We start from the raw sequence: 69836 nt of genomic DNA, 5'->3' as shown, positions 1-69836 counted from the left end.
CGGAAATCTGGATGATGGAAGCTCAAAGTTGTTATCTTGATATTTAGAAGATACACAGATCCAGTTCAGGATGCATAAATGGATGTTACTCAAACATACTTCTAATATCTGTTGTCTCTTGGAGTGGTGTTGAGGACCAGTCTTGCTAGCACAATATTAAGGTGCCTAGATGTATTACCTAATTGGAGACCCCAAATGCACAGACACCCAGAAGAAGACATGTTCTCCATGGATGTTTCCCAACTTTGGAGCTCTGAGTAGCAGGAAAAAGGAAGTGTTTGTTTCTAAACTGGGCTGTTGGAAAAGAAGGGGGTATGTCTATGTCAGACAATCGTCACACAATATTTAGATTTAATGTAGGTTGCTTAGTCTTGGCTTAACATATTCTGCCAGCTTATCCATTGTGGCTTACAAAACTGCATGTTGTGCAGACCTAGCCCATTGTGATTTAGCCAACCATGGTTAAAACACAGGTTAGTACAATATGTGAACCAGTCCTTAGGATAACTCTCGGCATGCATTTTCTCACCTGCTATCTTCAAAAATTTCCTCCAAGTACAGGGCGTCCTTGACTTACGACCACAACTGAGCCCATAATTTATGTTGCTGAGAAATTTATTAAATGAGTTTTGTCCTGTTTTATGATTTTTCTTGCCACATTTGTTAAGTGATGAACTGCAGATGTTAAATTAGTAACACGGTTGTTAAGCGAATCTGGCTTCCCCCATTGACTTTGCTGGTCAGGTAACAAAAGCTGGTCACATGAACTCCCCGGGGCCCTGCAACCGTCATAAATATGAACCAGTTGTCAAGCATCCCAGTGTAAATCACGTGACCTTGGGGAATGCTGCAATGGACATAAGTGTGAAACATGGCCATAGGTCACTGTTTTCAAGGCTGTTGTGACTTTGCTCAGTAAATGAACTGTTGCAAGTTAAGGACTATCTGTATAGGCAAAAATACAGAGAAGAGTCTCAAAGAGATAGAAGTTGGAAACAGTTTCTTTCCCAAGATCTGAAGTAGATCTGTGATCTTCCCCATACCCAGCAGACTGTCAGCTGTCACTTTATGGTTGTTTGTGCTTCACTACATTACGATGATAGACTGCCATGAACTGTGGGGACAGGGGAAGACAAGGGGGGAAATGAAAGTAAGCGCTGTTATCTCTTTGAGATGCTGCTTCAAGGTCACCTGGCATGCCAGCTGCGTATCAAATTGTGCATCTCGGACTGACCATTACGAAAACTTCCTACCTGAATGTGGCTGGGCTCAATGGGGTAGGAAATGGGAGGTAATTGAGGGAGGGAAAAGTGAGGGATTTTGGCGGTGATGCTTAGTTCTGGCTAAGGATCTTTTCTATTTAGAGGTTTAAATGGTGGCAGATCTGACACAGACTTTAACTCCCCTTTTTTTAATTAAATCAATACAGGCTAAACTCCCATACTGGAAAATATATAGGGTCTTCTCCTAGCATCATCTTTATTCCCAAGAAGACCCTTGGGTTTATTGGCATTCCCAAAACATGAAGAACAGTTAATTATAGCCCTCTGCTGTGCTTGGAAATATGTCCCTTGGCCAGGACATCTTAGGCAGTTATAATATCAGGAAGCAACCTCTCCCATCTGCTTTCTGAATACAGGTAGTCCTTGACTTAAAACCATTCATTTAGTGACCATTTGAAGTTGCAACATCACTGAAAAAAGGGACTTGTGACCGTTTTTCACACTTATGACCATTGCAGCATCTTCCTGGTCACATGATCAAAATTCAGGGACTTGGCAACTGGCGTGTATTTGTGATGGTTACAGTGTCCTGGGAATATGTGATCAACTTTTGTGATGTTCTGACGAGCAGGTGGCACCACCTATTCCATATCTGTACATTTGGTTTTACTTTTTGTTGTTGTTAGCTGCGAAGTCGTGTCCGACCCATTGCGACCCTATGGACAACGTTCCTCCAGGCCTTCCTGTCCTCTACCATCTTCTGCAGTCCATTTAAGCTCACGCCTACTGCTTCAGTGACTCCACCCAGGCACCTCATTCTCTGTCGTCCCTTTCTTCTATTGCCCTCGATCTTTCCCAGCATTAGGCTCTTCTCCAGTGAGTCCTTCCTTCTCATTAGGTGGCCAAAGTATTTGAGTTTCAGCTTCAGGATCTGGCCTTCTAAAGAGCAGTCAGGGTTGATCTCCTCTAGGACTGACCGGTTTGATCGCCTTGCAGTCCAAGGGACTCGCAGGAGTCTTCTCCAGCACCATAGTTCAAAGGCTTCAATTCTTTGGCGCTCAGCCTTTTTTTATGGTCCAGCTTTCACTGCCATACATTGCAACTGGGAAGACCATAGCCTTGACTATACGCACTTTTACTTACCTAAGTATAAAACCTTACTTTTCTTACCAATGAATTTAATTTTGTTAGAGAGGGCCCAGGGTTCAAACTCTCTTCGTTTGGAGTAACATTATCTCCAAATATCAGTTGTAGAGGAACAAGAGTGGGATAAGGGTGTTGGTTCTTGTGAAAAATACAGGGGGTCCTTGACTTACAACAGTTCATTTAGTGACCGAAGTCACAAAGGCACTGAAAAAAGTGACTTACGACCATTTTTCACACTTACGACCATTGCAGCATCCCCATGGTTGCGTGATTTACATTTGGATGCTTGACAACTGATTGACATTTATGACAGTTGCAGTGTCCCAGAGTTATGTGATCCCTTTTGGTGACCTTCTGACAAGTCAACAGGGAAGCCAGATTCACTTAACAACCATGTTATTAACAACTGCAGCGATTCACTTAACAAATGTGGCAAGAAAAGTCATAAAACGGGGCAAAACTCACTTAAGAAATTTTTCACTGAGCAACATAAATTTTGAGCTCAAGTGTGGTTGTAAATTGAGGACTACCTTTATATTGACTGAGTTGGACTTTTATTATCCAGCAGGCTTATGTTTCCCCCCCCACACACACACACACCAACTTATTGGAAAACTATGGGGAATTGAGCAAGGACAGGCACATGTATAAAAACAAAGAAAGCCCAAAGGAGTGAAGAAGAATCAGGAAAAATGAGCTTAACATGTTCAGAAGGAAACTACTGCTGCTGCTAAAAAACAACAACACTGCAGGGGGCTGGAGGCTAAAACATATAGGGAACGGTTGCTGGAATTGGGTATGTCTAGTTTAATGAAGAGAAAGATGAGAGGGGACATGATAGCAGTGTTCCAATATCTCAGGGGCTGCCACAAAGAAGAGGGAGAAAAGCTATTCTCCAAAGCACCTGAAAGCAGGACAAGAAGCAACGGATGGAAACTAGTCAAGGAGAGAAGCAACCTAGAAGTAAGGAGAAACTTCCTGACAGTTAGAACAATTAACCAGTGGAACAACCTGCCTCCGGAAGCTGTGAATGCTCCAACACTGGAGGTTTTTAAGAAGAGACTGGACAGCCATTTGCCTGAAATGGTATAAGGTTTCCTTCCTGAGCAGGGGGTTGGACTAGATGACCTCCAAGGTCCCTTCCAACTTTATTATTATTATTATTATTATTATTATTATTATTATTATTAGTAGTAGTAGTAGTAGTAGTAGTAGTAGTAGTAGTAGTAGTAGTAGCAGTAGAAACTGAGGGACTTTAAAAGAAAAAGCAATTTAGCAGCTTGGAAAAAGAATATGCCGTGAAAATTTATGGGCTGAGGAAACAAAGAGAAATTTGAGCAGAGAGGAAGTAGGTCCTTGGGGAAATCAACAGTGGAATTCTTTGATAGTTGAGGGAATTGATCTTCTCACTAGGCAGTCTCACAAATCAAGAATTACGTGTCTGTATGGTAAGCTAGTTCTTCTTTAATAATTTGGTTGCTTAGGGAAGGGGGCTACATCTGAACTGTTTGGAGACATCCCGCTTTACTTGGCTTAGTTCTCTTGAACACAGAAAAATCCCTTCAGCCAAGAGTGGATAGATGCAATGTAAAAACTTCACATATGGTCACCTGACGCAATGTAACATTTGTATCTAAAAGCTTAAGAGGAAATTTTTTTAAAAAAAACCCCAGTAATTTACCAATTAGATAGGTTTGTTGTTGTAGATATGGCTAGTTTCTATTATTATATAAAAGTAAAAAAAATGGAGGCTTGATGCTATTATCTTATTCCACTGCACCAAAGGGAGTCGGAAGTCAACGTGCCTTTTCTTTCTTTTTCCCCTGCCCTCTTCCCTCCCTCATTTTGTACCTTTGTTATTTTATATTATAAACTAAGAACCCAGAAATTATACAAAGCCAAGAATAAACAAGCTGTACAAAATATTAATTCCTAATTTTCTAAGGTAAACCTTAGTGTGTACCCTAGGAAAGTGTACCATTTTGATTTTGCTTACTTCTGAAATGTCTTTTTATTGCCCCCCCCCCAGTTGTTGTTGTTGTTGTTAGTTGCGAAGTCGTGTCCGACCCATCGCGACCCTATGGACAATGTTCCTCCAGGCTTTCCTGTCCTCCACCATCTTCTGGAGTCCATTTAAGCTCACGCCTACTGCTTCAGTGACTCCATCCAGCCACCTCATTCTCTGTCGTCCCCTTCTTCTCTTGCCCTCAATCTTTCCCAGCATTAGGCTCTTCTCCAGTGAGTCCTTCCTCCTCATTAGGTGGCCAAAGTATTTGAGTTTTACCTTCAGGATCTGGCCTTCTAAAGAGCAGTCAGGGTTGATCTCCTCTAGGACTGACCGGTTTGATCGCCTTGCAGTCCAAGGGACTCGCAGGAGTCTTCTCCAGCACCAGAGTTCAAAGGCCTCAATTCTTTGGCGCTCAGCCTTTCTTATGGTCCAGCTTTCACTGCCATACATTGCAACTGGGAAGACCATAGCCTTGACTATACGCACTTTTGTTGACAGGGTGATGTCTCTGCTTTTTAGTGTGCTGTCTAGATTTGCCATGGCTTTCCTCCCTAGGAGCAAGCGTCTTTTAATTTCTTGACTACAGTCCCCATCTGCAGTGATCTTGGAGCCCAGGAAAATAAAATCTGTCACTACCTCCATTTCTTCCCCATCTATTTGCCAGGAATTGAGAAGGACGGATGCCATGATCTTGGTTTTCTTAATGTTTAGTTTCAACCCAACTTTTGCACTCTCCTTCTTCACTCGCAACAAGAGAATCTTCAGTTCCTCTTCACTTTCTGCCATTAGAGTGGTATCATCTGCATATCTTAAGTTGTTGATATTTCTTCCAGCAATCTTAATTCCAACTTTTGATTCATCTAGCCCTGCCTTTCTCATGATGTGCTCTGCATATAAGTTAAATAGGCAAGGTGACAGTATACAACCTTGCCGGACTCCTTTTCCAATTTGGAACCAATCAGTGGTTCCGTGTCCAGTTCTCACTGTTGCTTCTTGGCCCGCATATAGGTTTCTCAAGAGACAAATAAGATGTTCTGGTACTCCCATCTCTTTAAGAACTTGCCACAGTTTGTTATGATCCACACAATCAAAGGCTTTAGCATAGTCAATGAAGCAGAAGTAGATGTTTTTCTGGAACTCTCTAGCTTTCTCCATGATCCAGCGTATGTTGGCTATTTGATCTCTAGTTCCTCTGCCTCTTCGAAATCCTGCCTGTATTTCTGGTAGTTCTCGATCCACATACTGCTGGAGTCTAGCTTGTAGGATTTTAAGCATAACTTTACTAGCATGAGAAATGAGTGCAATGGTGCGATAGTTTGAACATTCTTTGGCACTGCCTTTCTTTGGAATTGGAATGTAAACTGATCTTTTCCAATCCTGTGGCCACTGTTGAGTTTTCCAAATTTGCTGGCAAATTGAGTGTAGCACTTTTATTGCATCGTCTTTTAAGATTTTGAATAGCTCAGCTGGAATACTGTCACCTCCACTAGCTTTGTTGTTGCTCAGCTTTTCTAAGGCCCACTTTACTTCACATTCTAGGATGTCTGGCTCGAGGTCAGTGACCACCTCATTGTGATTATCAGGGACATTAAGCTCATTCTTGTATAGTTCTTCTGTGTAATTTTGCCATCTCTTCTTAATCTCTTCTGCCTCTGTTAGGTCCCTGCCATTTTGGTCCTTTATCATGCCCATTTTTGCATGAAACGTTCCCTTCATCTCTCCAATTTTCTTGAAAAGATCTCTGGTCCTCCCTATTCTATTGTTTTCTTCTATTTCTTTGCACTGTTCATTTAAGAAGGCATTCTTATCTCTTCTAGCAATTCTCTGGAATTCTGCATTCAATTGGGCGTATCTTTCTTTTTCTCCCTTGCCTTTTGCTTCCCTCCTTTCCTCAGCTATTTGCAAAGCTTCCTCAAACAGCCATTTTGCTTTCTTGCATTTCTTTTTCTTTGGGATGGTTTTAGTTGCTACCTCTTGTACAATGTTGCGAACCTCTGTCCATAGTTCTTCAGGCACCCTGTCTATCAGATCTAATTCCTTAAATCTATTTGTCACCTCTACTGTATATTCAACAGGGATATGATTTAATTCATATCTGACTGGCCTGGTGCTTTTCCCTACTTTCTTCAGTTTAAGCCTAAACTTTGCAACAAGAAGCTCATGGTCTGAGCCACAGTCAGCTCCTGGTCTTGTTTTTACTGACTGTATAGAGCTTCTCCATCTTTGGCTGCAGAGCATATAGTCAATCTGATTTCTGTGTTGACCGTCTGGTGATGTCCATGTGTAGAGCCGTCTCTTGGGTTGTTGGAAAAGAGTATTTGCTATGACCATTGTATTCTCTTGACAAAATTCTATCAGCCTGTGCCCTGCTTCATTTTGTACTCCAAGGCCAAACTTGCCTGTTATTCCGGTTATCTTTTGGCTTCCTACTTTAGCATTCCAATCCCCCATGATGATAAGGACATCATTTTTTGGTGTTAGTTCTATAAGGTGCTGTAGGGCTTCATAGAACCGGTCAATTTCATCCTCTTCAGCACCGGTGGTTGGGGCATAGACTTGGACTACTGTGATATTGAATGGTTTGCCTTGGATTCGAACTGAGATCATTCTGTCATTTTGAGGATTGTATCCCAGTATTGCTTTTCCTATTCTTTTATTAACTATGAAGGCTACTCCATTTCTTCTGAGGGATTCTTGCCCGCAGTAGTATACCTGATGGTCATCTGAATTAAATTCACCCATTCCTGTCCATTTTAGTTCGCTGATTCCTAAGATGTCGATGTTCAGTCTTGTCATCTCTTGTTTGACCACGTCCAGCTTTCCTTGATTCATGGATCTTACATTCCAGGTTCCTATGGAGAAAGAATCTTTACAGCATCGGACTTTCCTTTCACCACCAGACACATCCACAGCTGAGCGTCCTTTCGGCTTTGGCCCAGTCGCTTCATTCTTTCTGGCGCTACTAGTACTAGCCCTCTGCTCTTCCCCAGTAGCATATTGGACGCCTTCCGACCTGAGGGGCTCATCTTCCAGCGTCATATTGTTTTGCCTTTTGGTACTGTCCATAGGGTTTTCATGGCAAAGATACTGGAGTGGTTTGCCATTTCCTTCTCCAGTGGATCACGTTTTGTCAGAACTCTCTGCTATGACCTGTCCGTCTTGGGTGGCCCTGCACGGCATAGCTCATAGCTTCATTGAATTACGCAAGCCCCTTCGCCACGACAAGGCAGTAATCCATGAAGGGCCCCCCCCAGTAGATTTTACTAAAAGGAATAAAGTTTCAGGAGCTACAGTTCACTCTAACACCTTTTAATAAGATTTGTGGGTCTAAAACAGGGGTCTTCAAACTTGGCCCTTTTATGACTTGTGGACTTCAACTCCCAGAAGCTTTGCTGGCTGAGGAATTCTGGGAGTTGAAGTCCACAAGTCATAAAAGGGCCAAGTTTGAAGACCCCTGGTCTAAAAAGTCATTACCAGTTGTCTCCAGATTTTTGGCTAAGATAGACTAATGTGGCTCTCCTCCTCCAGTTTTCCAACTGTATTTTTAAATCATTTTTGGGAAGAATCATAAATAGGCTTCAATCTGTACATATTGGAATACACTTAACATTAAGGCTGTGAAATATTTTGCCACTCACTCTCAGTGGCACCTAGCTATTATCACACTACCCCAAAACTAATCTCTTAAAACATTTTCTCTGAGGGATCCTTTTCACTTTAAAAGATTATGGATGAGAGCTTTCACTTATAAGGGTTATATTTATAAATATCTACTGTATAAAATTCAAGAAATTAAAAGAGGCTTGCTCCTTGGGAGGAAAGCCATGGCAAAACTAGACAGCACCCTAAAAAGCAGAGACATCACCCTGTCAACAAAAGTGCGTATAGTCAAGGCTATGGTCTTCCCAGTTGCAATGTATGGCAGTGAAAGCTGGACCATAAGAAAGGCTGAGCGCCAAAGAATTGAGGCCTTTGAACTATAGTGCTGGAGAAGACTCCTGCAAGTCCCTTGGACTGCAAGGCGATCAAACCGGTCAGTCCTAGAGGAGATCAACCCTGACTGCTCTTTAGAAGGCCAGATCCTGAAGCTGAAACTCAAATACTTTGGCCACCTAATGAGAAGGAAGGACTCACTGGAGAAGAGCCTAATGCTGGGAAAGGTTAAGGGCAAGAGAAGAAGGGGAAGACAGAGAATGAGGTGGCTGGATGGAGTCACTGAAGCAGTAGGCATGAGCTTAAATGGACTCCAGAAGATGGCAGAGGACAGGAAGGCCTGGAGGAACATTGTCCATAGGGTCGTGATGGGTCGGACACGACTTCGCAACTAACAACAACAACTGTATAAAATTAACATTGACACATCCACAGCCACTATTTGCATCTCAGGATTGTTCAATGGGACTATATTATTATTATTATTATTTTCAATAAAGCCTGGCAAATAATTTTGATTTTGAGAACCCCTGAGAGGATTTTTTTTGGGGGGGGAGAGGGGGGTGTTCCTAGGATCACATTTTAGAAACCACTACTCTACGCTACTGTATTAAGCCTAATTTTACAGCAGTAGTACAAAAGAGAGCAAATTGCATAAAAAACAAAATTAGGTAAAGCCAGGAACACAGAAGATCCTTTGTACAAGACATTAACTCCTAATTTCCCATGGAAATCCTTAGCGTTTAACCCAAGGAAAAATGGCATTTTTCCAGGCTAAATAAATTGCCTTGGCGGCGGGAGGTGGGGAGAAGACACCAAACTATATTCTGCCCCCCTCCCGGTTTTCAAACGCTGTAAGACCCCCTCCCTATTCCTAATAATAATAATAATAATAATAATAATAATAATAATAATAATAATAATAATAATAATAATAATAATAATTTTATTTATATAAGAAACACGCCACAAAGGAGGGCGTTTTGCCAGCTAGGCATTTTGCTCAGAGACCCTCGGAGCCTTTTAAAAAGGAAGTCATTTATAGCAAGCGCGTTTTGCACCCATATATATGCCTGAACTCTTTAAAACAGAGGGCGGCGAGCAGAGCAGGGAAAAAGATTGAAACGTAGCACAAAAAGCAGACGAGATCTCCTGGCGTACTGCTTGAAATGCGGAGTAGGCACGACGCCGTTTTTATCATTTCTCGTCCATTAGACAGCTTTCCAACGCCCCTTCTTCTCATTTTATCCCCGCCACAAAGAAAGAAAGAAAGAAAGAAAGAAAGAAAGAAAGAAAGAAAGAAAGAAAGAAAGAAAGAAAGAAAGAAAGAAAGAAAGAAAGAAAGAAAGAAAGAAAGAAAGAAAGAAAGAAAGAATCGCATTTTTCGCTCCGGCTCCCCCTCTTTCTATCCCCTACCACGCCCCAACTCTGCCTCCCCCCCCCACCTTTTTTTTATTTTTAGCCACGTGATTTTTCCTGCCGCCCCCCCCACCCCTCCGCCCTATCAGCGTGCGCCCCTGATCCCTTTCGACCAATCGGAGCTCGAGCCGACCGCCGGTTTATAAAAGCTTTGTCTCTTCGTTCTCCGCAGGCTGGCTACCTCCTCAGAACGTTTGGCTGTCGGCGCCGCGTTCGGAGAAGAGAATCTTGAGCTCCGCAACGTTCTGTACTTTTTAAAGGCGCAGCGGCGTCCGGCTTAAAAGCGCAATCCATCTTCTTGCAAGCAGAAGTGCGGGCCGAGCCATTAAAGGCGAGACAAAAAATGAGGGAAATCGTACACATTCAAGCCGGGCAATGCGGTAACCAGATCGGAGCAAAGGTGAGGCTGGTCAATTTTTTTCCCCTCCTCTTTCCACACCCCCCACTCGCCCCCTCCGCCGCCGCCCGCCAAGTGTGCCGAGAGTTATTAAACTTCAAATATAGTCAAGATGAAAAATTGGCGGGATCGGCTCAAACGCTTTGCCCGCTTGCTTTTTCTCCCATTGCCACGGTGGCGAAACGGAAGCTGCCCAGGGGCGGAGAAGCACGTGGCTGCGTTTAATTTTTTTTTATGGGGCTTTGTAATTTATTTTTTAAAAAAATATTTGTATTACTGTTTTTTATGTTTTATGTTAGCTGTTTTATTGTTGTGAGCCGCCCTGAGTCCTTCGGGAGATAGGGCGGCATATAAGTCCAAGAAAGAAAGAAAGAAAGAAAGAAAGAAAGAAAGAAAGAAAGAAAGAAAGAAAGAAAGAGAAAGAGAGAAAAAGAAAGAAAGAGAAAGAAAGAAAGAGAAAGAGAAAGAAAGAAAGAGAAAGAAAGAGAAAGAAAGAAAGAGAAAGAAAAAGAAAGAAAGAGAAAGAAAGAAAGAAAGAAAGAAAGAAAGAAAGAAAGAAAGAAAGAAATGCAGGGAAACTCTTTTTGTTTAAGCGCCGTTGCAAAACCCGGTGCGATCGCTCTCAAACCCGGTTACGACGGCGGTTTTGTATATGTTAAAGCGATATATGTGCTTATTATTTATTTAATTAATTTATGGGACTCAGATGCCGCCCTATCTCCCGAAGGACTCAGGGCGGCTCACAACAATAAAACAGCTATAAAAAAACAGTAATACAAATATTAAAAAAAAGAATTAAATTACAAAGCCCCATGGGGCTATAAATTACTATTAATATTAAAGCTATTAATCGGGGGAAAACATTGGGGCTGGGCGGCTAACCCCTCCTCCCCGCTAATGAGTAGATTTTAGTGGGATATTGTTATCGGTACTTTGTATGTAGTTATGTTAAAGGGGAGTTAAAGCACATTATGAATGTGGTTAATTGTATATTATGCATACTTTTGATTTAGAATATGATTATTATAACTATAATCCTGTATTTAGCTCTGGGAAGTGGGGGAGGGGGAAGTGGGCGGGTTTGGGGTAAGGGGGATTTGGGGATATATTGTAAAATTTTGTTTTTGTAAAACACTTTAATAAAAAAAGAATTAATTTGGGGCTATAAATTACTATTAATATGAAAGCTATTAATCGGGGAAAAAACATTGGGGCTGGGCGGCTAGCCCCCTCCTCCCCGCTAAAAAAAACCATCTTAACTGAGGGGAGGGGCCCTTTTGCCTTTCTGTCTTGGCACTATTGTTCGTCCTTCTTTTCCTTTTAATCCCGCGATTTAGAAATGACTGGGATTATTAGACCCTAATGGCAGAGGTCTCTCCGTGAACCTCACCCTTTCCTCCCTTAACGTGATGGGGGGGAGGGGAGGGGTGGTCAAATGCCCGCCAGCTAATCCGGCGTGGCGGGTAAATTCTAGCGCCGCCAAAGCGGCTGCGGAAAGGAAGTGCAATTTTCGAAAATGTATCCGAATAGATAAAAAAAAAAGTGTGAGGAGAACAAAAGCCGCGCTGGTCTTTTTAAGCGCCGGGGATGAGAAAAGGGCGGCTCTGGGGGGTGGGGGTGTAGGTAGCCCGACCTATATGTAGCGAAATGGGTCAGCAGGCTTGAAATGGAACTCAACGCAGCCGGAGAAAAAGACCGGGAGGATTCGCACCCAGGGCGTTGACTTTCCTCCTCCCCCACCTGTCCCCGCGCCTAAATCCAACGGCGCCGTATGGGTCGTCTTTTGCGACGAGCGAATCCCGTGGTTTCCTCCGAGCCTGGGATCGTCTCCTTCCACGCGGTCGATCCTTGATATATACATATTTTCTTTCTTTCTTAATTTCTTTCTTTCTTTCTTTCTTTCTTTCTTTCTTTCTTTCTTTCTTTCTTTCTTTCTTTCTTTCTTTCCTTCTTTCCTTCTTTCTTTCCATCTTTCTTTCCTTCGTTCCTTCTTTCTTTCCTTCTTTCTTTCCATCTTTCCTTCGTTCCTTCTTTCTTTCCATCTTTCTTTCCTTCTTTCCTTCTTTCTTTCTTTCTTTCCATCTTTATTTCTTTCCTTCTTTCCTTCTTCTTTCCATCTTTCTTTCCATCTTTCCTTCTTTCTTTCCATCTTTCTATCTATCTGTCTATCTCTATCTAATCTATTTTTCATCTTAAATTGTATTTTATTTTAATTCCATTTTAAATTGTATTTTATCAAATTCCATTTTGCATTGCTTTTATCGGGTTTTGTTGCTGGAACTTTGCACTTTGATATGGCCCGAGGGCTAATCAATAAAGTTGTGGTGTTATCTATCTAATCTATCTATCAATCTAATCTAATCTATTGATATATATTCGAGCCCCACCCCGATTTCCTGATTCGTCTGATTTGGGATCAAAAAAATGAGAGGATCCGAGGGGGTTTTCCGCCACAGGCGCGGCTCCCTGAGACTTAATTGAACCCGTTTCCTAATCAAGCGCGATGGGGGGGGGGGTTTGCAGGCGTGTGATCAGATCCTGGGTAGGCTTACTTGGGAGTAAGTCCCACGAGGCGCGCTGCCTTTTTAAAACTTAGCAGCCCCCCCCCTATGTTTTTAAAGAGGTGCCTTGCACCGGCCTTCTGAAAAGCAATAATTTACCTGGATAAATAAAACTTGCCTTTCAAGATTTCCATAAACGTACAAAAAAGAAGGGGCCCGGAATACTTGGAATATTTTTACAATTATTATTTTTTTTAGAGTTAATAAAACAGCATTCAAGTTCGGGGAAATCTTCTTTTCCCCCTTTATTTATTTAGGGGGGGTCGAGTATCGAGGGGCTCCGTGGCTTCTACGTTCCTATCTGACATTGGATCCCCAGCTTGAAATAAAACCCTCCTTTATTACCTCTAGAGCAGGGGTCTTCAAACTTGGCCCTTTTATGACTTGTGGACTTCAACTCCCAGAATTCCTCAGCCAGCAAAGCTGGCTGAGGAATTCTGGGAGTTGAAGTCCACAAGTCATAAAAGGGTCAAGTTTGAAGACCCCTGCTCTAGAGTAATAAACCTCTGATTAGGCCCCCCCCCCCCAAAAAAAAGAGAGAGAGAAGAAACGCGGCCTCCTGTAATTTTGTTGCAACCCGAGGCTTGAAATGTGGCAGGGAGAGGGGAAGGTTCCTTTGGAAAGGGAAATCCTAGCGAAAATCTCCTGTAACCATTTTTCAAACGTCTTGGGCTTCCGCTCTTCTTGAGGGGTGGGGTGGATGATGGGAGCTGGAGTCGAGAGTATTGGTGGGGAGGCCCCACCAAGTTGGGGAAAGGTGGCTTGCAAAGCTGGATTAGTGCAATTTTTTTAAAAAAAAAATATCGACTTCCTCTACTGCAGAACAGATGCCATAATAACTGGCGCCAAATGTTCCCCCCACCCCACCCCTTTTTTTAACCCGCCCACCATTTCCAGCCGCCTTTGTCTGTAGTGGGAGAAGCACATGGCCGCTGGGTGCGCTCGATCTCTCTCTCTCTCTCTCTCTCTCTCTCTCTCTCTCTCACACACACACACACACACATTCATTCATTCATTCATTCTTTCCTCCGTTCCCTCCCTCTATCCCCCTCCTTGTCTGGCCGAGCCCTCCTGCCTCCTTCCTGCCTGGTGGTTGCCCTTCTGCTCTGCTGCAGCAGCTACGGTAGACAAGGGTTTGTGGGTTTGTGTAATGGCTGCTGCCTGGGTGGGACTCTTAAGGAGAAAGAAAGAAAAACCGCTGGAGAGGGGCGGTGACGCGTTTTCTAGCAGCAGCAACGCAGCAGCAACGTGGTTGAAGTGGAGATTATTTCTCAGGAGAGCTGTATTTTACATACCAGATCATATATGATCTGGTATGTAAAATGCAGCTCTCCTGAGAAATAATCTCCACTTCAACCACTTCTGGTATATATATATATATATATATATATATATATATATATATATATATATATATATATATATATATATATATATATATATATATATATATATATATATATATATATATATTAATTCAACATACATTCTCCTTTTGGCTGCCTTAAAGCCCCAGAATTGCTTTCCAAGCCGCTGAGCTTGGCCCTGCCACTCTGTTGTGTGTATGCAATCAACTGGCTTGAAATCTTGATTATAGGAAAGCCACCCACCCAGCTGTTGAAAAATCATCCAGTTGCTCACCTGGATTAGCCTGTAGAAAGGAATAGGTCTGCTTTAAAAGTCAGTGACCCTGCCGGGATGAAACCTTAAGTTGCATTGCATTTCAGCTTACGGGTCTAGAAGATCAGAGCTAGAGACAATGGCAGAATTGTTGGTGCCCGCCCACTCTATTCTCCAACTCCCAGCATAGATGCCCTGCATCTTTGTCTGTGGGACGCTCACACGATGAACCATCAAAGGGCTTCTGAAGCAGCATAAACACTAAACCCCACCCCATCTTTAAAAAAAAATCCTTGCTTTTTAAAATCAAATCTCTGGACTTGTGAGAAATTCTGATTGTCTGCCTCAGCAGTGGGTTGGACTACAAGACCTCCAAGGTCCCTTTTCAAGTCTATTGTTCTGCTCTACATCCATGTTGAAAGTCAGGAAGAATGCCCAGCCAGGCCTTCAGAGAAAAAGCCTTTGAGAAGTTAAACTTAACTGTTGCAAGGTGCCACAATTCAAAATCCTCTTGGTTACGCACTACCCCGTATCCTTAAGTGAAGCTGGGTTTCTGCAACATGCTGTAAGCCCTCCTTAAAGTTAGGACATTGTATTAAGCAGACAACTGCGGCATCCATTGTGATGGGTCAGTTTCCTCTCCATTCTGCTACTTACATCAAAAGATTGGAGATAATTATTTTCCTGTATCCTCAGAATAGGAGCTAAAATTGGCTTCCTTATCTTGGAGATTATTCTGTCTTGCTCCAATAGACATAACCCACCTTTCCTCCCCCCCATCTCCCTTTTTTTATCCTGGCCTCGATCATTCTATAATTTTAGACGTTATGGAATGGACTTGGGCAGTAAAGATAATTTAACACCTGTACAGTGTGTGTGATAAATGATAGGCGTACATCGGGAAAGCAGAATCCTGCAGTTTGTAGAATTGGCTGATGGCATCTGTATGCTTTGTTCTCTTTCTGGTAAACTCTTCTGTGGTTTGGGGGGGGGGAAGAAAGGAAAGAAAAATCGATACCAACAGGGATCATTGTTCGTTTTCCAAAATGCTGCATTGTTCCTGGCTGTAGCCTTTAAGATGTATTCCAGGATCCGTCGATGCTAATCCAGTGTCTGCTCCTTCCCAGCTGCCCCACCCTGATCACCTCTATGTGACCTACTTTGCGGTATACGCATCCACTTCGGTATGCGTGAGGGTGTGTCTGCAGGTTTTTGCTGGCATCCGATGAATTAAAAGCAGACGACTAACTTGAGCTGCAGGCTTTCTTTATTAGATAATGGGGAGCATCATTAAAAAAGAGTCCCCACTCACGATCCTTTAGAACAATAACTTCCCACTGGACTTCTATGAAATTCCTAGCTTAGCTTTGGAATCTATGCACATTCCAATAGTGTGCAATGGGTTTTTTTTTTTGGTCCTGTGTGCATGCATGCTGCATGCATTTTTTCCCCTGATTAGATCTGCAGTCAGGGTGGGGCTAGATCCAACTCCCCACCTACCTCCCCACTAGTGTATTTAAAAATTTATGTATCTGCAGTGTCTTGGGTGTGTTTGGCCAGCAAATAGGAGAATCAAGATATTAGGGTGGGTTTTGGGGGGTTTTTTTGCAAATAGTGCCTGCCTGCAAAAAGATCTGAAACTGAAGTCAAAGTGATTTGCATAGGGGTCCATTGGAAGCAGTAATCTCCTAGGAAGAGAGTTCAACAGTTTTGTGCTGCGGTTTTTCAGGTGTCTTTGCCCACACAATATAAAGAAATCTTAATACTATAGGGAGAATCTTAATATTTGAAGGTTTTATCTATTACTTTTCTTATAAAAATGATGCCATTATTATCTGCCTTGGGGGAAAAAATGTATCCCTGTGAATGCAAGATTGTACTTTAAAACTACAGCACGCATATTCCTTCCTAACTGAAACCCTTAGGACTGAATGAGGATTTTTAAAATTGGCATACAACAAATAGAAACCTTTTAAAGAAATTTTATTAATTGAATATAAACAAAGGCTTATAGAAAGTGGGTAAAAACTTAACAAAAGTTAAAAAAATGCCCACAAGGCATATATTCATAGGTAAATATACGTAATTAAAATGCTAACATAAATATTACAGTGAACAATAGCCATATTTCATTATCCTTAATATGTATGTGTATGTGTGTATATATATAAATGCAGCCGGTAGGCCACGCCCCCTCATTTGTTGCTTGGGTTAGTCACAAGGTTATTATGCTAGAAGCTGGACAACTATAAACGGGCTATTGATTCTGAGATCCACAAGGAAGACATCTGAAGCCAAGTCTGCTTCTTAGGAGTATCTGCTCTGTTCTTCCCACATTGCTATGAAAAGAGCACATTCCTTTTTCGATGGGTTGGAGAACATTGTTCATCATACTTCAGTCTGCTTTCTTTTTCCACTGCTTTGGAAGTTACTAGACCAGGGGTCTTCAAACTCGGCCCTTTTATGACTCATGGACTTCAACTCCCAGAATTCCTCAGCCAGCATGCCTGGCTGAGAAATTCTGGGAGTTGAAGTCCATGAGTCATAAAAGGGCCGAGTTTGAAGACCCATGAACTAGACCAAAGAAAATCTGAGAAGAACATGGGCAAAGAGTCATGATACCTTTGGCTTCCCCCAACTTTATTATGTACTAAATTTTCCTAGCTCTGGGGGGCTACTGGGTGAGATTAGGTTATTGAGTTTGCCTAGCCCAGGGGTAGGTGACCTTGGCTTTTTTTTATGACTCGTGGACTACAACTCCCAGAATTCCTGAGCCAGCCATGCTGAGGGGAAAGGGAGAGGTTTCCAAGCTGAGCCATGCTGCCTCAGGAATTCTGGGAGTTGAAGTCCACGAGTCATGAAAGACCTAAGGTTGCCTACCCCCGGCCTAGCCCATTGCAACAGAAGGCAAGACAAGAAGCAATGGATGGAAACTAATCGAGGAGAGAAGCAACCTAGAACTAACAATGAGAACAGTTAACCAGTGGAGCGGCTTTGCCTTCAGAAGTTGTGGGTGCTCCATCACTCAAGGCTTTTAAGAAGAGACTGGACAGCCACTTACTTGTCTGGAATGGTATAGGGCAGGGGTAGGCAACCTCGGCTCTTTGATGACTAATGGACTTCAACTCCCAGAATTCCTGAGTCAGCTGACTCAGGAATTCTGGGAGTTGAAGTCCATGAGTCATAAAAGAGCCGAGGTTGCCTACCCCTGGTATAGGGTCTCCTGCTTGAGCAGGGGGCTGGACTAGAAGACCTCCAAGGTCTCTTCCAACTCTGTCATTCTGTTAACTGATCTGACTTGTCAAACTCCAAATAGGATTTTGAACCTGGAGGAGGACTGTTCACCTAAGTGCTCCCTTTAGTCAGAGTTAGTAGGAACGGAATTTAGATCGGTGTTTCACTTCCTCACAAAGAACTGGAAGCTTTAGGTAAGTGAGGTTTCTGGGCATCTTGAACAAACTTTTGAAAAATTGGTGGCAGTTTTGAGAGTATGAAGTTGAAATAATTTGTTAAATGCTGGGCTAGAAACACAGAGATTCAGGTTCTGATCTCATATAAGCATGGAAGATGGTCCAACTGTTCACTCTTGGCACTCTTTAGTTTTTCAAGGAATTTAAAAACATTTAGATGCTAACCTGGATTGGTGGATTTCAATCCCTAATCAATGGAAGACTTCATCTGCAGTGAATTGATTTTGGCCTGATAGCAGTAGACATTGATTTCTCAGCCTTGGCACCTTTGAGACGTGTGGACTTCAACTGCCAGAATCCCTCAGTTCTGGGAATTGGAAGTCCACACGTCTTAAAAGGTGGCAAGGCTGAGAAACACTAGTAGTAGTTGTTGTGATTCAGGGTCAGCCTGTGGGTTCGGCAGTGGGTCGGACGACTCAGGAGGAGGAGGGGGGTGTTGAAGAGCTTGCTGATGATGGCCTTGAGTCTCCGCAGAGCCCTCAGCCAGGCCCCTCCCACCTGGTCACGACGGAGACCCAGCTGTGTGAGCCTGACAGCATGGATGAAGATGACCCACAGCTGGCCCTGTTCAAGGACGCCTGACGCAGGAGGCAGTCAATCAGGAGTAAACAGAGGAAGGCAATGGGGCACCTCAGAAGGAGGCAGAGAAAAGCCACGCCCTGAGCTGTATAAAAGGGGAATGTGTGGGAGGGCTGGTTTGCTGAAGGCAACCGCTTGAATAGTTCCTGTTTCATAGCTCCTGTTTCATGGTTGGTGTCTGTTTTATGTTACTAAATTTGGCAGGCTTTATTCCAGCCTCTTGCCATTTGTAAAGGGGTTGTCCCTGCCTTTTTTGCAGGGCCGGTAGCAGGCTGGTACAGAACAGTAGTGATGATTATGACAATAATGGTCACAATGAACGTTTTACTCATTTCGGAATTTTCACAATGGATCCCGTCAATACCTCTTTAAAAGAGTAGTGGAGATATTGTGGATATCTTCCTAATGCTTCAACTGGTACAGGATTGGAAATCTAAAAATGTTCGGTTTTAGTCTATGTACAGTAATGTAAACTGGAGTGGGAAGATGTAGGATTTGCGGTAAAAGGAAACTTTAGCAGAGGAAGCCCGTAACCTAAAATCCTGATTATTAGAGATGCAAAATTTATTGATCCAAGAAAGGGACGTTCTGGACCTGCAGTTTTCCCCAGACCTCTTCCTGAACTGTACCAGTTTGGGAACAGATAAGCAGTTTCCTACAGTAAATTGCTCCTGGTTGGGAACACTTCCTTCTGAAAACCATCAAAATGCACCTGTAACAGAGTGTCCTGGAGGTAAAAAATATTTCTGATTTCTCTGGTTACATTCTTTATTTGGATCCATGAATTTTTCACATCCATACTGAATACTGTCTTGAATTTTGTATCAACTGTCCATGTAGTAGCCACAGTCAACTACATCGCTAGCCTTATCCTTCACTGCATGGTAACTGTCTCCAATTGTCTGCTCCCATAGCAACATTATCAATGAAAGAAAGTTATTGTGTCAGAATGAATGGGTTCCCTGGCACGGCTGTAGAATGCTTTAGATTGGATTCCAAAATGGTCCTTTGGAATAAGGGGTGAACTATGAATCCAGCTTCTTTGTGCAGCTCTTTAAAGCAGCTGCATCATTTCCCAGAATCAATCACATAGTCCCAGAAAAACGTGCGGCTATTTTAAAGAATTACTAATGGATGCAACAAACATTTTCCAAATTTATTTCCAAAGTGTGACAGAGGAGCTTTTCACATTACCAAGCTCTCTGTTTTGAGATATAAAGTCTGCTCGAAGGATACATTGTAATTACTTTTTGCAGTTAGAAATTCCTCGGAAAAAGGGCTTTATGGCCTGTAATGCACTTCCAGTCATCAGAAAATGTCACACACACAGCATCTTGGCAACCGATTCACATTTACAATGGATTGCAGCATCCCTGTCCCATGACAATTTGTGATATTTTTTTTTGGTCAAAAACGCCAATTCAGGAGAATGGGTTCAGACTTACGACTACCTGAATCACTTAACAACTGTTACAAAAAGGGTTGTAATATTGGGGTCTGGTCATTGGTGCCTCAACTTGTCACAAGCCTCATGTGAGCACCTCAGCTTAACAATTGTTCTGATTCTCATGAATTTCAAATCAAGTCAAGGACTACCTGTAAACAGCTAGTCATAAACTGAGGACTGTAAAAAATAATAAATTCCATAATTCTAGCCAGAGTTGGTCAACCAGAAGCACTCCAAATATTGCTAGTAGACATCTCCAACACTCTTGCCTTCCCTACCGAACAGTCAGTGTGATTTTATAGGTAGTCCTCAACGTACGTAGTTTTTTTTTAGTGACTGAAGTTAAACGGTCCTGAGAAAAAGTGACCACCATTTTTTACATTTGCAACCATTGCAGCACCCGTGGTCATATGGACACTTGGAAATTGCCATGTATTTATGATGTTAGCAGTGTCCCAGGGTCATGTGATGACCTTTTGTGACCTCCTGTCAAGCAAAGGCAGTGGAGAAGCCAGATTCGCTTAACAACTGTGTTACTAACAAGTATTGTCATTCACTTAACTGTAGCTAGAAATGTTATAAAATGGGGCAAAACTCCTTTAACGAGTGTCTTGCTTAGCAGTGGAAATTTTGGGCTCAATTTTTATAAGACTAGGTAAAGGTAAAGGTTCCCCCCACATGTGTGCTAGTCATTTCCGACTCTAGGGGCCGGTGCTCATCTCCGTTTCAAAGCCGAAGAGCCAGCGCTTGTCCGAGGACGTCTCCGTGGTCATGTGGCCGGCATGACTAGACGCCAAAGGTGCACAGAACGCTGTTACCTTCCCACTGTAGTGGTCCCTATTTTTCTACTTGCATTTTTACGTGCTTTCGAACTGCTAGGTGGGCAGAAGCTGGGACGAGTAACAGGTGCTCACTCTGTTACGCAGCACTCGGGATTCGACCCGCCAAACTGCCAACCTTCTGATCGACAAGCTCAGCGTCCTAACCCACTGAGCCACCGCGTCCCTTTTTTTTAAAGACTACTTGTGCTCTTCTCATTCCTCCTAAAACTACAATTTTAGTCTAGATTCCCAAATTTTTACTTGGGGGGGGGGAAAGACCATTTTCTGATAATTGTCTCTCCTCCCCCTTGCTCCTCCTTTGGATCAGAGAATTTATGAACCGCTAGGATGAAGTTTTCCAGTTCCAAGTAGTTATTGGAAGGATGAAAATTAACTTATAACTCACAGGATAATTGAATTCTCCTGGGAATAAATGTCTACACGCATTGGTAATTTATGTTAACTATTAACCAACATGACATTACTCTAGAGATGATGTGAGTTTCAAGAATTTGGAAGATCTGTGCAATGAAAAAAATAGTTGATTGGATTGTCCCTTGCCTATATTATCTCAAGAATCTAACCTTGCTTGTGTTGGAATATAATCAGTGCTAGAATTGGCGAGAATCCACGGAGTTACTGGTCTGTTGACTAAATTAGAAAGTTGAAAAAAAACTCAGATGAAGGCAATGCAGGTAGTCCTCAACATGTGACCACCTTTGGGACCAGAACTTGTGGTTGTTAAGTGAGTGGCACCTAATTTTATGGACTTCTGCTACAGTCATTAAGCAGATCACATGGTTGTTAAGCAAATTTGGCTTCCACCACTGACTTTGCTTGTCAGATACCTTGGGAAAAGCAATCACATGAACTCAGGATGCTACAGCCATCATAAATACATGCTAGTTGCTTAAGCACCTGAATTGTGATCGTGTAACTGCAGGGATGCTGAAATGGTCATAAGCGTGAGGACCAATTGTAAGTTGCTTTTCTCAGTTGTGTCATAACTTCAAACAGTTCTTAAACGTATGGTCATAAGTCAAAGACTGTAGGAAATACAGAATGACAAAACTACATGGGCATGTTCATAAAACGACCCAAACTCAACTTACCTTGAAGGAAAGTTTTTATTGTTGTGTCCATAGTTAATGGGAGTGGTTTTCCTTAGGCGGGAAAACCTGGTGCAGTTATTGGTTGTTGCATTCTCGGCAGGAGATTCTGGGCCAGGGATTGGTTATGTTTAAAGGCACCTTAGTATATAAGATAGGGCTCAACGGCTGCTAGCCAGTTGACCCATGTGCATTCAATAAACGTTCTCTTGTTCAACCTCGCTGTCTACGCTCGTCATTCCGGGCTTAACAGTGGCGACGAGGATGGGATAGACGGCGGAACAGTGAAGGAGCCGCGGAAGCCAGCTGCGTGGAAAGCTGGAAATTGAATCGCAGTCAACCGAACTACTACCGCGACAGAACCCACAGAATGGCGCAAGTCGGATCCCTGAAGGAGTTCGACCCGAACTACCCCGAAGACTGGGAGGAGTACGTTGGCCAAGTCGAGGGGTTCATGCTGGTCAACGGAATAACGGAGGACCAGAAGAAAGCGGCGGCTCTTCTCACCATTAGCGGCACACCGGTTTACCGGGTTGCCGTCGGCCTGTGCCAGCCCTCGCCGGTCTCCAGTGTGTCGTACACCGACCTGTTGGCCAAGCTAAAGGTCCATTTTACTCCTAAGAGGTCCGAACTGTTTTGGCGGAGAATATTCGAAAAACGGAACCAACGACCAGGCGAGTCAATCACGCAGTTTGTGGCGGCGGTCAGAGAAGCGGCCCTGCGCTGCAAATACGATAACCTTGAAATTCGAATCCGAGACCGAGTAGTTTTGGGGCTGCGAGATGAACACTTACAAAACCAGATAATCGCAAAGCCCACAGGAACCCTGCAAGAAGTCTTAGATGAACTACTCACGTACGAGTCTACAGGCAGACGCGACCCCCCCTACAACAGCATGGCTGCCTCGACGGAAATCAACCTCGAGAGCTATGTGGACGGTGGGGAGGTGGACTACCAGTGGGAAGCAGACGTTGCAGAAATCGCCCGAAGGTTCGGGAAGATGGCGGCCAGACCCTCACGCTCCGACGGACCCGACCAAGGGAGAAGACAGCAGCCACCAGCACTACAACGACCCCAGAGGGACAACCAAACCAGGCCTCACGACCCAGAAGCGAGGTGCGGCAGCTGCGGCGGGAACCACCTCCGAGCAACTTGCAGATTCCGAACCACGAAATGCTGAGGGTGCGGAAAAACGGGCCACATCCAGGCCATTTGCCAAAGCCGACCGCGTGACAACCGTCTCCACGAGCTCAACGCATGGGCCTCAGGTGAGGTAACCCCCGAAGGGAGTGGCGGAGAAACCCCAAGACCTAAGGCACGCACTTCCAACCGCGGGGCGGGGGCGGGGGTCAACCACGTGGGAACCCCTTGAATTAATCACACCCCTAGAATTAATCACATTCTGAGGCCTAAATTAAAAATTGGAGTCCAACTGCAGGGCATTCCCTGCAAGATGGAAGTGGACTCGGGGGCCTCAGTATCTATAATTTCCAGTGACACCCTTAGATACATAGAGAACAAAAGCGGCCGTAGAATTCCCCTAAAACCCACTAAACTGCAGTTAGCCGATTTTCAAAAAAACCCCATTGAACTAAAAGGCGAGGCCACAATTAAAGTAAAGTACAAGGGGTTCAGTGGATTTTTAGACCTCTTAGTTACCGAGGGCCAGAGAACCAGCCTAGTAGGCCTCAATTGGTTCCCGGCCCTGGGAATCTGGGTAGGGGGTATTAACACAATTAATAGTAAGACCCTTAAGTCTGTCTGCGATAACTTCGCAGACGTGTTCGATGGGTCGTTAGGGAGATACAAAGGACCCCCCATTACTTTTAATTTAGACCCCGCTGTGAGGCCCATTAGGCTTAAGGCCCGGAGGGTGCCTTTTGCCCTTAAACAAAAAATCGAGGCCGAACTAGATAAGCTATTAGGCCAGGGCGTACTAGAACCCGTAGAGGGAGGCCTCTGGGAGACACCAATCGTCACACCCCTTAAACCGAACGGGGATGTGAGGATTTGTGCCGACTATAAGGCTACCCTAAATTTAGCAATGAAAAAACATGCTTACCCGGTCCCGACGGTGAAGCAGGTCCTCGCAACGATCCAGGACGGCACCATTTTTGCCAAGCTCGACTTGGCGCAGGCGTACTTGCAACTCACTGTGTCTAAGGAAGCCGCCGAGGCTCAAACGATAGTTACCCACAAGGGGGTGTTCCGCGTTCACAGACTTCAATTTGGCATAGCAGCAGCTCCAGGCATCTTCCAGGAGGTGATGGAGAGGACCTTGAAGGGCATTCCAGGTGTATGCCCTTACTTCGATAATGTCCTAATCGCTGGAAAAACTGAGGACATCTTAGCAGACAGGTTGGAACAGGTACTGGGGAAATTTAGGGATGCAGGGCTTAAACTAAAAAAGGACAAGTGTTGTATAGGTGTAAAATCAACTGAATTTTTAGGATTCAGAATTGATGCGCAGGGTATACACCCTACTGAAGGGAAAATTAAGGCAATCAAATTAGCACCTGAACCCAAGAATAAGGCAGAACTACAAGCTTTCCTAGGCTTAATAAATTTCTACCATACCTTCTTGCCTCACAAAGCAGCTATTGCTGAACCTTTACACAGGCTGTTAGATAGGAAGACCCCTTGGCAGTGTCAGGAAAAGCACAGAATCAGTTTCCAAACATTAAAGGACATTTTGTCCAGCAACTCCACAGTCACCCACTTCATTGAAACCAAACCAATTTTCCTAGCATGCGACGCCTCTCCTTATGGAGTAGGGGCAGTCATAAGCCACATGGACGACCAGGGTCAACAGAGGCCTATTGCATACTATTCCAGGACCTTGACTAAAGCGGAACGGAATTATGCACAAATAGACAGGGAAGCGTTGGCCATCGTGGCAGGCGTAAAAAAGTTCCACGATTATCTGTATGGTAGGAACTTTACAATATACACAGACCATAAACCCCTCCTAGGGTTATTCACCACAGACAAACAGACACCCCAAATCATGTCCCCTAGGATGCTTAGATGGTCTATTTTCCTTTCAGCATACATGTTCTCTATCAAACACAGACCTGGCAAAGAGATGGGGCATGCAGATGCCCTTAGCAGATTACCCCTAGCAGATACTGGCATTGACCCAGCACCTGTGGGCCAAATCCTGTCTCTACAGGAACTCTCAGAATGCCCACTGACAGCCAAAGACATTGCAGCAGCTACCAAAAAAGACCACATCCTTAGCAGAATAGCAGCGTGGGTACAAGGGGGGTGGCCTAACAAAAATCCTGACCCCCAAATTCACGCCTTACTTTAGAAGGAAGGATGAATTGTCATCACACCTGGGATGTATACTGTGGGGAAATAGGGTTGTCATTCCAGAGGGTCATAGGAACACAGTGATTGGGGAACTACATGAGGGGCACCCTGGGATTGTTCGTATGAAAGCCCTAGCGAGGAGTCATTTATGGTGGCGGGGGTTAGACACAGCAATCGAGGACAGAGTAGCCGGGTGCTATCAGTGTCAGCGGTCTAGGCCAGAACAAGCACACACGCCTGTACATAAGTGGGAAGTGGCTAGGAACCCTTGGTCTTGCATTCATATTAATTTCGCAGGCCCATTCCAGGGCCTCACATTCCTAGTTGTTGTGGATAGCTACTCCCGGTGGTTGGAGGTCGTGCCTTTAAAGTCCATGACTTCAGCCAAAACCATACAGGTCTTGCGGGGACTCTTTGCCACCCATGGGTTACCTGACGTAATTGTTTCTGACAACGGGCCCCAATTCACATCCAATGAATTTCAGGACTTCCTCAAGGCCAACTGGATTAGGCACGCGACATCGGCACCCTTCCACCCCTCCTCCAACGGATTGGCTGAACGAAACGTCAGGACAACCAAAGACGCTCTAAGAAGGATCATCCATGGCAATTGGCATCAGAGACTGGCTCAGTTCCTGTTGGCCCAACATACGACACCTTGCACGGCCACAGGGAAAAGCCCAGCTGAAATGAGGTGGGGCAGACGTTTAACTACCAAATTGGACAGACTACACCCTGACAGGCTACCTGTGGAACCTGAACTGGACATTCCGACCCGGTCTCTAAATATTGGTGACTCAGTCTGGGCAAGGAACTATGGACAGGGGGACAAATGGTCACAAGGGGTAGTATTGACAAAACTGGACCGTTATCTTACTTAATTGAGGGGGAGGGGAATCAGCTGATCAGGAGACACATCGATCAGCTAAGGAAAAGATCCCCTGAAAGTGTACAGGCCAACAATGATAGGAACATCACTACACCAGACAATGCATTCAGTCATGACCAGTTAGGCGCAGCACCAGGGGGTGAGGGGATTGGAATACAAATCAGGGCAGCAGAAGCAATTCCCCAGAGTAGCACAGCAGAAATTGAACTATTTTCCCCGGGCAGCCCAACAGAGTCCCCAGGACAGTCCATTGAACCCCAACAACCCACAAGTGAGGCATTGCCTGAGTCAGTGCCACAAACAACAGGCCCTGAGGCAGAAACAAATAGCGGAACAGTAGGCACCCCAGTTGTCAGCACGGCTAGCAGATACCCAGCCAGGAATCATAAGCCACCAAGTTATCTGAAAGACTATGTCAAATAAATAACTTTTATCTGGGGGGGAAGGGGTGTTGTGTCCATAGTTAATGGGAGTGGTTTTCCTTAGGTGGGAAAACCTGGTGCAGTTATTGGTTGTTGCATTCTTGGCGGGAGATTCTGGGCCGGGGATTGGTTATGTTTAAAGGCACCTTAGTATATAAGATAAGGCTCAACGGCTGCTAGCCAGTTGACCCATGTGCATTCAATAAACGTTCTCTTGTTCAACCTCGCTGTCTACGCTCGTCATTCCGGACTTAACATTTATCTTTCATTCTTTAAAAGCGGTTTTGGCTAGCTTGGTTTATTAATTCTCATATTTTAGAGAGAAAGAAGACAGGTGCCATCTCTTTAAGGGGAGGTTGGGACAAGGTTAGAGCTGCATTTGCATGAATCTTATATTTTCCTGAATAAATTAGCGCAGCTTTTACAAAGTCTGGCATTGGGGGATTGAAAGTCTCACTTATCTGAAAAACATTGTGTTGGATCTCTAAAGGAGGATTTTTGATTGTGAGACTACCATATAATTTGTGGGCAGGGAGGAGAGTCACTGGATCTGCTGTGGCTTTTTAAATAGGGTTTTCAGCTTTTGCTTGTCCACTGATTTGCTTCCTGACCAATCCGTGGTTCAAACGTTTGTGGACTTCCTTAAATGCTCCCTTCTTCTTTTACTGTTTGGCTTCATGGATGAAGTGATTTCAGAGAAGGACTGAGCAATTTAATTGAGGAAGAGGAATTTCTGGCCAGAGGGCAAGGCATATCTGAGAACATTTTAGTGCTGATAAATCTTTCTCCTGGTGCCTACATGTTTCCTTCTCCCTAGTTCTGCATTTTTTGCTCTGGATTCTTTTAATGAGAAATAATTAGTTGTAAACCAAATGTTTCTGGCACCTTTATTTTCAATCAATTTTGGGATACCACACTGCCCAAAGGCATTCCTAGGAAATAAAAATGTTGGTGGCAACATTACAATGCAAACATTATGTGCAGGAATGCAGTTGTCTGCCCAGAAATATGCCAAAAAAAAAGAAGAAGTAAGGAATATGTCCCAAGGATTGTGGGGAACAAATCCATCCGTTTGCCTTCTGATAAATGGGTGTTTGGGGACAAAGATGCATGCATGGCAGCCATTTTGTGAGTAAACAGACACTCTATGGCTGGCATTTTGAGGAAGTAACCATCAACCTGGTTTGAACATTCCAAATTTTCTACAAACCTTAAAGGCACGTGTCTCCAACCTTGGCCACTTTAAGGCTTGTGGACTGCAACTCCCAGAATTCCTCAGTCAGCCATGCTGGCTAGGGAATTCTGGAAGTTGACGTTCCCAAGTCTTAAAAGTTGCCAAGGTTGGAGATCCCTGCCCTAAGAGGTTTGTGCCCCTTTGTTGACTCTTATAAGGAGGGATGTTGCATGTATTAAGAGTGGAGAAAGTTAGACAGTAGTCTTGGGAAGGTCCCCATAGCGTCCAAAATTAGTATCTTTCTCCTTGGAAAAGATTGTCCGGGCAGGCACTTCATTACGAAGCTGGATTTTATACAGGACAACAATTACATGCTAAAACGTATTAGCCATGTTGTTTTCCAAGGTGATGTTAAAGTTTGCCCGAACCCTGTAAGAATGTTTTGGCATCTGATCTGGGCAATTTTAAGTAAGTTTTGCCTTTGAGATGCTGCAAGATTCTTTGCCCTTTCAGTTACAAGAAGCAAAAACAATATCCCCCCAGAAATGGCTTCTTTCCTTCCAAGTCTTCGTAAAATGTTCCTTTGAGGGACATAATGGTGGGGATGAATGGAGGCTGTTCATGGGCCCGTGTCCTGCCGTTTACTAGTTTTAGAAAAATGCTTGGAATGTTTCTTTTCCTCACCACTGATAGTCAGAGCCTAGAGCAGGGGTCTTCAAACTTGACCCTTTTATAACTTGTGGACTTCAACTCCCAGAATTCCTCAGCCCAGGAACACTGGCCAAGGAATTCTGGGAGTTGAAGTCCACAGGTTATAAAAGGTCAAGTTTGAAGACCCCTGGCCTAGAGAGTGATAAAGGGGTTGTTTTCCTGCATCTTGAGATGGATCCTATTGAGGATTTAGAGAAGAAGTCTTGCTTCCTCCCTATTTATTACAAAATAAGGGTTAAAGATGCTGAGCTTGTCAGCTGGAAAGCTGACAGCCTGGTTTGAAACCTTGAGTGCCTCGCAACTGGGTGAGCTCCTGTTCTGGCCCCAGTTCCTGCTCACCTAGCAGTTGAAAATCATGCAAATGCGAGTAGATAAATAGGTACCACTTCAATGGGAAGGTAACAGCATTCTGTGCACTTTTAGTGTACAGCCATGCTTGGCCACATGATCACGGGAAATGTCTTCAGACAATGCTGTCTTCCTCAGCCAAGAAACAGATGAGCATCGTGCCCTAGAGTTGGACATGACTGGACAGGGAAATCTTTTTAACGATGGATGCAACTTGGATCCGATTGCTTTAGTGTTACCTAAAAGAAAATGTAGAAATGAGGGATCTGGGCTATGCACATACGTGCACATTAGGTAACACCGTTTTAGTTGGATAGTGAAATGTCTACAAGGAAACAACCAAGCTCAGGGAACACCAAGGACCCCACAACTAGCATTGCTGATTGTTTAGCTAATGTGTCATTGCCAACTCTTGCTCTGCACTTTGCCCCAGTTTAGATGAGGTGACTCATCTTCTTTAAATAGATAAGATGGGGCACTTAGGAGAAGTATGAGATGGCCCTTAATCCATGAGTTGATCTATAGATACAGTATAGGAAATAGCACATAAACATGGATCAATTGCACATTAGTACAAATAAGTTGCAATAGCCTGCAAGTTCATTCTAGCATTGGAAAATATCCCAGAACCATAGTTGCCTCTGTATTGTTAGCATTTTTGTCAGCTACGCACCATCTTTGCAACTGATGCTGAATGGTTGCAGAATTAGATTCTCCCTACACTCTTTGGGAAATTGGAACATTAAGACTAGTTTCTCTTCATACTATAATTATAATTAGCAGCCAACAGAGAGAGACTAAATTGGAAATGAGTGTTTTTAGTTCTTGGCATCTTTAATTATTCCCTATTCTATCAAAGCAGGCATACAGATGTATGTTAGAGACTAAATTCCAAGTCTCTAGAGTAATTTCCCCAATCTTTTTTCCCAAATGTATTGAACTTCAGCTTCTAAAATCCTTAGTCAGCAGACGCCTCTAAAAATATCCTGCCTGGATCCAATTGTAGATTTTTTTATTAGGTATCCTGGTCTATTTTTAAAAAGCTTGCTTGAAGTGAAATAGTGAAAAATCTTCCATCTGCCTTTCATCTCCCCAAGAATGATGATCAGGGTTTGCTTGCTGCTTTGAGTAGCTACAGTGACTTCCCTCAAATGGGAAAGAAGCTATTTGCCCTACACGAAGATGAGCCAGGAACATTAATATGCTTGCTCAGTGCAGAACACAGCAGTTGTACAAGTCCTTGACTTACGATCACAACTGGGACCAGAATTTTGGTTGTAAGTTGAGGCACCCACATGATCGGACCCAGTTTTATGACTTCATGACAATCACTAAGCAAACCACCCAGTTGTAAGTTAGAATCCATATACCTCAGTGTGCATTTTGGTGCCAGAAACTGGCAACTCCACCTTATTAACTCTTTTGAGGTAAACCATTACACACCATTCAAAAGAGACAATAAAAAGCTAAGAAAGAAACAAACACACACTCTTTAGTATCCACGCTAAAATAAGCCAGGATTAACACCAAAGAAATAATGAAGCAGAAAACTTTCCTAGTCAAGGAACTGCTAAGGAGACGATCAAGCAGAAAACAATAATCAAGGAGAAGACCACAATGCCACCAGCACTGGCAGAGCAAGCTACAGTCTACAAAGAGGGAGCAAGGCCCATACTCACTAGCACTGATGATGATAATATTACCTAGTTGGGTAAGGAAATGTCTGCAAGTAGACAGCCAAGTTCAGAAAGTGCCAAAGACTGCACAAGCTCTTTAAAGAGGTCTGTGTGACCCTGATGTATTCTTGCAAAATGCAGGTGATGCCAGAATAATAATAATAATAAGTTGGAAGGGACCTTGGTGGTCATCTACTCCAACCCCCTGCTCAGGCCGGAAACCTTATACCATTTCAGGCATTTCAGTCTTTGAACATATGAACTTCCCAATTATTTACTTCCAAAGATCTTGGGTCAAGAGCCTGGAGAGGTAGCGGTGGAACAGACACATTAGTGGCCATCAGCTCAATGGTTTCTCCTCAACTTTATTGATGCACTGTCCCTGTGGAAGAGGTTTGTGGAAGCTTTAGGCAAGTTTGCTGTGAGTTCCTGTATTCATTTAACTCTATTTTCAACTTAGTGGACCAATCTGGCGCTGTCTAGGAGCAGATGGGATGTAGTTTTCAGAGGTTGCCTCTCTTAAATTGTAGCTTCTGGCTGTTGGCCTGCTTCAGTCCCATAAGATGCCTCATCACTCTGCTCTTTCTTTCTCTTACTGTGGACCTTGGGGAATTTTGGGTTAATCAAAACATTAACAATGCCTTGTGGAGAATATATCTCCAGAGACCAGATACAAGTTGTCCATGGAATAAAAACTGGTAGGCTAGTGAGAACCATCTCTCTCTCCATCTCCAAAGAGAGAAGTTATTTAAAGGACATCTTTGCTGCCTGGTTAAAAGGCTCAAGCATGTGTTTATTGTGGGTTTAATGTGCACAAGTAGACTGGCCTCACAAATGGCGCTAAGCCAAAATGTGGTTTGTTTGGGGGTCTTATTTGGAACTGGGCTTGCACAGATCTAACATCTGTTAGATCAGTAACTAGCTAATGAACTAAATTGATAGCTAGCTGGCTTGTAACACCTTTTCCTAAGGATCGAAAAACATATCGCCCATTATGATGGATGGATGGTTAGTCAACTTAGTTTTATTGACGTACTGTGTTTTCCCCAAAATAAGACCCGGTCTTATTTTTTTTATTTTTGTCTCCAAAAGAGACAGCCCCGCCTAGCCGGCGCAGTTCGGCCAAAGGAGCAGCCTCATTCTGCAGCTGAGAATGGAGCTCCGGCCTGCATTTCGCTATCAGAGGCCCTTCTGGAAGACTTGTGCAGCTGAGAAGTACCATAGCTTGGTTCTCGGCTGTTGTGGCCTTCTGGAAAGGCCTGCGAAATGCAGGCCTGAGCTCCATTCTCAGCTGCAGAATGAGGCTGCTCCTTTGGCCGCAGAAGACGTCGGCTGGTGAGGCAAGGCAAGTGTCGATCCAGGGGAGGCCTGGCTGCAATGGTAAGCTCCGCCCCCACCCTAGCTTGATTTTTAGGCGTGCACCTCGCCCCAAAACTAGGGCTTATATTAGGCCCACCCCCCAAAATCAAGGCAGGACTTATTTTCGGGGTAGGTCTTACTTTTGGAAAAACGCGGTACTTGAATTAGTTGGCTGACTCAAATATTGTGTGTGGGTGTTGGTGAATGTTCAAAGGTCTTGGGTGTAGATTTATTTTAATAAGCAGTGAAATCTTGTTTCAGCCAAGGCTGTGGAAAAATGAGAGAGAGTGAGAACCCTGGACTGTTGAGCAGAGCTTATACAATCTTAACCTTGCTTAGGAAAGTCCATACAGTTTCCGAAGGGAGAAGATTACAATTGATGGACAAGCTGCACTAAGAGACCTTCCCTTCACTGCAATGTGTCACCTAGGATTGTTTTAAGGTTGGAATCCCCTCTGAAGTCTATGAAGACTTTATCCATCATAACCAGAGAAAGAGAACAGGTGTCTATAGTCTAGCACAGGGGTAGGCCACCTTGGCTCTTTTATGACTCGTGGACTTCAACTCCCAGAATTCCTGAGCCAGCATGGCTCAGCTTGGAAACCTCTCCCTTTCTCCTCAGCATGGCTGGCTCAGGAATTCTGGGAGTTGAAGTCCACGAGTCATAAAAGAGCCAAGGTTGTCTACCCCTGGTGTAGCAGCTCCTAAGATTCGATCTCTCCCCCGAGAAAGAGGTGAGGTGAAGATAAGCTTAGAACGGATGAAGATGTGATCAAAACACTAAAGCCATACCACCAGTTTATATTGTTTTGTGATGTGACATCATATAAATGGCCGCCATTTTGTGAATACGCAGCTATTTTCTGCCCTCAGAATCCCAAATTTTCCTTCCTAGCATCAGCCAAAGATTCAGGACCTCTTTTCCAAGGCAAGGTTTAGCAGTCTGGCTTTTGGGTATTTGGAGCTAAATCAGCTTAGATCAGTGATGGCGAACCTTTTGGAGACTGAGTGCCCAAACTGCAACCCAAAACCCACTTATGTATCATCAGGTGCCGGATGGGCGTGGCCCTTTGGGTGGGCGTGGCTGCAGTGGTAACAGCAGACTGTGGGACTAAAAAGTTCAATTAATCAATTCCAACTTTGCAAGAACTTTTTTTCCCCACGAAAAGTTGAAATTTATTGATTGATTGAACCTTTTTTTTTGTACATGGCAGCGGAGGCCTAAAGCGAAAACTTTTTATAAAACCCAGCTGAAAGCCTAGGACTGGGGCGACAGTGCGCGTGCCCACAGAGAGGGCTCTGCATGCTACCTGTGGCACCCGTGCCATAGGTTTGCCACCACGGGCTTAGATCCTCCTGAGGTCTAATGTAAGCTGAGGTGCAAGGTATTGAGAACTTCTGCCCAGAATACCTCTTGCTTGTTAACACTCAAGGCAATTTTCGATCAAGAGAAAGTGGAACAAACGGAATAAATGAAAACAGTTTCTAAGCCTACTTAGGGAAATCCATCCGCTATTGATGACAAAGTACCCTGCAGAAAAGGACCGAGAGGGGTGTGTGGGTGGTGGTGGTGGGGTCATTCCTGAGCTCATGCTAAGAGTCCATTTCAAACTGAGGGTTAGGGATCTGCAGGTCCCATCAGATCTCCTCCTCCGGTGAATAAGCAAAGGCAGTTGTTTTCTAAAGATGGGATGGTGGGAGATGCAGTCTGCACCTACCAGTAAGATGGACTTGCCTTGGACAAGGGAGGAGAAGGGACAATAGACAGGATAACACTACAGCTAAGAGCTACTTTAATGAAGCCTGGCCTTCATAAAGAACAAAGCAGAGCTTGTACGGGCTGTTGCAGCTGCTTAGTCAGCTCCTCTGTCCTTTAAGAGGGCGGTTTTGTTGCTGCTTTAAAAGAGGGGGCTGTGATTAATGTGAAGATCATTGGTGCCTTAGGATGGCCGGGCCTGTTAAAATAGGCATAAATCCTTCTCACTTGCGTTTGCCTTGTTTTCCCCATAATTGCATGTCCAAGTCTTGGCTGGTTGGGAGTGGAGCCCTGAAGTCTACTTACAATGCCCAGATTCCAGCTTGCAACTGTTAAGGGATAGCATTGAATTCTAAGCATATCTTGAATTCACTCTTTTTGCCATTGAGGTCGGAAAGCTCTTGGCTCAAACGTGGAGCAGCCAATTAGGTCTATGCCCTATGCCAGGGGTAGGCAACCTCTGCTCTTTTATGACTCGTGGACTTCAACTCCCAGAATTCCTGAGTCAGCATAGCTATGCTGACTCAGGAATTCTGGGAGTTGAAGTCCACGAGTCATAAAAGAGCCAAGGTTGCCTAACCCTGCCCTATGCCGAGGGCCTTCAAACTTGGCAACTTCAAGACTTGTGGACTTCAACTCCCAGAATTTCTCATCCAGCCCTGGCTGGCTGAGGAATTCTGGAAATTAAGGTCCACAAGTCTTAAAGTTGCCAAGTTTGAAGACCCCTGCCCTATGCAAATATGTGATTTGAATAAATCTCAGTGTCAGGAAAGAGATTCTTATATTTTCCTCCCACCTTTTCCTCTGCGAAGACTTCTCTTTGGGGATCTTTTCATCATTTTGTTGTTCTCCAGATGGTTTTATCATACTCAGAATTCCCCGCCGATAGGGCTAGAGATTCCATCACAGCTGTATAGCAGTAGATTAGGGGAGGGTGGTAGTTTCTGGTTAAGATAGATATTTTCTGCACTTTGTTCCTTCTTTCACACTGGGGCTTCTAAATTGGCCTCAGCCACTCTTGCTAAGTGAGAAGGCATTTAGTTGTAGTCTTATCACAGATGGGCACCAAGTGGGGGGGAACTTGGCACAGGATATCTACTTGCGACTTTTTAAGGATGTGTCTCACAGTGTTGGGCAGATAAATTTCATGACAGTTCCAAGAACGTACTGTATGTCTCCACCAGAGCCTTGGTGGAGCAGTGGGCTAATGCCTCCTTAAGTAACACCAGCTGCCTGCAATTAGTGCAGGTTCGAGTCCCACCAGGCTCAAGGTTGACTCAGCCTTCCATCCTTCCGAGGTAGGTAAAATGAGGACCCAGATTGTTGGGGGCAATAAGCTGACTTTGTAATAATGCCGCTTGGGGGGGCAAAAGCCCTAATAAGCAGGCATATACATAGAATGAAGGCTACTGCTAAGCACATTGGTTTGTGCTTAGAGTGTAAGCCGCCCTGAGTCTTCGGAGAAAGGCGGGATATAAATGGGATTAAAAAAAATTGCAATATAATTTGGAAAGGGGGAAGAAAAGATCATTCTTCCTTTTGTAAAATAAGTTGCAATGTGCTGCTGGAATACACGGCATTTCTTTTTCATCCTAACCCAAATCTTTCTCTTTTTATTTATCCTTGGAAGTTCTGGGAAGTGATCAGCGATGAACATGGAATTGACCCAACTGGAACCTACCATGGTGACAGTGATCTACAACTTGATCGCATCAGTGTTTACTACAATGAGGCCACTGGTAAGCCTTCCTCTCCTCTTCCCCCTCCTCCACTGTATTGGCATGATTTGATCCAAATGTTTTCCAACAAATAAATATGAACATTTGTTGGAATTTCCTCAATGTCTCCTCTAGAATCATTTTCCCCCGTTATGTCCTTGTGTATTAAAATGGAACATGAGAGGAATATAGAAGTAATTATATGGGCAGGAAATTATAGCCTGAGCTTGCTAAGAATCTCAGCATTCATTATGTGAACTTAAAAGTAAGCTTCTGATACAGGGGTCTTCAAACTTGGCCCTTTTATGACTTGCGGACTTCAACTCCCAGAATTCCTCAGCCAGGCATGCCGGCTGAGGAATTCTGGGAGTTGAAGTCCGCACGTCATAAAAGGGTCAAGTTTGAAGACCCCTGTTCCAATAGTTATTTCTTACCTGTAGACCTATGACCAACCCCAAAAAGGGGACTTACAACCCAGATCCTAAATTCCTAAGATGCCCTCCCTTCCTGTGGTGATGTGACCATCACAGGCACTTGGCAACACGCTGCGTTGGCAACACAGTTGCCTTTAAGACTTTGCAGCATTCCATGGCCATGTGGCTGCATTTTATGACAGCGTCAGACCTGCCTAAACCTTGAACCTTTAAAAGGCAAGGACAATCTTTAACTCCATTTGTTGAGAAAGGCATAGTTTATAAAAGGTCAAGTGAATTGCAGTAGAGCAAAGCCAGAACTGAGGTTCGCGTGCCAAAATCCCCCAGTCTAACTTTTCTCTTCCTTGGTTGCCTCCCGCCACTGGTTCCTCCAAGCCCGATCCAATTTTTTATTTAAAAAAAAAAGATGTTTTCAGAATGGTCACTTCAGGGATAGGACTTGCTCTGTTCCGTTCCCAGCCATTTAGCCTTGATAACTCTTCTTGGAAAGTTGTTTCCCTTCAAACCTCCCTCCTCTCATCTAGGCCCCCCCCCCCCAGTTCATGGCAGCTGATACCGAATAGTTGTGAAGTGCAAGTATGACGTGGAAGCTGACAGACTGTTTTCCTGAAAACTGGTACTTCTGATTTTTGGCAAAACCACACCCCCGTGGGTTTGCTTAATTTATTTATTTATTTATTTATTAAACTTATATACCGCCCTTCTCCCGTAGGACCCAGGGCGGTTCACAAGGCAATTAAAACAACATTACAATACAAAAATTAATAACAATTAAAATAGATTAAATTTTCCTTAATTAAAATCTAAAACCCTTATAACTCTGATTAAAAACCCAATTACAATAAGTTTAAAAATTTTAAAAATCCTCAGTCCTGGCCGGAAAGCTCAAAGAGCCAGGTCTTCAGGTCCCGGTGGAACGAACCAAAATCAGGGGCAGTCCTAAGCTCTACGGGTAATGACTGTGGGATTTGCTTTACGACTGCCAATATACACTTAACAACTGCTGCAAAAGAAAAGTTTGTAAAAATCTGTCGTGTGAAATAAAACTGTAGTTGTACAACCGTTACAATTGTATGACCATACTGGGCAAGCTCCATTAACGGTTGTAATTTGAGGACGACCTCTATTAAATTAAAAAGCCTGGCTCAGGTTTAAACTTCATCTTATCTTACAAACATAGCCGAATAAATTGGACTGAGAAAGCTGTACGTTAACATGTATTGGGAAAAGGATTGTTTTATAATATTTTTAATACCATATTGAAATGCCTCTTCCCCCCCCTCCCTCTTTTTGTGCCTCTGATACCTGCTTCAGTGTTCCTTCCACCCATCCTATATATTGAGGGTCTCCCAAGTTTGGCAACTTTTAAGGCTTTGTGGACTTCAACTCCCAGAATTCCTTAGCCATATTATACTGACTGGGGAATTCTGGGAATTGAAGTCCACAATCTTAAAGTTGCCAGGTTTGGAGCCCCCTTGCTATAGATAAGGAATGTCCGACATCCTTTAATTTCATTGACCGACTTACCAACAGTTGGCCTTTCCTTTGAAATCTAACAACTAGGCCAGGGGTAAGCAACCTCGGCTCTTTTATGACTCATGGACTTCAACTCCCAGAATTCCTGAGCCAGCCAAGCTGGCTCAGGAATTCTGGGAGTTGAAGTCCATGAGTCATAAAAGAGCCGAGGTTGCCTACCCCTGAACTAAGCAAAAAGCAAGCTACTTGAAAGCGAGGACCCAAATGTAATTTGGGTTTTTCATCAGAGGAAGCTTGGTTTGCTACTGCAATGGACTTAAATCTGTTAGACCTGGGCATTAAACCTTTGTTTCTTTCTCTAGGTGGCAAATATGTGCCTCGTGCCATCTTGGTTGATTTGGAGCCAGGAACCATGGACTCAGTGCGTTCTGGACCTTTTGGACAGATATTTCGACCAGATAATTTTGTATTTGGTAAGAACCTTACCTTTTCCCCCTGCACCCTTTGCTACTTGTAGCTACATTTGATTGGGGAAAAATATAGAAGGACTATATCTTGTCTTACGTTTGAGCAATATCTTCCATCAAATTAGGAATCTGGGTTAACTTACGTTGCTATTGAAGGAGGAATTGGAAGAGGTTTTTGCAGAGCATTGATACGATGGGAGGGGCAGGCAAAGATAAGTGTTTCTAGGGCAAGCTTGGGTAGATATTTCTGCTGCAATGCTCGGTTTTGCCTTCCAGGTGTTCAATGTCTCCACTGTGTAAACTTCAGTTCCCAAAATTCCTGAGCTGGCACACTAAGGAATCTGGGAATTGAAGCCCACCTAATTTGTAGGAGACTATTGCAGTTCATTGATACCTAAACTCTGTTGCCCTCCAGATGTGCAGCTAGGCTGCCATTTTCATGGCTTGGGTATAAACAGAATTGCAACCCAAGATATTTGCAGGACACTCTAGAGCAGGGGTGTCAAACTCAATTTCATTGAGGGCCGCATCAGCATTGCGGTTGCCCTCAGGGGGCTGGGTGGGTATGGCCAGGGTGGGCGTGGCCTACTGGGTGGGTGTGGCTAGAGTGAGTATGGCCTACTGGGTGGGAATGGCCAACTTGACATCGTTCGCATCAAGGGTGCCTATGGGGGCCTGGGCAGGAGTGGGACAGATCTGAGGGTCTCTGGCAGAAGGAGATGGGACCGGGGCAAGTGCCAAGGCAGTGGGGGCCGTTCCAGGATGGCTTTGCGGGCCACATGAAATCACTTCGCGGGCCGAATCCGGCCCCCAGGCCTTGTGTTTGACATGTCTGTTCTAAGGGACTCTGATCAATTATATTGGGAGGATAAAATAAATCACTTCATGTTTATTTATATTCTGCCCTTTATTGTTACTTTTATAAGTAACTCCCGGTGGCAAGCATGCCTAATATTTCTTCCTTCTATTTTTCCCCGCAACCACCACCCTGTGAGGTGAGTTGGGCTGAGAATGACTGGCCCCACCCACTTTTTTACGCCCGAGGCAGGACTAGAACTCATCGTCTTTTGGGTTCTAGTCCAGCATCTTAACCACTAGACAGAACTAGTTCTCTATTCGATACAGTCCTCTCTAGAGCAGACATGTCAAACACAAGGCCCGGGGGTCAGATCCAGCCCAGGAAGTGGTTTCATGTGGCCCACAAAGCCATCCTGGAAACAGTGAGGGAACGGCCCCCACTGCCTTGGCCCTGGCCCAGAGACCCAGCCAGTAGGCCACGCCCACCCTGGCCACACCCACCCGGCCCCTTGAGGGTAACTGCAATGCTGATGCGGCCCTCAATGAAATTGAGTTTGACACCCCTGCCTTAGAAGAAAGGTAAGGGTCAAGGCTCCATTAAAACAGGATCTCAGAACTTGGATTCACACAAAAGTGTATGAGGGCGAAGAGTCTGAAGGTTCTTCCTATGGTGGGCTTGAAGAATAGTGTTGCATGTTCAAGAAGATAATCTCTTATCAATGGCCAGGAAAGCAGAAGTAGCTTGCAGTCAAAGGGGAAGGATGGCTGCCTAAACCAACGTAATGATTTATTCCCCATCTTCTTTCTTTTGCCCCTTTTCAGGCCAGAGTGGAGCTGGTAACAACTGGGCCAAAGGTCATTATACAGAAGGTGCCGAGTTGGTGGATTCAGTCCTAGATGTTGTGAGGAAGGAAGCCGAGAGTTGTGACTGCCTGCAAGGATTCCAGCTGACCCACTCTCTAGGGGGTGGAACCGGTTCTGGGATGGGCACCTTACTGATCAGCAAGATCCGTGAAGAGTACCCTGACCGCATCATGAATACCTTCAGCGTGGTGCCCTCTCCCAAGGTCTCAGATACCGTGGTGGAGCCTTACAATGCTACCCTCTCAGTCCACCAGCTGGTGGAGAACACAGATGAGACCTACTGTATTGACAACGAAGCTCTCTATGACATCTGCTTCCGTACCCTCAAGCTGACCACTCCAACCTACGGGGATCTTAACCACCTGGTCTCTGCCACCATGAGTGGTGTGACGACCTGCCTCCGCTTTCCCGGACAGCTGAACGCCGATCTCCGCAAGCTTGCTGTAAACATGGTTCCATTCCCCCGGCTCCACTTTTTCATGCCTGGCTTTGCTCCCTTGACCAGCCGTGGCAGCCAACAGTACCGGGCTTTAACAGTCCCAGAGTTAACGCAGCAAGTTTTCGATGCCAAGAACATGATGGCAGCCTGTGATCCCCGCCATGGACGCTACCTGACTGTGGCAGCTGTCTTCCGAGGCCGTATGTCCATGAAGGAGGTGGACGAGCAGATGTTGAACGTGCAGAACAAGAACAGCAGCTACTTCGTGGAATGGATCCCCAACAACGTCAAGACGGCCGTGTGCGACATCCCTCCCCGTGGCTTGAAGATGGCGGTCACCTTCATTGGCAACAGCACAGCCATCCAGGAGCTCTTCAAGCGCATCTCCGAGCAGTTCACAGCCATGTTCCGCCGCAAAGCTTTCCTACACTGGTACACAGGCGAGGGCATGGACGAGATGGAATTCACGGAAGCGGAGAGCAACATGAATGACCTCGTCTCTGAATATCAACAATACCAGGATGCCACGGCTGAGGAAGAGGAGGATTTTGGCGAAGAGGCAGAGGAAGAAGCTTGAGGTTAAATCTCGCGCCTTTTCGTCACCTGTTCAATAAGTCCGCACAAAATCAAAATAAAAAAAAAAATTGCATTTCCACGCTCTGTTTCTTTCTCCTTTTTAGAAATCTCATCTGTCAGCTCACTTTTCAGGCTTTTTTTTTATGGGGCAGCCTCTAACAATGGTTTAAGGTTGGCTTGGCTTTTTTTTACATGTATTACTGTTTACTAGAGGCAGGTACCCAGTAAAATCGGGTAAGGGGAGGCTGCATGTAAGACACTGGGAAGAGATGCAGCTCCCTTCCTCGCCCATATTCTTATTGTATTTATTATTCCCCCAACCTTCAATATCTCTATCTCTGTTTACTGAAGTAAAACCTGCAGTCTCAAAGGCCTCCAGCTATGATAAGAAAGTAGACAGTTTGAAGCAGACTGGTTTAGGGGAAAACAGATGTCTTTAAAATGGAAACCACTTTCTTGTTCTCTCAAATGCTCCTTTTTATTTTCCTGGCTTTGCCTTAAAGGCATTCATCCTCTGTATTTGCAATGGAAAAAAAAATCCTTGTGTGGGCTGGATTTGGCTCTCTTTTTCCTGTCAGTGTTTCATGTCCCATCTGTCCTTCCCTCTCCTGACTTGGGGTTGACATCATTCAAATCTGTGACTAAATCTAAGGATGTTTTTCCACAGCTTCATATCTTGCCAAAACTAAAGAAAAAAAATACTAACAGTCCAGCCTCAAAGTACTATCTTGCTCTTTTATAGCGGGCATTTTTTCAAGCTTTAACTTTAAATCTTACTCCTAATCCTAAATTATTAGTTGAAAATTGCTAATTTCAGATATAATCCCATCTACGCTCCAAAGAAGTGTCCCATTTGCAAAAGCCCTAAATAAAGATTTTGAGACTTGTTTTAGTGGTAGGCAACCTTGGCTCTTTTATGACTCGTGGACTTCAACTCCCAGAATTCCTGAGCCAGCATGGCTCAGCTTAGAAACCTCTCCCTTTCCCCTCAGCGTGGCTGGCTCAGGAATTCTGGGAGTTGAAGTCCAGAGTCATAAAAGAGCCAAGGTTGCCTACCCCTGGGTGGAGAAACTAGGGGTCTATCTAGGGATGAGTGTCAGTTTAGGATCATTATGGTACGTGCATGTTTTAAGTATCAATTTTAATATAGTTGGAACAATCCTGGGATGAGTTGCATTACAAGAAAGCGCACTTCCACCCTGTTAAAATTCTGTAAAGAAACATCACTCAACTGTTGCATAAAGAAGCCGTTCCATTAAATCAGAAGAAGGGAAGGTGCCATATAAGTGCTAATGATTTAAATTTGTTTCAGGGGGAGGTGTAGAGGGAATGTGGTGAAGGTATGTCTACTCCAAAAAAATATGAAGTTCAAATGTTCCAGGGTGTGCAAAGGAGCGACGTGTTGATGGGATAGATTTATCTTTACTGGTGATGGTGTTGAAATATTTGCTTCAGGTTTGGTTAATAATATACGACTTCCCATCTTGTTGCAGGCTGCCAGTGTGTTGCTTAAGCAAGCATCAAATAACAGGCCATTTATATGGAGTTAGTGAGGCCTAAGTGGAAGGGCATAAGATGCATTTGCTCTTTGCCCCCAAATACTATTTTTGGCTAGATGGGTCACCCATAGAAGTTTACCATATACCAATATTTTGCGACTTCAAGATGCATGAACTCTTTCTTGCCTTTCTCCTGCTTGTTAATCCAGCTTTTCTTCTCACCTGTTCCACTCATTTGCCTTCTTTGCCTTTCCTTCTAAAAAAAAATCCCTGTTTGTTCATATTTGAAAAGTCCTGTGAACAAATAAAAGTTGTTTTTTTAAAATGTTCTCTTTGCATTGAGTGAATCTGATCATCCACCTTGTGGGAAGAGCCTCATTCATCCATTAAAAAAAACAAAAGTGGGATTTCCTAATACTGGCAGCGTTGTCTTATCTGTCAGGTTGGGTAAAAATTGTTCCCTGAACTCAGAGGAATGGGAAGACTAGCCAGTTGGAATTAAGGTGGAGCGTGCTGATTCTGGACTAGGCTGCTTAAGAAGATCTAGAAACCTGATCAGCAAATATTGGCTAGGAAATATGCTACCAGCTACAGTGGTAAATTATGTAGATGAAACAATGCCAGAAAGGATGGGACGGAGAAAACTCGATCCTTTTTACACAAATGGCCACAAAACCCCATATTTTGTCACCCACCACTGGGGAGACTATTGATGCATTAAACAATGCAGCCTAACTTGTACGTGAAGGTACATGCTATTCTATTACCTTGTTAAATCAGCCTTGTTGGCCAGCCAGGTGAGTCATCATGAGTGGTGGGACTTTCTAGAAGCAAACGGGAGAAGCTGGTTGACGTGATGGGCCTCTGCCCTGAATAACTCCATTGGCATTTAAACGAGCTGTGGGTAGCGCTGTAGTTAGAATGCAGTATTGCAAGCTAACTGCTCACTGTCAACAGTTCGATCCTGACCGGCTCAAGATTGACAAAGCCTTTCATCCTTCTGAGGGTAAAAGGAGGACCCAGATTGTTTGGGGGCAATATGCTGACTATAAACTGCTTAGAGAGGGCGGTAAAGCACTGCGAAGCAGTATATAAGTCTAAGCACTATTGCTATTTTAGTTAATCTTCATAACTCCATTGGCATTTTAGTTAATCATACATGCGCCCTGAGTCACTGATCTTCTCTCCCCCACCCAGCCCCCTTTGTTGGCAGAAACCTGCATTTCAAAAGAAAAGTCATTTTTAAAAAATGCATCCGATAGGAGGCCAGGATCAGAGACCACCTACCCAGAAAAGGCTGGCATTTGATCACTGAACTATGGCTCACTTAGGCTCAAACCTCAGATGCCTAAAACCTGCTGTTCTAAAGGTACAGATTGCTTCAAGTGAAGTTGCCTCCAGATAACTAAATGGGCACATTCATGTCTTAATAATTATAAAAGATTTCAAGGATTTCAAATTCCCAGTCTGGTGCCCAGCCTCAAGATTTCCTGCTTTCTCCCACCACTACCATGTCCTAAAGCAGGGGTCTTCAAACTTGGCCCTTTTATGACTTGTGGACTTCAACTCCCAGAATTCCTCAGCCAGGGTGCTTGGCTGAGGAATGCTGGGAGTTGAAGTCCACAAGTCAAAAAAGGGCCAGGTTTGAAGACCCCTGTCCCAAAGAGATCAAATTCGGCTTGAATTGAGGATCAGCCAAGATTTATTGGGAAATATCGAGGGCAATAGAAGAAGGGGACGACAGAGAATGAGGTGGCTGAAGCAGTAGGCGTGAGCTTAAATGGACTCCAGAAGGCCTGGAGGAATGTTGTCCATAGGGTCGCGATGGGTCGGACACGACTTCGCAGCTAACAACAACAACAACAACAAGATTTATTAGATTTTTATCCCACCTTTATTATTTTATAAGACACCCAAACATACCTAATATTCCTTCCTCCTATTTTCCCCAAAACAATGGTGGATTGGTTTGGGAGAGAGTTAACTGGCCCAAACTCACCGAGCTGGCTTTTGTGCCTAAAGCAGGACTTGAACTCGCAGCCCCCTTTGTTTCTAAGCCAGCCCCTTTAATCACTACACCAAACTGGCTCTCTGTTCAAATACGATCCTGTCCGAGTGCCCTTTCAAATGTCTCAGGTTGCAATTCCATTTATACCCCAACCATGAAAATTGACAGCCTAGCACATCTGAAGGACATCAATTTAGGTGTCAATGAACAGTGACAGTCCCCTCTCCCGCTCTCAAGATTGGCACGGTGTCAAACGGACTGCCTTCTGTTTTTGCTCAGGGGTATGGTGGGGGTGGGAAAACATCTTATTTTTGCCTTCTGGGCCAGGGGTCTTCAAACGTGGCCCTTTTATGACTTGCGGACTTCAACTCCCAGAATTCCTCAGCCAGCGTGCTTGGCTGAGGAATTCTGGGAGTTGAGGTCCGCAAGTCATAAAAGGGCCAAGTTTTTTTTTATATTATTGAAAAGTTTTTCAATACATTTTATCTTTAACAACCCCTCCCCACCCACCCCCTTCCCAGCCCCACCCAACCCTCCCCCCCTCCCCTTCCCCCCTCCCCTTCCCCGACTTCCCAGAGCTGAATACAAGGTATAAAAGTAAAAACAATCATAAACAACCATATGCTAACATCAATGAACTATTAGGTCTATCGCACTTTAGCTCTTATAAAGTGACTACAAGCAATACAAATATCACATCAATACTTATTCAAATGCTAAGTGAAACTTTTTAGTCCCATATTTATTCTGGATATAATCAATCCATTTTTTTCCACTCCATAATATAACGTTGTTGCGAGTGGTCTTTCAATGCCAAGTTTGAAGACCCCTGTTCTGGGCTGTTCTTTTTTTCCCTCCTCTGTTAACAAAGGCTGCCAAAAGGAGATGGAGGAATTGCTAAGCAGGGCGCTCCGTGCACGTGGCAGACGGGAAAGAGGCAGGGGAGGGGAGGGAGGGGGGTGGGGGGTTGGGCTCAGCCTTTCTATACATGGTAGCAGCCGGACTCCAGTGGGTCGCTCTGTGTTGAGCTATCATACTTTCTGCGTGCTTCATCAGATTTATGTTCTAACCCAGACATGTCAAACACAAGGCTCAGGGGCCAGATCCGGCCCGCGAAGTGGTTTCATGCGGCCCGCAAAGCCATCCTGGAAACAGGGAACGGCCCTCACTGCCTTGGCCCTGGCCCAGAGACCCTCCTTCTGCCAGAGACCCTCAGATGTGTCCCACTCCTGCCCAGGCCCCCATAGGCACCCTTGACGCGAACGATGTAGAGCTGGCCACGCCCACCCAGTAGGCCATACGCACTCTAGCCACGCCCACCCAGTAGGCCACGCCCACCTGGCCCCCTGAGGGCAACCGCAGTGGTGATGTGGCCCTCAATGAAATTGAGTTTGACACCCCTGTTCTAACCACACCACTGGAGGGAGGAGGGATCAGCTGTGTTGCTTTGCAGGAGCAATTAATAGGTTGAGAATTGAAAGGAAGGCAAGACAAGAAACGGTGGATGGAAACTAATCAAGGAGAGAAGCAACCTGGAATTAAGGAGAAACTTCCCGACAGTGAGAACAGTTCGCCAGTGGAACAGCTTGGCCTTCCGAAGTTGTGGGTGCTTCATCACCGGAGATTTTTAAGAAACGACTGGAGAGCTATTTGTCTGAAATGGTATAGGGTCTCTCCTGCTTGAGGAGGGGGTTGGACTAGAAGACCTCCAAGGTCCCTTCCAGCTCTATGACTGGTACTTCTAACTTGCTGAGAAGATGAATGGAATATAGAATAGAAGGGGATGTGTTAGGGGGAGATGAGCTAATCCATATTACTAGCAGGCCAAGGAGCAGAATGTGTAAAGGTGTTTGCAATGAACGGGTTGCATCATATAAAGGTAGCTATAATTATTTCGGGATTAGCAAGCCATTTCATACGCTTCTAGTGTTGAGATGTTGAGACTTGGGAAAGAATGCAGAGAAGAGCGACAAAGATTAGAAGGCTGGCGCTAAAGCATATATAGCAGTGTTCCAATATCTCAGGGGCTGCCACAAAGAAGAGGGAGTCAAGCTATTCTCCAAAGCACCTGAAAGCAGGACAAGAAGCAACGGATGGAAACTAGTCAAGGAGAGAAGCAACCTAGAACTAAGGAGAAATTTCCTGACAGTTAGAACAATTAACCAGTGGAACAACCGGCCTCCAGAAGCTGTGAATGCTCCAACACTGGGAGTTTTTAAGAAGAGACTGGACAGCCATTTGTCTGAAATGGTATAGGGTTTCCTGCCTGAGCAGGGGGTTGGACTAGATGACCTCCAAGGTCTCTTCCAACATTATTATTATTATTATTATTATTATTATTATTATTATTATTATTATTATTATTATTATTATTATTATTATTATTATTATTATTAACGGTTGTACAAATTGGGTTTGTCTAGTCTAGTGAAAAGATGCACTGGGGTGACACGACAGCAGTGTTTCAATATCTAAAGAGCTGCCACAAAAAAGAGGGGGTCAATCTATTCTGAAGGCAGAATAAGAAGGAATGGATGGAAACTAATCAAGAAGAGAATCAACTTAGAATTAAGGAGAGATTTCCTGACAGTGAGAACCATAACCCAAGGGAACAGTTTGCCTTCAGAAGTCATGGGTGCACCATCACTGGAGGCTTTTAGGAAGAGATTGGATAACCATTTGTCAGAAATAATAGGGTCTCTTGCTTGAGCAGCAGGTTGGACTAGAAGACCTCAAAGGTCCCTTCCAACTTTTGTTATTCTGTTATGTGTTTTTCAACCTTGGCAACTTTTAAGACGGCTGGACTTCAACTTAAATATGGATCTATTTAAGGCACATATCCTGGTCTACATTTTTTTTTAACCAAAATGATTAATCAATAGAACCTTTGCATGTGTCATCATTCAAAGGAAGATAAATGGCAAACAGCTGTAAGCATGGCAAACATCTTTGTCATTTAAATATTTCACTTTAAACTTGGAGGATTTGATTTTATGCTCTTGGTCCAAGTAGGCTCAGCGTGTTGGAAAATGCAAGCAAAGCTTTATTTTGACACAATTTGGTTAACGAATTGCAGAATCAACTGTGTTGACCCATGCCTTTTTATGCTAGGAAATGCTTTACAATACTTTTGAGTCTGTCTATGGAGATTCTCAGTCATCCAGGTCATGGTTGCCCCAAAGGTGCTTTTCCCAAAAGGCAACTGGGCTAGCTTGATTCCCCCCCCCCTCCCCGAAAACAAGAAGTTGGCTGGGTGAATTCTCAGAGTTGAAGTCCACGTCTCTTAAACTTGCCAAGTTGAAAAAACACTGTAGATTCATTGTAGATTAATTTTGAATGTATACGAGCCAGAATCAGTTATTTGGGGTTTGGCTGACTTAGTAAACTGAAAATCACTATGCTGGTGCATTCACTAGCTTGCATTTTTAACAAAGTATCCTTGGACGTATACAATCATAAAATGCAACATGTAAAGTTCTTTTTGGGAACGGGACATCCGCACATTGTGAAGCTTACGAGGTTGAAAAACACACAGATGGAGGGAAAAATATAAAATCTGACTACAGGTGGTCCTCGACTTACAGCCATTCATTTAATGGCCATTTGAAGTTACAACGGAACTGAAAAAAGTGACCTAGGGCTGTTTTTTCACACTTATGACCGTTGCAGCACCCCTGTGGTCTTGTGATCAAAATTGAGGTGCTTGGCAACTGGCATGTATTTATGGCGGTTGCAGTGTCCCGGGGTCACATGATCCCCCTTTTGCGACCTTCTGACAAGGAAAGTCAATGGGGGAAGCGGGATTCACTTAACGACCATGTTACTAACTTAACAACTGCAGTGATTTACTTAAAAACTGTGGCAAGAAAGGTCGTATAATGGGGCAAAGTTCACTTAACAACTGTCTCGCTTAGTGACAGAAATTTTGGGCTCAGTTGTGGTCGTAAGTCACCTGTATACATTTATGTTAGATGACCTCATATACTGAGATTGTAATTGCTGGGAAATGGGAAAATGTATTTTAGGGAAGAGGGTCCAACTAAATTGAGTCATCAGGCCTTTACTTCCGTGTTAAAGGGAATACTCTCTAGTTTGTTTGTATCCTACCTTTATTTTTACTAATAACTCAAGGCGGCAGAGATTTATTTATTTGTTTTCTGCATTTCTGAACTACCCTTCTCCCTCATATCCAACACACCCTCCTATTTTCCCCAGAACAACCCTATGAGGTAGGTTGGGCTGAGAGAGAGTGGCTGGCCCAAGGCTGGCTTTGTGCCTAAGGTAGGACTAGAACTCACTGTTTTCCAGCCACTAGATCAAAATGGCTCCAAAAACAATTTCCTTCGAGCCGGAATCGAACCAGCGACCTAAGGATGACTCAAGCAGACTTCTACAGTCCTCCGCTCTACCAGCTGAGCTATCGAAGGAAAGTTGCCAATGCTGAGGTGTCTTTTTTTGGTAGATCCTAATAAGGCATCTGTTAATGCCAACCGTATAATGTGAGCTGGTTTTGCATCTCTTGAAATAGCCTGGAGTGAGTTTTACACAGATGCAATCTCAGAGGCGCTGTGGCTTTTGGGAACTGTGGTTAGACCCAAACTGGGCCAAGTGCCAGATAGCAGCATATGGAAGTAATGGAAACCGACCAGAATTCTGATGATCCTAGATGGGTGGGAACTTAGAAAAATTTACATTCAAGAATGGTTAAAATACCTTACACTGCTTTCTAATCTGCTTTCTTTCCTGTTCCCCTCACAGACTAGGGGAAAAAAGTAATAATAATTTCATGCTGGCTAAAGAGCTAACAGCAAGCAGCCTGATGGATTTTCATCCCTTTGGAAGCAGGATGTGTGTGAATTTCATCGTCCTGGAGAGGAAACAGCCGTGAGTCATAGGAAGGGGCCCCCAAGCAGACGTTCCTTTTGTTCACTGCTGTTCTTTTGCAACCACACATCTGTCACGTTGTGTCTTTCAGGGCTGCTGTGAAATCCACTGCCCCTTGCAGCAGCTGCCGTCTCATTGTTGTAGTTGTGCTCACACGCAGCTGCACAGCCCCGGACCAGCTCATTTCATTTCTCCAACAAATCAAACACAGGGATTGGAGCTCAGGAACGGCTGCTTAGTCTCTGGATCCAAGAAGCTGAGTGTGGGATTCAAAAAACTGCTGAGTTAAATAGGAAGCCTGTTTCAGCTGCCGTGTGTTAAGAGTGGGAAAGGAGGGAATGAAAGCCAAGAGATAATCCTATCCAGAATGAGTCATAAACAGAATACAGAATAACAAGAGTTTGGAAGGGACCTTGGAGATCTTCTGATCTACCCTGCTGCTGAAGCAGGAAACCCAGGGTAGGCAACCTTGGCTCTTTTATGACTCGTGGACTTCAACTCCCAGAATTCCTGAGCCAGCCATGCTGAGGGGAAAGGGAGAGGTTTCCATGCTTAGCCATGCTGGCTGAGGAATTCTGGGAGTTGAAGTCCACGAGTCATGAAAGAGCCAAGGTTGCTCACCCCTGCATACCATTTCAGACAAATGGTTGCGCAATCTCTTCTTGAACACCTCCAGTGTTGGAGCAACCACAACTTCTGGAGGCAGGTGGTTCCACTGGTTAACTGTCTTCGCTGTCAGGAAATTTCTCCTTAGTTCTAGGTTGGAAGTCTCCTTCATAAGCTTCCATCGGTTACTTCTTGTCTTGCCCTGGAGTGCCTTGGAGAACAGGTTGTCCCCCTCTTCTTTATAATAATAATTATTATTATTTGTATTAGTCTCTCAAATATTGGAAGACTGCTATCAGACATGATATCCCTAATACTTACTTCTCTCTTTAGCCTCCAGACCTGCTATCTTTGTTGCTCTTTGCTGCACTTGTGTCTCAACATCTTTTGCGTATCGTGGTGACCAAAACCGGATGCAGTATTCCAAGGGTGGTCTTACTGGCGCAGTATAAAGCAATACTAGCACTTCTTGTGATCTTGATACTATCCCCGTTGAAATAGGATTGCTACATGTGCACCAAACCTATGAGGCAATATTTTGAAAACTTGACCGCTAGTAGACAAACTGTAATCCACTATCTGTGTGTCACATATTGCCAGGCACTGTGAAATCAGACATTATTTGCCAACAAGCCCAGCCTCTTAACCACTGAGCCACTGCCTCGCCCGCTTGTTACAGGGAATACACCTCTGAAATGCAATGAGTCCTGTAATGCAAACCTTTACCAAGGGGGTGCTCTCCATTGTGTGTATGTGTGTGCGCGCGTGTGTCTCCAGAACATTCAGTGCCAGCAATTGTGGAAGCTGTTCTGTACCAGCCTGCTACCGGCCCTGCAGAAAAGGCAGGGACAACCCCTTTTACAAGAAGGCAAGAGGCTGGAATTACGCCTGCCAAATTTATTGCTACAAAAACAAATAGAACAAGACACAAACCAAGAAACAGGAGCTTTTCAAGTGGTTGCCTTCAGCAAACCAGCCCTCCCACGCATTCCCCCTTAAATACAGTTCAGGGTGTGGCTTCTCTCTGCCTCCTTCCGAGGTGCCCCATTGCCTTCCTCTGTTTACTCCTGATTGACTGCCTCCTGCGTCGGGCGTCCTTGAACAGGGCCAGCTGTGGGTCATCTTCATCCACGCTGTGAGGCTCACACAGCTGGGTCTGCATCGTGACCAGATGAGAGGGGCCTGGCTGAGGGCTCTCATCAAGCTGTCCAATCCCCTCAGCAAGCTCTTCAACACCCCCCTCCTCCTCCTCCTCCTCTGAGTCGTCCAACCCAACTGCCGAACCCACAGGCTGACCCTGAATCACAACAGAAGCTGTAATCCCAACAAAACTGTTGGGATTACAAAACTATTTTTAGACAGCCAGACTGGACCGAGAATTTAGTTATGTATTCATCAACAGCATGTTTGGGAAGGTGGATGAAGTTGGTAGTCATCCCGTTTGTGTCCAGTGCCTCCAATTTCTATTTAAACCAATCACGCATTCTGAATTTGCATTGGACTCGGAACTGTGCCCTTCTATCTCTTTTTGAGTTACATTTAGCAATAGTACTTACAGCCCTCTCTAAGCCGTTTACAGAGTCAGCATATTGCCCCCAGCAATCTGGGTCATTTTACCGACCTCGGGAGGATGGAAGGCTGAGTCAACCTTGAGCTGTTCAAAATGGAACTCCTGGCGGTGAGCAAGCCTGCAATAAGCATTCTAACCACTGCGCCACCACGGCTCTGATTTAGAATGCAGAAGTACTACAGACTAATCACTGCTCGCTGCCAGGAGTTGGAGTCTCACCAGACTCTAGGTTGACTCAGCCTTCCATCCTTCTGAGATTGGTAAAATGAGGACCCAGATTGTTGGGGGCAATATGTTAACTCTATAAACCACTTAAAGGTAAACGTAAAGGTTCCCCCGCACATGCGTTCTAGTCGTTTCCGACTCTAGGGGCCGGTGCTCATCTCCGTTTCAAAGCTGAAGAGCCAGCACTTGTCCGAGGACGTCTCCGTAAGCACTATGAAGCGGTACATAAGTCTAAGTGCTATTGCCACATTTCCTCTTTGCAGCAAGGTGTAAATGGCCCACTTGCTAGCTAGATGGAGTATTTTTGGCTAAATGGGTTACCCATAGTAGGTTGCTGGGGTATTCTGGGATTTAAAATTCACACATCTTGAACATTGCCTTATATTAAGCCCAGTTGCATTTATTAATCAAAGGCTTCTTTTAATGGCTCAATCTGTATATTTTGCCATACACTGATTTACAAACAAGTGACTGCGTTCATACATACTGAACAAAAAACAAATGAAGCCATATTATGGCTTCACAGAATATGTGAAACCATCCACTAAACTAGCTAAATGATCTCTTATTACCCACAGTAAAAATCCCTGACTGCTCAACTTCTCTTTACATAACAGCTTGCATGGCTTTGACACTGAGAGAGATACCACTGTTGTGATTCAGGGTCAGCCTGTGGGTTCGGCAGTTGGGTCGGACGACTCAGAGGAGGAGGGGGGTGTTGAAGAGCTTGCTGAGGGGGTTGAAGATCTTGCTGATGAGAGCCTTCAGCCAGGCCCCTCCCACCTGGTCACGACAGAGACCCAGATGTGTGAGCCTGACAGTGTGGATGAAGATGACCCACAGCTGGCCCTGTTCAAGGACGCCCGACGCAGGAGGCAGTCAATCAGGAGTAAACAGAGGAAGGCAATGGGGCACCTCGGAAGGAGGCAGAGAGAAGCCACGCCCTGAACTGTTTAAAAGGGGAATGTGTGGGAGGGCTGGTTTGCTGAAGGCAACCGCTTGATTAGTTCCTGTTTCATAGCTCCTGTTTCATGGTTGGTGTCTTGTTTTGCTCTGTTTTATGTTACTAAATTTGGCAGGCTGAAATTCCAGCCTCTTGCCGTTTGTAAAGGGGTTGTGCCTGCCTTTTCTGCAGTGCCGGTAGCAGGCTGGTACAGAACAACCACTTGGGACTCCTACGTACTCATGGTTAGAGTCGGTTAGATGTAGTAGTTAAGATGCTGGCCTAGAAGCCAGGAAACTATGAGCTTCAATCCTGTCTTAGTCATGAAAGTAGGCTGGGTGACTTTGGGCCAGTCACTTTCTCTCAGCCCACCTCAACCCACCCCAGAGGGTTGTTGTTGTGAAGAATATAAAAAGCAGGAGTATTAGGTATGTTCTCTCCCTTCCCTTGACCATAAATGTGTGCTATAATAATAATCTCAAGCACCACTTGACCACCATTGGCATTGACAAAAATCACTACTGGTCAATTGCAAAAGGCAGCTTTACTTGGAACAGTTTACATTCTGTGATGATACCTTTAATATTAAACAACGTATGCCTATCCCAGGTCCTCGGGAAGAACTTGATAGGTGTATAATAATGCCAAGCCCAGTCTAACCATCTGGCTGACGGCGCAACCAACCATAATAATAATAATCACTCCAATTGCAACCCAAAGGAATGTTAAGATTATGCAGACAAAATTCATATATTGCATCTATACTGATAAAGCAGATTCACATGTAAAAACAGAAGCAGTGCAGTTTCCTCCATGTATTTTCTGTACTCACAGCAAGTATTTGTTAGGTTCAGATATTAAGATTGTGAAAACATGGACCAGAAAAGTGGAAATGGACACACAGAAGGGCTACCACAGGCATCAATCTTGGACTTTATTCTTAGTCAACGATCTCAGTAGCATTAAGGACGGATTGTCCTTCTCTTCAGACGAACATAGGCAAGGCACCATGCTGAGACACACAACACACACAAGCAAGCAGGCCAAACCCGGCATAAGTGAATTCAGAAGCACAGGTCCAGGGGTGATATTTAAGCCACTGTAGGAGGGCTACCGTCTGACCAAGTGTGCTTCATGAAGATGTGAGCAGATGGCCCCTGTAACAGTTTGGGACAATGAGCAAAGATGACAGCGTCAGAAGTCAGGGTACAAAACTGAAAAGCTTGGGGGAAAGAGTTCAAAAACTAAGTAACAAGCAGTGAAAATGAGGACCCTTCACCTTTCCCCCCTTTTAGGGAAATGATGATCTATAACTACTCCATTAGTTAAAACAGATATAAGGCACGTTCAGATGATGATTTTTAAGAAGAGATGAACATGCAAGCAGAAGAGACGAGGGATTTCCTGTCGCAGTGTCGATTTGTCTCTCTGGTAGGGAGACCTTTCTGATTGAATACAGGAAAGCTCCTACGGACACAGGCTCCCCCCCAAAAAGTGAGATTAAGGACTGGGAGTGTCCGGGTGGTGATGATGAGAGGACAGAAGAAAAAAAAGACAAAAGACCAAAAAAGAAGAGGTTTGCTAAGTAGAGGAATCTTAGCTATGCGTAGCACCAAACACTATGGCACAAACGGAGAAAATGTTGATCTATGTATCAAGCAAGTTGGGAAGGTTCAGATCAGGGGTGGGGAACGATGTCCCCTTTACCACTTGTGGACTTCAACTCCCAGAATTCCTGAACTGGCTCAGGAATTCTGGGAGTTGAAATCCACAAATCGTAAAAGGGCCACCCCTGGTTTAGATAAACAGAAGTGGGAAACCCCACACCTCACTAGGTTTTAATAAGGACTGTAAAACCGAATCCCTCTCTCTACGTAGGTGGCAACCCCTTAAGGAAACTCCTGAACAAAGCCCTTAAATGACTTTACCTTGACAGAAATCCCTGAAACAAAGCCACTGTCCAGCCTTTAAAAAAAAACAGATCTTGGATTTCACCTTCATCCTTACTCCATTCTTCCTTCCTTCCCAGCCTTTTTAGAAGTAGAGCCCATTAGATGCTTTAGGATAGGTTATTTTTTTTGGGGGGGGGGAGGAAAGAAATATCCAGTGGACAGCAGACTCCAGGCAGCGAAAACAGCATCCAGGAAAGGAACAAGGGGATCCTGTTTTACAAGGGATGGTGGAAATCAATACATTGCCAGGTCTACACTGTGACATCCCCAGCTGTCAGAGTGGCAACAGCGGAGTGACAAGACCTCAGCATTTGTGGATACTGATCAACATGCAACGATCTTGTCCATAATAAAGGTCTGGCATTCACAGGAGGGTGACGATAGGAGGAACGCTAAATATGGGTGCATATTGATGATGATCTCGGGATGTCCATTCTTTAAGACTTTTCCTTGTCCTCAGTTCATCCGTCCCGGTTTCTTCCGATTCATCTGCTGGAGAGACACACACCCACCCAAAAAAAAAAATATTAAAATTCAGTCATCACACCCGTGAACGTGGAGCCTTTCCCCACTGAAATATGCATTAGTTGTGTTTCTTTTAAGAGTTGGCTGGGGAATTCTGGGAATTGAAGGGCTCACATCTGCAGGGTGCTCAGATCGGGCAAGGCTGATTGAGATAGAATAGCCACTGCAATGTAGAAGTTCTGCGTATGCATAAGCAACCTGTGACATTCCAGATGTTGAAAAACTACAACTCCCAGCATCCCTAGGAAGCACAATCATTAAAGGTGAAATAACAACACCACTTTGGCTAATTAAGGAATGTTTCTTTTGTCTCCAACCGATTATTTTTCCTCCTTCCATACAGCCTGGATTTTGGGTTCTACTTGGTCCACTAAATATGGAATGGAAACCAGGATAGTTAACTACATATTTAATCTAGGTAGCTGCCACCGAGAAGGGCTTTATACTGGCTCCACCCCTTCCTCCCTACAGCTGAGCAATCCTTGAGCGATACCTGAGAGATGCTAATACCGGTCAGTTTCTCAACAGTGTCAGGCAGCTTATTCATGATTTCCAGCACTTCCCCAGTCATCTTCGCGGCACCCACATCTCCGTTTCCACTCGAAACCATGGTGATCTTACTCACGGAAGCCAACGGTTTGCTGATCTCTTCAGCTATCTGTGAAGGGAAGGTGGAGACAGAGTGTAGTCCAAGGAATCAGATAGCAAACTTGGATAGAGATTACGCTTCAAGTCCCCATTTGATCAGGAGAGCAGTGGATGACTTTGGGCTTCTCTCTCTGTCCAACCTACCTTACAAGGTGGTCGGAGTTTTAAAAAAAATTAGGGGAAATTCTAATTTAAGACTTTTCCAGTGCAAAATAGTACATAAAGGCAAAAAAAAAATAATATCACCATCAAAGGAACCATTTAGACCAGGGGTGTCAATTTCATTGAGGGCCGCATCAGCATTGCGGTTGCCCTCAGGGGGCCGGGTGGGTATGGCCAGGGTGGGCGTGGCCTACTGGGTGGGCGTGGCTAGAGTGTGTATGGCCTACTGGGTGGGCGTGGCCAGCTCTACATCGTTCACATCAAGGGTGCCTATGGGGGCCTGGGCAGGAGTGGGACAGATCTGAGGGTCTCTGGCAGAAGGAGGGTCTCTGGGCCAGGGCCAAGGCCGTGGGGGCCGTTCCCTCACTGTTTCCAGGGTGGCTTCGCGGGCCACATGAAACCACATCGCGGGCCGGATCTGGCCCCTGGGCCTTGTGTTTGACACGTCTGATTTAGACTAAGGATAGCTGCAAAAGGTCCACAACCGTATCCACCAGTTTTTCCGAATTGCAGGTAGTCCTCAACTTACATTTAGTGACCATTTGAACTTACGACGCCACTGGAAAAAAAGTGACTTGACTGTTTTTTATGACCACTGAAGCATCCCCAGTCATGTGATCAAAATTCAGATCCTTGGCAACTGGTTCATACTTATGACAGTTGCACTGTCCCAAGGTCATGTGATCACCTTTTGACACCTTCTGACCATCAAAGTCAATGGGGAAGCCAGATTCACTTAACAATCGTGTTGCTAAGTTAACAACTGCAGTGATTCACTTAATGGTGACAAGAAAGGTTGTAAAATGGGAAAAATTCACTTAATAACTATCTTGCTTAGCAACAGAAATTTTGGGCTCAATTGTGATCGCAAGTCGAAGACAGATAGTCCTCAGGTTATGACGTCAATTGCAAGCACACATTACTTGACCACATTGCTTAGTAACAGCAATCATGGTTGCTGTTGTAAACCCAAGACACTTCCTGCCTGGTTATTTTGTTGCAAATGTTTCATTACCCAAACTAGGTAACATCGTCGGTCTGCACAGAAGATGTTACCTAGTTTGGGTAATGAAACGTCTGCAAGAAAACAAGCAAGCTCAGAGAGCACCAAGGTCCCCTCATTTCAACCCTGAGCTACAAATACAAATATTCTCCTTTATCTATACGAGAAATAAGGGGCAGTTTTGTCCAATTAACAAGTCTCACTGTGATTTTGTTCAGATACCGCCTTCCTTCGATAGTACCACTCTTTTATGTCAAAGCCTTCAAGCCTTTGAGGGTGTAGCGGGACAAGGAAAGCACAATTAATGACATAATAGCCAGCCATCAATACCCTAATTAGCAACCAAAAGCTGTACACAACCAGGAACTATGTAGAACAGCCCAGTGCACACATTCTGGAGAAAGAGAGAGAGAAGTTCCCCGATGATGGGTTCCAGCACGAGCCCAAAATCTTAGAAGAATAAACCTCGGGTCTCAGTGACCAACATTACCCTGGGACCTTCATTCGTCAAAGCCTTCATCTCACTTCTTTTCTCCTTGGGATTACAGGAGGATGTGCTTACCTCCGGAAGCTTCTCCAGAAGCATGTCCACCAGGGCGACCTCTTGATACTGCTTAAAAGCTTCTGCTTTCTTAGACATCTGCTCAGCATCAGCCCGGGCCTTGGCCTCAACTGCGTAGGCCTGAGCCTCGCCCTTCACCTAAAAACGAAAACGGGATTTCAGGGTGAGCTGACTTCCCATCCACCTCTTTCTGCTCTTTGTCCCATGAGGTAGAGAAGAAGAAATGGGCTCACCCGGATGGCCTCTGCCTCCGCCTCTGCCTGCATGATCAGCTGCATCCTGTTTGGGAAGAAAACAGGGAGACGGTTACCCCTGTGGTCCAGCATCCAACAGCCATTTTTGGCCTTTCAAAATGGAGGGGAGGACCAGTAAGTGAGAGGGTGTGAGAGCAGCTTGAGGTGACAAAACTGGAGCAAGAAAAACAGGCTTATTATTTTAGGGCCCAGCATGGTGGTGGTGGTTGAAGTAGTAATAGACTTTGTCAACAATATACAGTACAGTACACAGTGAAACGAAACGACGTTTCCCCAGGACCAAGGTGCTACATCAGACGACACGAATGAAAAAAAAGAACAGAACACAAACTACACATAACTCTAAACTAAAACTTAAAAAAAACTACAAATACAAGTATTTATAGTTCCAGTTTCTTCGTGTTGAGAATTCTAATGGCTTGTAGGAAGAAACTGTTACACAATCTGGATGTCCGTGCCCGAATGCTCCTGTACCTCTTTCCAGATGGCAAAAGAGCGAAGAGTGTGTATGAGTGGTGTGTGTAATCAGCCACAATGTTTCTGGCTTTACGGATGCAACAACGTGTGATCTAAATATCCATGACAGAGGGAAGAGCAACCCCGATGATCTTCTCTGCCATCCTCACTATTCGCTGTAGGGTTTTGCGATCCGAAACGGCGCAGTTTCCAAACCAGGCAGTAATGCAACTGCTCAGGGTGCTCTCAATAGTCCCTCTGTAGAAGATTGTGAGGATGTGTGGTGGAAGCTGTGACTTCCTCAGTTTCCTCAGAAAGTAAAGATGCTGGTGGGCCTTCCTTGTTTTGGAACAGGTGTTGAGGGACCAAGTGAGATTCTCCGCCAAGTGAACACCAAGAAATAACCATCCCTGGTTTGCAACTGGAGAGTTAGTTGCAGGAAATCAAAAAGGATTCTATGCATGGAGGCCAGAAGGTTTCTCTGCACCAAACAGCAAAAGAAATGTCTGTGGAGGCAACTGGATTGTTTTTTTTTCCCCTCAGAAAAAAACACAACTACCTTCCTCCAGGAAAAAAACAGTGCGGTGGCCTTTTGACTAAGCACCTCTGAAACAAAGGGTGGGAGATGTTATGGGCTGCCAATTGTAGAACGGGACCGAATGGTGTTCTATCTAAAGGATGAAAGTTAGACCTCTTTGAAGTTAGAAAAATTAGCGGCCTAGCGGTGAAGGCGCTCGCCTCCAACTTGGAAGGCTGAGTGTTCAATTCTAGGTAGTGGCATATGTTTATCTCCTAGGGTGCGAAGAAAATGTATTGCTGCGAACTCCACGTGGCATCAGGAAGGGCATCCGCCCAGTAAATACTCAGCTCCATTCGGTCACCCTGACTCTATCCCAAACAGGGACTACAGGATTGTGAAAAGGGAATTTTGAAGTTAGAAAAAGTATCTCAGCAAGAATGCTGTGGTAGCTGTCTTCCTGACACACTGCATTGCTGTGCAGGAATCCTGAGATGTGTGACTGAAAATTAAGCCTTCAGCCATGCAAGCCCTCCTTAAATGAATTCTCAAATGGTACAGTCCCAATTCTCAAATGGTTCAATCCAAGGATGGTTTTGCCATAGATCAGCTCCCTGCATAGCCCAAACACATCAGCACTTTGTATGACGAGATATTTTTGAATTCTACTTTCAGATTATGCACATGTGAATGGGGAGTACAGGTAGTCCTTGTCTTATGACCAGTCGTTTAATGGCCATTTAAAGCTCGGAAGACCTACCTCTGAGGTGCTTACAACCTGGATTTGAAGTACTGACAGTTACCCATCCCCACCCTCCGAATTATGTGACTGTACTTCAGGAGTCCAACAATCAGGGCACATTTATGGTTGTTTGCAGAGTCTTGTGGTCACCTGACTGCATTTTAAGACAGTTTTGCCAAAAAGTAAAATTTACTTTGGGCTTTTGGTAAAACTGCACCTGTTGCGAATCACTGGCTTGCTTAATGACCAGGCAGGTTCCATTATGGTCATAACTCGAGGATCATCTGTATTATTTTTGTGGAGATTCATTCCATTATTTAACCCTCCAGCTTTACTCTAAAGAAGGGTTCCCCATCCTGTGGGCCACAGCCTACTACCAGACTGAGGCCTATTGTCCACCGGGCCACGTGAGTGGCTGGTCGAAGCACATGCGCACAGCCCTGTTTGCGTGGCCTCAAGCACTGTGGGCGTTTGTGGCCCCACTCATGCGAGCATTGTGGGTACTTGTGGACCCACTCATGTGAGTGCTCACAGTGCCCACTCATGTGAGTGCTCACAGTGCCCACTCATGTGAGTGCTCACAGTGCTCACTCATGTGAATACTAACGTCCCCACTTGTTCACGCATTCGTGTCACCATGGGCAGCCCCATTTTGGGAACTCATGTCACCATATCACGAGCACTTGTGGCCCCACTCACGTCAGTACTCACGGCCCCACTCATGTGAGCAACAGGGCACATGCATTCACCCCTTCACACACAAAACCATCCCTTGTTTCCCCCTTCCCCCTGCCGCCAACCCCGAAATATTGGGGAACTCTGCTCTAAAGGGGTACAGCCAGTTCCCTCCTTGAAAAGTGCTCTTCTGTGGTGAATAAGAGAAGATTCCGGATAGGAAGGAAAAAGAGGGGAATAGGGGAGCCTTGATGCCCGTGCCTTTCAGCCTCGGCTAATTTCTCCAACCGGTAACGCTCTGCTTCAGCTGGTTTCTTGACCCTCGCCTCCAGCTCACGTTCCTTACGGGTCATCTCCTGTTCCTGGATCTGAATCTGCTGGGTTCGCTCCACCACCAAGACCTGCATCTTCTCCTCTTCAATTTTCTGCTTGGTCTTGGCCACCTGCATGAGGGATAAAGAAGGGTTCGGAAACTCCCTAGTGAACCTAGTTCATGGCCCAAAATGTCAACATCTGGCAAATTTAGAGTTGATGCTTATGCTGTACAGCAGAGATTCTGGGTGGGGAATTCTGGGAGTTGAAGTCGCCAAGGTTGGACATCTCTGCTCTAAATCAGAGGTCCCCAATCTATGGGCCACGGTCCACTACCGGGCTGTGGTCTCTTGGTCGCGTGAGTAGCTGGGCAGTACGCGAGCAAGTGTGCATGCTCACCCCGCTCGTGCTGTTGCCACAAGTGTGTGGGAGGTGGCAGTTCCGCTACTATTGTGTGGGCGGCAGCACTGCCACGAACCTTGCCCTAGGGGTGACAGTGCCGCAATCAGCAGATGGGCAGAGGTGCACTACACGCAGGTGGCAGCATCGACACAAACCTTGTGTGGGCAGCGGCAGGGCTGCTGCAGCATGAGCCTCGCATGGGAACGGCAGTCCAAGCCTCACGCCAGGGCAGTGGCATGAACTTTGTGCCAGGATGGCATTGCTGCGGGCTGTGGCACGATTCTTGTGCCGTGGGCAGCACTGCTGCAGGCTGCAGCGTGATCACTGTGCTTGTGGTAGCATCGCTGCGATCCTGGCGGCTGCCGCGCCACAAGCCTTACACAGGTGCTGTCACTGAGAGCCTTGTGTGCAGGCTCGCAGCCTGTTTGTATGTGCGCACGCACAGGTGGCCACATTCATGTTTACATGTGCGCATGTAAGGCGCTTGCCCCTCCCTTGGGCCGCCAATCCCAAAAGGTTGGACATCTCTGCTCTAGTCTAGATGAAGGATGTGGACAGGCCCAGGGATAAGAACCACCAATATTTTTCTACGCATGTTTCCTTTGCGAATAAAACAAGCTACAACATATTCCAGCATATTCCCCTTGACTGGCTGAACGGTGAGTGACTCACCTGGAGCTGATAGGCCAAGTCAGATTCTGCTTTCCGTGTGTTCACCTCGATATCGTAAGTAGCCTTCTTCAGCTCGTAATCTCGGTGGGCTTTGGCCATCTCAATATCATTCAAGAACTGAGCAGACAATTTCTCTTGCTTGGCCTTTGCTTCCTAGAGGAGGAAAGATGGAAGAACTCAAGAGGCAAGGCCCGACATGAAGAGAGAGGCAAAAACTTTAGCGGTGGTGCAAAAGCTTTGGTCATCAAAGGAGGTTTGATTAAAAAAAAGTTTCTCAAATTCCGTTTGACTCCTAGTGATTTTATGGGCAAGTCTGTTTCGGATTGTTGATACTATTGGGAAATCATTTGGCAGTTGCTGCCTTCCTTTCTTCAGCTCTGGGGTCCCCCATCCAATTAATACCCAGATCTGAACTTGCTTAGAATCATAGGGCATAAAGGGACCTTGGAGGCAGGAGACCTTATTCCAGACATGTCAAACACAAGGCCCGGGGGCCGGATCCAGCCCGCGAAGTGGTTTCATGCGGCCCGCGAAGCCATCCTGGAAACAGTGAGGGAACGGCCCCCACTGCCTTGGCCCTGGCCCAGAGACCCTCTTTCTGCCAGAGACCCTCAGATCTGTCCCACTCCTGCCCAGGCCCCCATAGGCACCCTTGATGCCAACGATGTAGAGCTGGCCATGCCCACCCAGTAGGCCATACGCACTCTAGCCACGCCCATCCAGTAGGCCACGCCTGCCCTGGCCACACCCCCCTGCCCCCCTGAGGGCAATCGCAATGCTGATGCGGCCCTCAATGAAATTGAGTTTGACACCCCTGCCTTATTCCCCATAGGCACCCACAGAGAGGGCCTCCTCAGGGTGCCTCCTGTCAAGGAATGTCGACTGGTGGCCCCCAGGGGGAGGGCCTTCTCTGTGGGTGCTCCGGCGTTATGGAACCAACTGCCGGTCGAGCTCCGGATGGCATCAGACCTCCGATCCTTCCGTCGCGGGTTGAAGACCCATTTATTTGAACTAGCGGGTCTGGCCTGATGGGGGTACTTGGGTTTTTTATTGGTTTGTTTTAGTATTCTGGTTTTAACTTGGGCATTAATTTAATTATTTTTTAATGTTTGTATTGGTGCTTATATTTATGCCCTGTGAACCGCCCTGAGTCCCTTTGGGAGAAGGGCGGTATAAAAATCTCAATAAATTAAATTAAATTAAATTAAATTAATTCCATGCTGGACAAATGGGGCTATCCAATCTGTTCTTAAAAACCTCCAGCCATCTCTAAAACAAGGTAGATGACCACACAGGCAGAGTCCATCTCAACTCTGTCCTTCCACAGTGGCCTGAGAGTTCACCTTGATGCCAGAGTCCCTCTTGGCTTCGGCTTCTCCAATCCTGGCATCCTTCTGTACCTGAGCAGTTCGGGCTTTCCCCAGAGAATGAAGATAATCCTACAATTGACAAGAAGGGGGGGGGGATGGTCAAGAAAAGCAATCCAAAAACCTAGCATCAAGAAAATGCCCGTTTTGGAAACAAAATCTGATAATGTTGAATTCTGATTTTTCTTCTTCCTTCTTCTTGAGTTATTGAACAGTTGCAGAATGGACCGACTCTAGGCAGTGGGGAGACCCGGGTTCTAATCCTCCCTCAAACATGGAAATTCCCAGTACTAATCGTTCTCTCTCGGCCCAACCTACCAATACGTATGCTACCTTGATTTTCTGAAGTGGAAAACAAATGTGGAAATGATGGTTGCAGCAACAAAAACCTATGTTAAGCCCAGGAAACCAAGAAAACAACTCAAATTTGGCTTCATCTTATTTCACTATAGCAGTGATGGCGAACCTTTTAGAGACAGAGTGCCCAAACTGCAACCCAAGACCCACTTATGTATCGTCGAGTGCTGGGTAATGTGTGGCCCGTTGGGTGGGTGTGGCTGTGTTGGGAATGGCAGACTGTGTGAGGCTAAAAAGTTAAACCAATTCCAACTTTGCGAGATCTTTTTTTTCCCTGCGAGAAGTTGAAATTGATTGATTGAACCTTTTTTTTTTTTTGCACACGGCGGCGGAGGCCTAAAGTGAAAAGGTTTTATAAAACCCAGCTGAAGGCCTAGGACTGGGGCGACGGTGCGCGTGCCCACAGAGAGGGCTCTGTGTGCCACCTGTGGCATGCGGGCCAATAGGTTCGCCACCATGGCACTATAGGAAAGGAAAACTTTCAAGATTTTGTTACTATAGCTCAGGGGTCTTCAAACGTGGTCCTTTTATGACTTGTGGACTTCAACTCCCAAAATTCCTCAGCCAGGCACGCTGGCTGAGGAATTCTGGGAGTTGAAGTCCACAAGTCATAAAAGGGCCAAGTTTGAAGATCCCTGCTGTAGCCTTTACCATAAACTAGACTTCCAGTCAAACGTATAGAAATGTATTTCTTCACCTGACCAACCTTGGAGAAGTGACAGATATAAATCCAATCGGTCAATAAATGTGCTCAGCCCCAAACTTGGTTGTTAGGAACTCTATGTCATCTTTTCATTAACAAGAGGAAAAAAAAAGTGGATCAAGCAATTCCATCTGGCGATGGGACAAGCTGATGATGATGGTCTTCTGTTTCTATTGTTGAAAGATTGTGAATCGGACTTCCTTAGCCATCTCCTGCCTAAGGTATCCCTACGATCAGGCGTTCTCAGCGATAAGGGACAGTAATTTGCTTCAACACAAGACAGCACATGTGCACCTGGTCATCGTGGATATCCTTGAGGGTATAACTGACCACACTGATCCCCATGTTGACTAGGTCCGACGAGGCCACCTTGAAGACCTGCTCTGAAAACTTCTGACGGTCCTTGTAGATCTCCTGTTTAACAAAGGGACGTAACCACGTCAGGACCAAGCAGAGACTCTGACCACCAGTTTTTAAGCCCATAAGCAAAGTAGCGTCAGCTTTTCTTTTTATCTTATACCCCGGGGTTGTGTCTTTGTTTGTGAACTCTCAAAGCAGCCTTTCTTCACTGAACCCTCTCCATGGGGGTTGGGCTCCCAAGGCCCCACTGTCCCATGGCTAATGGAAATCATAATTTAGTGCAGGATTGTCTACAGCAGGGATCTTCAAACTTCGCCCTTTGATGACTTGCGGACTTCAACTCCCAGAATTCCTCAGCCAGTGTCCCTGGCTGAGGAATTCTGGGAGTTGAAGTTCGCAAGTCATCAAAGGGCCAAGTTTGAAGACCCCTGGTCTACAGGGAGGGGAACAAAACAGACAAGAGGAGGGTCACAACCATGCTATCAAAAGCCCATCCCTTGTTAATGTGTCTTGTGAAAAAGGGGTGAGGTTATAATCACATGGTCGTGGTTGCCACAACTTTTTTGGCACCCTCTTTCGGATAGGTAAAGGGTTCCCCCGCACATGCGTGCTAGTCGTTTCCAACTCTAGGGGCCGGTGCTCATCTCCGTTTCAAAGCCGAAGAGCCAGCGCTTGTCCGAGGACGTCTCCGTGGTCATGTGGTCGGCACAACTAGATGCCAAAGGCGCACGGAACGCTGTTACCTTCCCACCGGAGTGGTCCCTATTTTTCTACTTGCATTTTTACGTGCTTTCGAACTGCTAGGTTGGCAGAAGCTGGGACAAGTAACAGGCGCTCACTCTGTTATGCGGCACTTGGGATTCAACACGCCAAACTGCCGACCTTCTGATCGACAAGCTCAGCATCCTAACCCACTGAGCCACCGCGTCCCTTTACTTTTGGATATCCCTGATTTAATTCAATTGGATACCGAACTGTTGAAAAGCTAGATTAAACTAACAGCCCAGTGTACACAACTGGAGACAAAACATCCTAAGCTTTTAAGAATAACAGAGTTGGAAGGGACCTTGAAGGTCTTCTAACCCAACCCCCTGCTCAAGCAAGAAAGCTTATACCAGGGGTAGGCAACCTTGGCTCTTTTATGACTCGTGGACTTCAACTCCCAGAATTGCTGGGAGTTGAAGTCCTGCTGGCTCAGGAATTCTGGGAGTTGAAGTCCACGAGTCATAAAAGAGCCAAGGTTGCCTACCCCTGGCCTATACCATTTTAGACAAATGGCTGTCTAATCTCTTGTTAAAAATCTCTTAGAGATGGAGCACCCACAACTTCTGGAGGCAAGCCATTCCACTGATTTAATTGTTTTCACTTTCACGAAATGTCTCCTCAGTTCTAGATTGCTTCTCTCCTTGATTAGTTTCCACCTCACCTCACCCATTCTTCAACCAGCGGCGACATCACACACCCACACTCCCACAAGCAACCTTACCTCCACTGTCATATGGGCCATGATGGCTCTCTGATGCCCCTCCAGGGTCTCCAGAGCAATGTGGGTAATTTCTGATTCAGTCTTGCCCAGGAACATTTGGCAAGCGGCTGCCAGCATCTCCTTGTTCTGGCCCTGGATCTTCACCTAGGTGAGAAAGATGGTGTAGAAAGTGAAAGCAGGAAGGATGGGAAGTAGCCCCTGCTTATATCTCACCCTCGACATGGGGTTTGTCAGACTAAGAGGGAGTTTCTCTTCCGAGCAGTTGATGGTCCTCTCCGTCCCAGAAGAGAGTTCCATCAAATCAAATCAAGTAACTGCTAAGTTTGTAAAGCCGCCCTGAGTCTTCGGAGAAGGGCGGGATATAAATGGAATTAAAATAAATAAATAAAATAAATAAATGTTGATTTGTCTGGCATGGGGATTCTGCCCTGGGCAGAATGTTGAAGACCTTTGAGAGACCCCAACCTTTTGGGCACCAGGGACTGGTTCCATGGAGAAAGACCAGTGGTTTGCAGACTGCCTGCATCTCACCGATGGGGCTTCGCTTGTTTGCCTGGCCCAGTTTCCGACATGCCCTAGATCGGTGCCAGTCCACAGACCAGGGGTTAGGAACCCCTGCTCTAAGGTCCCTCCGACTTTATGCAGGTACTCCTCAGCTTATGTCCAGTTATTTAATGACTAGTCAAAATTAAGACAGAGCTCCCTGTGGGAACTTAGGACCTGGATTCAAAATTCCCAGGGATTTGTGACCACACTTTAGGCATTCAACGATCAGGCTGTTTGTAGCGTCTTGTGGTTAAATGGCCGCATTTTACAAATTTTGCCCCAAACTGGCATTTACGGTACTTCCAGTTTTTGGCAAAACCAGACCATAGCAAATCTCTGGTTCACTTAATGTCCGCTGCAAAAAAAAAAAGTTGCAAAATCAAGTCGTTCATGTGAGCAATCTGATTTACAACTGTCCTGAGTTATGACTGTGATGGGAAGGTTCCTTCACAGTCGTTAACTCAAGGGCTACCTATATTGTGTGATTACAGGTCCTACAGGAGAAGGGCGGTATATAAGTCCAATAAATGAATGAATGAATGAATGAATGAATGAGTGAATGAATGTTGGGCACAAATGATGCACCGTTGGATGCATTTTGCACAAGGTAGCAAAGTGGAAGGTAATAAATCATTTCGGGAATGGCCGAAATGTTAACTGCAAGCCACCAAAGGAATTAAAAAATAAAATAAAATGAATGCAGTTGGGATTGTAATCCTGCTTTTCCCCAGCAGTAGGTTGCTTTATACAATATCCTTCAGTGTATTGCTGGGAAAAAAAATCACCTGTGCGATGCCAGTGACTGAAATGGGGACTCCATGTCGGGTGTATACTTTCTCACTCTTCACATTTAGGGTCAGGGTGTTAAGTGAGATCCTATAATAGCAGGAAGAAAAGGGTTAATGCACACATAAGCTACACATCCATCAGCTTCTAACAAAAATGTCACCCTGTACTTCTATCAGTCAACTCAACAGGGCAAATAGAGCAATCTTCTATTCCGTTTGAAACCCAGTAAGGTTATTGTTTGAAGGACACCAACGTGGCTGAACGGCTCAATATCTTTCCAATCCTGGCTGATCTCAGAAGCTAAGGGCCAGCCCTGGTTACCATTTGGATGGGCAACTGAAATGACACTCAAGGGGATACCTTTGCTCAGTTAAAAGAGTGGCCAAGCCTTGGTGAGATCCTGGGTGCTTTTAAATATAGCCTCTGCAGAAAGATTTACCTCTGGATCTGTTGTATGCACGGTACCACAAACACACGGCCACCAGCAATCATCACTGGGGGGCTGCGGCAAAAACCTAGAGAAAGTAATAAAACAGTGCAGAATCTGCCCAGGCCAATCAGATCCCTCAGTCAGCCCGGTCGATCAGATTGCCGGGTCAAATGTTCATTATATTATCATCATCATCACCACCACCATCATTATTAATCGCACAGTCGGCCAGATGTTCAGCCTGGATTTGGCATTTTTGTCTACCTATTGAGTCCTTACCAAGGACCTGGGATAGGCAGATGTGGATGTTTGATGGTATTACAGATATCATTGCAGGATGGAAGCAGTTCCTAGTAAGGCTGCCTTTTGCAATTGACTAATGGTGAATTTCTCAATGCCAATGGTGTTCAAGTGGTGCTCCAGTTGTTTTGGGATTGCACCTAAGGCGCCTATTACTATTGGTACTACCCTTGCTTGCCTTTGCCACAGTCTTTCTATTTCTATATTGTTATTGTTGTTGTTATTATTATTATTATTACTATCTGATAATAAAAAACAAAAATAGAAGAGTATTTAGTAGTAAGGGAAGCTGTTCATTACTGGGGGAAAATGAAAAAAAAAGTTCAATTAAAGGAAGAACAGAATGGAATACAGGTAGTCCTTGACTTACAACCATTTGTTTCGTGACCATTTGAAGTGACAACAGCACTGAAAAAAAATGATAGATGATTGGTCCTCACAATAACAACCATTGCAGCATCTCCGTGGTCATGTGATCAAAAGGTAGGCATTTTGTAAAAGGCTGGTATATGACAGTTGCAGCACCCCGGAGTCATGTGATCAACACTTACCACCTTCCCAAGCGATTTATAACAAGCAAAAACCATGATTTACTTAATGACTGCACGACTCACTTAACAACCGCAGTGGTTTGCTTAATAACTGTGGCAAAAAGGTCGTGAAAACTGGGCACGACTCACCTAAGAACCACCCTGCTTAGCAATTGTTGCTGTAAGTTGAGGACTACCTGTATACTAAAAAGACTGCTGAGCAAGAGCATCCAATAGTACAGGATTTTTTTTTAATAGATCCCCTGTGAAATGCTTTGGCTTCTGTTCCAAAAATCTGCTTTAGAAAGTGTAGGGTCATGATCCTAACACTCTTCTGTAAACTCTTTAAAGCAGCTACGTCTTTTCCTGCACATCCCTATAACAAGCTTGAGTCTGTGCTCTAATGCAGCAGCCCCCAAAGCTTTTGGGCAACAGGGACCGCTTCCGTGGAGAGAGGCATTTCCGTGGACCGGACCGGATGGGGCTTCATTTATTTGCGTGGACCGGTTTCTGGCGTGCTGCAGACCGATGCCGGTACATGAACTGGGGGTTGGGAGACTCCTGCTCTAATGGCTGTGCAGCCAAAATATAATTGTTGGGAAACAATTTGCTAAGCACATTGATTTGTGCTTTAGATTGTAAGCCGCCCTGAGTCTTCAGAGAAGGGCGGGATATAAATGGGATTAAAAATAAAACAACAGGAAGCAGGCACAGTCAAGGGGAAAGCCCGTGCTGGAGTTTTTAATTGCGAAAATAAAAATACAGAATGCCTAAAAGAAAGTGAGGAGAAAACAATATCTCCAAATGAAGTCCTAAAGCAGAAACTTCACCTGAACAGCCCAAAGGTGGTTGAATGTGCAGAGTGATCCATGCATTCTGTATCGTGGCTAGTTTGAGCAAAGGCACACTGCCACATTTTCTTGCCGCTCTGAAGGCTGATCTGATCAGATTAAAAAAAAAAAGCTAAGAAAGAGGAACAGAAATTGGAGCACTTACCTGAGACAACCATGGCTTCATTGGGGCCACAGGTAAAGAACATCTTGGCGCTTAGGGAGTCTGGGGAAGGAACAGGAAACGGAGGTTTTCAGAATAGCAGAACCTTGGAGGTCTTCTAGTCCAACCCCCTTGCTCAAGCAGCAGACCCTATACCAGTGATGGCGAACCTTTTAGAGACCGAGTGCCCAAACTACAACCCAAAACCCACTTATGTATCGTCGGGTGCCAGGTGGGCATGGCTGCGATGATAAGGGCAGACTGGTTGGGACTAAAAAGTTCAATCGATCGATTAATTCCAACTTTGCGAGATCTTTTTTTTTCCCTGTGAGAAGTTGAAATTGATTGATTGATTGAATCTTTTTTTTTTTTTGCACACGGCGGTGGAGGCCTAAAGCGAAAAGGTTTTATAAAACCCAGCTGAAGGCCTAGGACGACGGTGCGCGTGCCCACAGAAAGGGCTCTGCGTGCCTGCCACCTTTGGCACGTGTGCCATAGGTTCACCACCACGGCCCTGTACCATTTCAGACAAATGGCTCTCCAATCTCTTCTTAAGAACCTCTGCTGATGGAGCACCCACAACATCCGGAGCCTCTACTGATTAATTGTTTTAACTTGCCAGGAAATCTCCCCCTTTTTTCTAGGTTGGTTGTCTCCTTCCATTGTTTTTTGTCCCGCCTTCAGGTGCTCTGGAGAATGGGTTGACTCCCCCTTCTTTGAGGCAGCCCCTCAAATATTGGAAAGCTGCTATGACTTCACCCTCCAGTCCTTCTTTTCATTAAGCTACACATACCCAGTTCCAGCAAACGTCCTTCATATGTTTTAGCCTTCAGTCCCCTAAATCCTCTTTGCTGCTCATATTTCATGTCTTATCTCGTATCTGGCCTGTTTCCCCTGTTGTGATGCATCTTGCTTGCATCAGGGTGGGGCAATATGAAGCCCTCCAGATGTTGCTGAATTCCCAGATGTCCAATAGTGGGAGATACAATTCACTCCGGACTAGAAGGTTTTTTTCCCATCCTCATCCAGAATTAAAATACACTACATCCCTTTGAGCAGGGTCCGCAGGATTGTCTGGGACACAACACATCCTCTTCAAGACCTGTTTTCCTTGTTACCTTCTGGGAGGAGGCTTCGTGGTATCCGAAGCATAACATCCAGATTCAGTCACAGTTTCGTTTCCTACAGTATTAACCTTGTGAA

The 69836-nt window shown here is 45.0% G+C and overlaps 2 protein-coding genes across 4 annotated transcripts in view; one reads left to right on the top strand and one right to left on the bottom strand.

The window, feature by feature from the left end:
- Positions 1–9891: 9891 nt before the first annotated feature.
- On the top strand, positions 9892–40228 carry TUBB (tubulin beta class I). Its single transcript, XM_083356846.1, has 4 exons — positions 9892–10129; positions 35014–35122; positions 37374–37484; positions 39099–40228. The coding sequence occupies exons 1-4, from the start codon at positions 10073–10075 to the stop codon at positions 40154–40156; spliced, it is 1335 nt and encodes a 444-aa protein (XP_083212972.1). The 5' UTR covers positions 9892–10072; the 3' UTR covers positions 40157–40228.
- Positions 40229–52415: 12187 nt separating this feature from the next.
- The window catches only part of FLOT1 (flotillin 1), a 21148-nt gene continuing 3727 nt past the window's right edge, over positions 52416–69836 (bottom strand). For 2 of the 3 annotated variants that reach the window (XM_083356848.1, XM_083356847.1), the window contains exons 2-13: positions 68637–68696; positions 66820–66895; positions 66377–66467; positions 65046–65189; positions 63494–63613; positions 62116–62211; positions 60773–60925; positions 59648–59829; positions 56976–57021; positions 56743–56880; positions 54861–55025; positions 52416–54334 (exon numbers count right to left, since the gene is read on the bottom strand). In XM_083356848.1, coding sequence (XP_083212974.1) covers positions 54299–54334; positions 54861–55025; positions 56743–56880; positions 56976–57021; positions 59648–59829; positions 60773–60925; positions 62116–62211; positions 63494–63613; positions 65046–65189; positions 66377–66467; positions 66820–66895; positions 68637–68679 — 1290 coding nt within the window. In that variant the 5' untranslated portion in view covers positions 68680–68696 and the 3' untranslated portion in view covers positions 52416–54298. The remainder of the gene's footprint in view (positions 54335–54860; positions 55026–56742; positions 56881–56975; positions 57022–59647; positions 59830–60772; positions 60926–62115; positions 62212–63493; positions 63614–65045; positions 65190–66376; positions 66468–66819; positions 66896–68636; positions 68697–69836) is intronic. The other variant, XM_083356849.1, reaches the window with a different exon arrangement.

Source organism: Vipera ursinii, assembly GCF_947247035.1.
Source record: "Vipera ursinii genome assembly, chromosome: 2".
Classification (NCBI taxonomy): Eukaryota; Metazoa; Chordata; class Lepidosauria; order Squamata; family Viperidae; genus Vipera; species Vipera ursinii.
The sequence above is the reverse complement of the archived record's forward strand: the minus strand, read 5'-3'. Positions and strand labels throughout refer to the sequence as shown.

What these genes read in the sequence shown, in the direction of transcription:
- TUBB (XM_083356846.1), top strand. Translation starts at nt 10,073, where the DNA reads ATGAGGGAAATCGTACACATTCAAGCCGGGCAATGCGGTAACCAGATC. An exon ending in GTAACCAGATCGGAGCAAAG is followed by an intron (nt 10,130 to 35,013) that starts GTGAGGCTGGTC and finishes TATCCTTGGAAG; the next exon opens with TTCTGGGAAGTGATCAGCGA. An exon ending in ACCAGATAATTTTGTATTTG is followed by an intron (nt 37,485 to 39,098) that starts GTAAGAACCTTA and finishes GCCCCTTTTCAG; the next exon opens with GCCAGAGTGGAGCTGGTAAC.